The 72089-nt window shown below is 40.7% G+C and overlaps 3 protein-coding genes across 5 annotated transcripts; all 3 read left to right on the plus strand.

The window, feature by feature from the left end:
* Positions 1-1831: 1831 nt before the first annotated feature.
* lrrc57 (leucine rich repeat containing 57) lies at positions 1832-9261 on the plus strand. Its single transcript, XM_048228859.1, has 6 exons — positions 1832-2109; positions 2610-2828; positions 3040-3175; positions 3473-3741; positions 4499-4684; positions 7860-9261. Exons 2-6 carry the CDS (start codon positions 2745-2747, stop codon positions 7899-7901), a joined length of 717 nt encoding a protein of 238 aa, XP_048084816.1. The 5' UTR covers positions 1832-2109; positions 2610-2744; the 3' UTR covers positions 7902-9261.
* A 1626-nt stretch (positions 9262-10887) lies between these two features.
* Positions 10888-34311, plus strand: tyro3 (TYRO3 protein tyrosine kinase). Its single transcript, XM_048227755.1, has 19 exons — positions 10888-11264; positions 12267-12453; positions 14595-14695; positions 15177-15347; positions 18004-18090; positions 18356-18471; positions 19159-19348; positions 20699-20841; positions 23114-23252; positions 23627-23753; positions 24598-24692; positions 29637-29732; positions 30182-30262; positions 30460-30552; positions 30919-31040; positions 31385-31494; positions 31605-31764; positions 32084-32220; positions 32570-34311. The coding sequence occupies exons 1-19, from the start codon at positions 11210-11212 to the stop codon at positions 32982-32984; spliced, it is 2625 nt and encodes an 874-aa protein (XP_048083712.1). The 5' UTR covers positions 10888-11209; the 3' UTR covers positions 32985-34311.
* Positions 34312-41591: 7280 nt separating this feature from the next.
* mgaa (MAX dimerization protein MGA a) lies at positions 41592-72072 on the plus strand. 3 transcript variants are annotated; one of them, XM_048227397.1, is made up of 25 exons: positions 41592-41706; positions 50387-51549; positions 52005-53340; positions 53498-53576; positions 53675-53785; positions 53976-54101; positions 54274-54375; positions 54630-55306; positions 56012-56327; positions 56561-56721; positions 56899-56976; positions 57226-57256; positions 57691-57753; positions 58618-59183; positions 59407-59650; positions 60106-60447; positions 62323-62592; positions 62889-64366; positions 64561-64652; positions 66210-66369; positions 66528-66639; positions 67563-67886; positions 68518-68688; positions 68941-69048; positions 69392-72072. In XM_048227397.1, the coding sequence occupies exons 2-25, from the start codon at positions 50459-50461 to the stop codon at positions 70294-70296; spliced, it is 8943 nt and encodes a 2980-aa protein (XP_048083354.1). In that variant the 5' UTR covers positions 41592-41706; positions 50387-50458; the 3' UTR covers positions 70297-72072. The 3 variants fall into 3 exon arrangements, with proteins under 3 accessions (XP_048083354.1, XP_048083355.1, XP_048083356.1); XM_048227398.1 differs by having other exon boundaries at positions 52005-53259; XM_048227399.1 differs by lacking the exon at positions 60106-60447.
* The last annotated feature ends 17 nt before the right edge of the window (positions 72073-72089 follow it).

The raw sequence follows: 72089 nt of genomic DNA on the forward strand, positions 1-72089 counted from the left end.
CTTGACACAAAAGGGTTGAAGGCAAAGGATACTGTTAAAAATCTTGGTGTATTAATTGACAGTGATCTAAATTTCAACAGCCACATGAAAGCGATAACTAAATCAGCTTTTACCACCAAAAAATATTGTCAAACTCAGAGGGCTGATGTCAAAACATGACTTAGAAAAACTCATTCATGCATTTATCTCCAGCAGGGTTGATTACTGCAATGGACTGTTCACAGGCCTTCCTAAAAAGACTATTAAACAGCTTCAGGTGATACAAAATGCAGCAGCTAGGACTCTAACAAAACTAAAAGAACTGACCACATTACTCCAATTCTTAAGTCCTTGCACTGGCTTCCAGTAAGTCACAGAATTGACTTTAAAGCACTATTGCTTGTTTATAAATCAGTAAATGGAGCAGGACCTAAATACTTGTCAGACATGCTTCAGCAGTACACACCTTTCTCGTCCTCTCAGGTCCCAGGTGAAAAACCTGCTAGTAAAACCTACAGTTAGAACTAAACATGGTGAAGCAGCTTTTAGCTGCTATCTTGGCTCAGCTGTGGAACCAACTTTGGGATGACATTAAAAGGCCCCAACTGTAGCCAGTTTTAAATCTAGACTTAAGACCAAACTGTTCTCAGGCGCTTTCTGCTAACTGTGCCGAAGTTACAAATTCTGAATCTGCCTCGATAATTATTCTACTTTGTCTTTTATTACTTTTTTTTACTACTTTTGCCTTTGTTTTTGCTTACTAATTATTCTTTTTTTTAAATGATTTTACCTTGTGTTTTATGTTTTCTTTTTTATTATGATCTTTACCTTTTAACTATTATTTGACTATATTGCCCTTCTATGCTTTTATTTGTTATTATCGTTTGGTTTTGTTTATGTAAAGCACATTGAATGACCTCTGTGTATGAAATGTGCTATATAAATAAACTTGACTTGACTTGACTTGACTTGAAATACCAACATGCTGCATTAAATGGATCCATAATTCAGTCATACTGAGCACTGGTGGTTGGGAAATATATATTTTTAAAATAAACTTTGCAGGGATGTGATGTAGGCCTGTTTACTACATGGGATCACAAGAGTGTCTCCCAATCAGACGTTTCAGCGATTTCGCTCAGAAATAATACTACTATACTATAATACTATAATACTGTCGCGATCGAGGCGCCTTTCCCATACTCAAGTTTTTTTGGTGAATGCAGTAATCTTATTTGCTAGGTGAGGTAGGTGCTTGTCTTTGCCTTGTAACTGGACATTTAACTCAAATGTATCGCTAAGATATATCAAATAAGATAGGCCAGCTTCGTTAAGAAATGTTCATTAGTGAACGTGCTTGCAGATTCAAACAAGCGCTCTTCCTCCAAGAAGAGGCAACTCGGAGCTCAAACACGCGCGACAGCACTTTACCTCGGGAAAGCCACCTTGCCTCGCTGTGAAACAGTAGTCTTTTAGTCAGCTACCATCTCTTCGCAAAGTGCGGAGAATAGACGCGCTTGGTCTTTTAAGGGCCGGGTTTTGATGAAATTCACCACTCACAACAACGTTCAAAATCTCATGTAGGTCGGGACTAACTAAACTGCCTTGACACGAGCGCTTCCCTGTGAATAGCACAGTGCGTCCATTGCGCATCGGGTGCTACCTGGGCCCAGGCTACAGATAAAAAAATACATTTAAAAAATCCTGTTTTTCACGTCAGTTCGCACCCCACCTGGCATGTCTCCACGACCCACAGTTTGAGAAACGCTGGGTTAACCAGTGAGTGAGTGTTGCATATAATTAAAGATTACAGAATGAAATTTACTGCCACCAAGCGTTGTGGAGCTGAATATTCTCAGTATATCATAACTGGTTTATGTCACCTCCGTTTGGTACTGTGAGACATCGAGCTGACAGTTTTTAAGTTTATTGTAAACGGTTTCTAATTGTATTGCTTTAGAGAAATAACCTAAACGTTTGGGTTTGCCTTGGAGATGAAGAAACACTTAGCAAATGTTGGATAAACTTTGGTTCTATCAAGCCTCTTTTCTGTAGCTGCTGTCTGTCTGTCCTATGTTGGCTAGCTAGCGAGCTAGCAACAACGCTGGCAGTAGTCCACGAAGCCATCAAGTAAGTACAAGCTTGCTATCGTTCATTTTTAGGCTATAGTTGAGTTTACAGTTTACCGATATTCATTCGTATGTTTCTGAACATCTATCGTTGCTTGCATTGTGATGTTTGTCTGTTAATCCGGGTTGTTTATGACAGGAAGCATACAGTAAGTGAGGGATTATGAACTCAAATCCAGGGTGTTGTCAATTCAGCCTCTGTGTATTTCATGAATGTAACGTTGCGCACAACGTGGATGAATGCAATAAAGTTATTACGTCAATGAGATATCGTGAGTAGCCTAAATGTAATGTGAGAAATTACACGTCAGGCTGCCAACTTGCTGAGCGTTAGCTCACTGCAGAGTACAGCATGACGCCCCAGAGCAGAATGAGTCAGGAACTCAGTGGTGTGTTGCTCAAATTATGTAAATTACGCATGGAAATACTGTTGCTGGCTTGCCGTGAATGTGTATGAATATGCGTATAATAGTCTTTCAATTGTTTCCTCTTTGTAAATAGGATTTGACGTGAAGACCAAAAGCTTGAAAGGAGATACCCAACAAGCCAATAAAGGCTCAAGCTTCTGGTGGACTCATTGCAAATTGATCTCAAAATCTATTCAGCGAGGGCCGCACCAGCGGATATCAGCAGTAAATGGGTAACAGTGCGCTCAAAGCACACCTGGAAACGTCCCAGAAAACTGGCGTCTTTCAGCTGACTGGCAAAGGTCTCCCAGAGGTAGGTGTTGTTATTAATGACTTCAATGCCATGCAGGTTGTCTTGTTTTGTAGCAAATCAATATGTGAATCCTTGATTTATATTGCCCTTGATCAGCATAAGGACGCCTTATTCATCTTTATTACAGCTGTGACCATGAAGGTGTATCATGTACTGTACACTGCATAGCCTCTCAAACTTTTTTTGCCTATTGTCTATTTTTTGTCTACAGTTTCCTGAGGAGCTTCAAAGGTTGACTGGGAACCTGCGCACTGTCGACCTCTCGAATAACAAGATAGAGGCGCTGCCTCCATTCATAGGAAATTTTTTACACTTAAAGAGTCTTACCATCAACGCAAACAAGCTAAGTGAGTCAAAAATCCACATCTGAATGAATGAATTGAGAAATTTCCTCATTGATTTTTCTCTTTCTTCATGCACTTCATGTTGTTTTTACTTCCTCCTCCTGAAAGGGTTTCTGTGCAATGCATTATTGATGCATAATTGTTATGGTTGTGCACCATCCATTTTCCTAATGCACATACCTTGTGTTTCCTGTCAACTATACTACAGTAAAATGATGAATTATGTTTGCCATAGGAATTTGTGGTTGGTCGGTCAATCATCACTGTGTATCTGTCTTTTCCTCCTGGCTGTGCACACAGCATCTTTGCCCAGTGAACTCGGGAAGCTTAAGAAGCTGGAGACCCTCTCTCTGAACGGCAACCAGCTGCAGACTCTGCCAGCCTGCGTGGGCCAACTGAAGGCCCTGCGCACCCTCAGCCTCTCGGGCAACCAGCTGCGGGAGCTCCCCGGTGGCCTGGGCACCCTGCGTCACCTGGATGTGCTGGACGTGTCCAAGAACCGTATCCAGGCCCTGCCTGCGGAAGTGGCCGAACTGCAGGCCATTGAGATCAACCTCAACCAGAACCAGGTGAGAGGGGATTAGTGGATCGTCAGCTTGTCTGTTGTTTATGGTCTAAAACTTTTTCATTTTGCCATTCTTAAGGTCCTTGGAAGTTGTATTTATAGCTGTAAATTCAATGGGATTTTCGAAATTGCACAGTGGCGCTATTTGTAATGTTTAAAAGGTTATATCAATGTGATTGAATGGCATATAATGAGTATTTATGTAAAAGAGAATCAATTTTCTTTCTGGATTTGACGCCACAAACTACCTTGATAAATGCTGCACTGTAACACATGAGCCTGCTGCAAGTGAAAGGGTGTGACCAGCAAGGCAGAGTTAAAAGGGAAAGTGGCATCTAACCAAACCACAAATTGTAGTTGCTATTTATGTGGAGTTCTCAGATCAAATGGATCACCATCTTCTGCATGCACTGTGGGCTAAGATTGGGGCTCACATATTTGCAGGAAGTATGAGGTAATTTAAAATTGCAGTTAAAAAATAGTCCAAAATATATGATGTTAAACATACTATTTTCATGTACACGTACAAGTACGAACATAGCAGCTGAGTCATTGGCCTATGAACAGGAAGGATAAAGGCACATGTAATCATATTGGTCTCGTACGTATCTGTGTGTGCAGGTTTCTGAGCAGAACACTTGGCTTTGTGTCTGTGTACATGTTTGAAAATGTGTCTGTCTGTCTGATACTTATTTCTTTCTCTTTCTTGTTCTCTCTCTCTCTCTCTCTCTCTTCTCTCTTCTCTCTCTTCTCTCTGTCAGATCTCCATGGTCTCCCCAGAGGTGTCGCGCTGTCAGCGCCTGAAAGTGCTGCGTCTTGAGGAAAACTGCTTGGAGCTCACCTCCATCCCCATCTCCATCCTCACCGACTCCCAGGTGTCCTTGCTCTCTCTGGAGGGCAACCTCTTTGAAGTCAAGATGATGCGCGACCTTGAGGGTTACGACAAGGTAAGAGAGGGTGGATATGAATATCCCCTCTGACTAAGGGGACACAGATGTATTTGCTGGGGTGGATTTCATTGTTGTTGTTGTCCTTGTTCGTCATTAAACAGAACTTTGACAGGTGAACAACTGGTGCAGAAATAGTTTTTCTGCATTGTTTTCCAGCATGTGACTATGGGCTGTATTTTGCACCCTGGTGCATGGCGTAAAACTCGTTTTCCACCCGGCGCAAAGTTTAATTCCTTATTTTGCACATTTATTTGTTAAACAATGTGCCCAGGGGTGTGGCAGTTAACAACCTAGGGAGTGACCTGGCACATTGTCTAAAAATCGCTATTGTACACCTGGTCAGAAGTCTATGGCGAGTTGTTTATATGTTATTTTAAGAGCGCATTGTCAACAGTCATATTGGCAGGTGCACGCACCATCCTTCTATCATTCATGAATACACACCAGCGCACGTCCATGCAAAACATTACAAATTGCACGATTACAATGGGAAACATAGGCCTAATTAGAATAAAGATATTACAAAATACTGTACATCTCATGATGAGTAGTTATTCACCATCATTTGCAAATTGGTAACAGTTAAAAGTGATTAGGGGAGAGGCGAGAGACACGTATGGAGCACAGCTGAAGACGGACTGTCACGAGATATAAGCAACTCCTCTGCAGGATAAATGTTGTTTTATTCAGTCATTTGAGCAATATTAGGGTAAGTGTTGCTTTTTCCAGCCTATGTTTTCGATGGTAGGCTAACCGATTGTCAGTCAGTAGTGAAAGTAACTGCATATAACTGTCTTGTCGTTGACTGACACCATGGTGAAGTTAGTTTCACTTTGCCAATGAGTTCAAATAATAGAGGAGTGCAAATGCGTGAGGGCTATGCAAGGTTTTAGTAAAGCATGGTTTAGTGGAATGACTATTCCATACAGTCTCGCAAGCAGCCTCCTTCAAATGCACCGTTGAATGTCAAAATACCGATGCATTTATTTGACATCGCGCTTTGCGCCGTTAAAGGGAATGACCGATGTCATTCTCATTGGTTTAAATGATGTTACGCCCCCAAACACACCCATGACTGATTAAAAAACCTAGGAACACCTTGTTGCGCCATGTGCTCGACGTTTGATAACGAAAACCCTCCCAATGTGGACTGGACATCCTACTAAATTTGAATAAGCTTTTGACGAGTGACGATGCGCTTTTGACTGTCATGATAGGGCCCTATGAGCTTAACAGTTATTTTATGCAAATAAACAAAATGAATATCTGAAGAAATTTGCATAGAGCAGTTCAATTACATTGAAGAACACCAAGGGCCATCATTTAAATGACAGGCAAATTGCATAAACTAAAGCTGTTGTGTACATATGGAAGCATTGACCTGTCTCTCACCAATGTTTATGCACAAAGGCTTGCCCAAGTTATTACATGAGCAAATGGATTTTGCCAAGTTATTAAATAAGCTTTAGTTAGACTTTAGACTTTACACTTTGCCCCTCATTTAAATGAGAGTCCCCGGGGGGCGCAGTGGCGCAGCAGGCTACAGCGCCCGTACCATATACGGGTCCGAGTGCCCACGGGGACCCAGGTTCGAATCCGACCTGCGGCCATTTCCCAATCCCATCCCATCTCTCTCTCCCGCTTGCTTCCTGCCACTCTCCACTGTCCTGTCCAAATAAAAAGACAAAAAAAAAAAAAAAAAAAAAAAAATGAGAGTCCCATGTCTCTCCAGTACTAGAGAGGTAACCTATTACTATTGTGATGGCCTAATTGTAAAATGTCCATTCGACCCTTTATGTATCTTAATTTCTTCTTGGACTAGGCTTAAACTAGGCCACATTTATTTTCATTGCTTTCATTTAATCTTCATCATAGACTGCCTGCAATAGGCTCAGAAATAGTTCTTATTTTCCAGAACGGTCTCATTATCCCATTTGTGCAATGCCAACTTTGGAATGCAGTCTTCAGATGTTTTTTGCAATGCAAGGTTCACTGGATGTGACGCAGTGGCGTTTAAAAATAAGATTAGGATTAAGCATAGGCAAGGATCAGACAGTTCTTGTTTTTAATTTCCTGTCATAATATCAGAGTGTTTGAAATCTGGAGTCATATGTCTCCTGAACTGTAAACATAACAAGCTCAGTGTGATTTGCTGTCAACCTACATTAGTTTGTTGTGAAGTTCATGTTTCATGACGTGTGTGTATTATGTTAACTGTGAAGAACTTCAGTTCTGCCAAGCAGAGGTCATTATCTTAGTAAGGTGAATCTTGGCTTGCTTATTTTATTTAGGAATTGACCATTTATTTATAAGCCCTTGCTGTCACTGTAGCATTTAGCACTTATGTGATTCTGTAGATGGCTGGTTACCTTGAGTAAGTAAGTAGCCTAGATCTAAGTGTTTATTTATATGGTGCATTTTTCACAAGTGAAACACAAGGTATAATACATTTAACCTATGGATTTTTTCCATTGTTTGATAATGAGTCCATTGGTTAAATTTAACCAACTGAATATATCCATGGGCAATGATTTCTCTTTGTGTGAACAGCGCACAGCATGGTGACATTGAACAGACGAACCCAGTAGCCTATCTGGCAGTGTGGAGAGCACTGGAAGCACAGATCAGCAGCTCGGTGGACTTTTGAAAGCCACAGATCCTCATGCTAGTTTGTTATTATCAGTTCAGAGTTCCTGAGCAGTCTCTCAATCCAGACACCAGGTGTCTACCATAGCATGGCATAGCATAGCAGAGCATAGCATGGCAGCTCTCAGATCAGCCACAACTCGGTGAACTTGTGGCCGTGAGGGATCTCTCAGAGTAGACCTACAGCAGTCCTGAGCGTTCTTTCTGACCAGACGCTGGATCTGCAGTGTGAGCATTGAAAAAGATTTATGGATATGTTGATATGCATTTACAGTACATGTTGTAGTTTTACTGAATTGATTTGGGTTTTATCCCGTACTGTTTTACTTCAGAATTCTTCTGGATGCTTGAATTCCATTGTTGTTTTTTTTTATGTCATGAGGCATTAATGTCAGCAAAATATCCATAATGTTTTAACCATCACAAATTATTTTCTGTCTTCACGAATAAGCCCTGTGTGACACATAGACACTCCAAACCCTTTCCTTCTATTTTTCTTATCCGTGGCTGATCTTTCCCACTTTAGTACATGGAACGCTTCACTGCAACCAAGAAGAAGTTTGCCTGAACATGCAGAAGTTGGGACAGGCTGGGTGGACTGACGGCTTCTCGACTGTTTCAGGCTACACACTGTGCCCGTCCCTGGTCCACGACCCTGTGGTCGTGTCTCCCGGTATGGCTACGGCAGCGGTGTGTTCACATGAAATGAAGATGGACAAGAGAGAACAAGGACTACTTCACAGCAGGCTAGAGCTACTTACTACAAGCCTGCTTACTTACATGGGGGAGTGTCTCTCTCCATTATAGTACAAACACTGCACCTCAACAAGAGAGAAAGCAAGCGAGCATCTCTTGAAACCACTCCAGGGATAACATATGCTCCTGTCACAGAAGCCATGCTCCTTTACAGTAGCCTACATGTGTATGTCTATGCCATCAGGCTTAACAACAGGATAAACACAATAATCACTCTTCAGTACTACAGGTATTTATGAGAAAAGTTGTATTTGTGTAGCCATCCTTGCTCTTGAGTTCATATGCGCTTTGTGGAGTATATATCTGTTGACCACTAACATAGTATGCCATGCTTCAAATGCTTTAGTCCGAATGATGTCCAATGCCCACTAACAACCTCAGTCAACAGAGGATGCAGTTTTTTATGCAAGATATTGATTATAATATAGATTATATTTTTAAACGTCTTGACCAGTGTGACGTCAGACTCAGAGAGTATTTATTTTTCTCGATTTGTTGATATTGTTTTCCTGCTTAGATGGGGGAGGTTGCTGGAGAAGGAAGGTATGCTTATTTTAGTGTTAATTCAGTACAAAAGCTGTGTAAAGTGGAATGTGCAGAATTATTAGTAAGGCAACTTCTTGTCTATGTGCGTTGACACTCTTAGAACCTAATTATACCCACACTGCTGTATAGCTCAGTGCAAGTCCTGTATCGTTTGGCACTGGTACATTCAAGCTTACAGTAATAACTAATGTTTGTATTATTGCAGATGAACATATTCATGTTCTTATCAGTGTTAATAGCTGTGTGCAAGAAGTTGCCATATGTACATTGATGTCATCAACATTGCTTGTTGCACCTTCTAAGATGAATGAAGTATATTAATAACTGTTCCGTTTCAGGTTTTACTTGAATATTCTGATTTTTTTTCCCTTAAACATGTACATACTAGCAGTGAAATGCTTAATATGAGATGCTTCTTCTACACTTTTCTATGACAGATGTGTTGTGCATTTATGATTCAGTTCACAGTGTACTGTTAGAATTTCAATGAATTCCATGTCTTACGTATTTTATGAGTTACCCAGTTTCATTACGAGAAAAGATTTGTATCAGGATTTAACAGAAATTGCATCCAAAAACGGTTATGTATAATGATATTTTTAACAAATAAACACTATTCAGCTTCACATGTAGCCTACTAGTGAGTGAACCTGTCTGTGAATGTAAGGAAGGTAAAGTCATTTAAGTGCATCAGTCATATGAAATCTCTAAAGCTTAATCTAAACCTTAACATCTACATTTAAATTGTTTTACAGGTTTAGCCCATAATTCTTACCCAATATACTTTTTTTTTCTTGGTGTGGCAGACACTTTTTTTTTTTTTTTTTTTTATCAGGCTCAATCTAAGGATGATCTAAAAGAAAACATAAACAGTCAAACTTTGAGCAAACGGCTGAATAGTCAAAGTAATGCAATTCATAATTTAAAGGGTCTGGCACTGTGAACTGTCAGTGTTTTTCAACACACTAGTGTGCCGTGAGGGATCATCAGGTGTGCCGCAGAAACTTACCACAATGTCACTCACTGGTCCAGAAAAGCAACTGTTGCATCAAAGAATTTATAACCACATGCTCTCATTGATTGTATGATTGCACTATTTGTGGTATGCAGGCATTGTACAACGGGGGCCCCCATATCCAGTATTCACAGAATCATCACATATCCAGTTCATAACAACAATTAAATTAGATATTGTCACCTACAAATGAAACAGAGGGCGCTTGTTTTATTGAGCAGGTCTTGCATAGAAGCCATAATAAGGCTATATCTGTGTATTATTTGAAATTTTAGGCTATGTTATGTTTATTTTTTCTTCACACAGAAGTTAGTTAGTTAGTTAGTTAGTTAGTGTGCCGTGGGACATTTTAAGTGTCAAAAGTGTGCCATGGCGTGGCACAAAAAAGGTTGAAAAACACTAGATAATCCATACCATAGTACCATAGTGAGACATAGTAAGTAGCAAATAATAGAGACAGACCTTCACAGCAGCTCCAAATGGCATAGTGCATTTAAATATATTTACTGATTTTTATTCACTCAATACATATCAGTGATTATGGTCTGATTCCATTAACCTGTTGGCAGTAGACAAACTCTTGATTCTTACATTTATTTTGATATTTCTTTCTAAACTTTTGGTAGACGTATTGTATTTTGTAGCCTATGATGTGGAATGATTTTGTTTGAAGGTGCCTTAATTCAAATCGCCATAATGTATTTCAATGGGCTTATTCTCGTTTTCCTTGTGTCCACGTTTTGTGAATGGGTTTGATGGTGACCATGGAGCTCTGGATTATTCGGCATGCAACGTCCCGATTGTCATTTTAATTAGGACGGTCCATTTGTTTGTCTCAAACGTGCACATCAGTTTGGTTTTGTATAGGCCTGAAAATAAGAGTTTAAGGTCTGAATGATTTCAGGTCAGTTTTAATACCACGGTAAGCTTATTCTTAAAAAAAAAAAAAAACATTTAGGCAAACTGTCAAAGCGTAAAAGTCCATTGTATTTCTTTCTGTCGTTCCGATAATAAAACGTTGTAGATCATGAAATATTCCTATATCCTTATCTTCTGTATTCTATGAAATAGCGAGCCTAAATACGCGCTCTCCATTGAACGCTCATTTTGGTTATTGGGGTATGGGAGTTGTTGTCTATCCCATTGAATATTCTCTGCGGCGTCCCTAGGCGGCATTCTTGCACAACCCCCACTTCAGACTTGCAAAGCACACTACTTCAGTCCAATCACATCTGAGATTGTTACCCGGGGAGGACGTTAACACACGGCTCACGACGTCTTGGAGAGAGCTGTGACACTTGTTTAGGGAGTATGGCTGCGGTTGAATAAGGGAAGTCGGCGTTGTGTTTTGATTTATTTACCTTATGAAGAGTTATTTTTTCTGGTCAAATGACTTTTGAGGACCCCGCAAGTTGTCGCTTCTCTATAGCTTATGGAGACTCCGAACTGACAGGACATGTAACAAACCCGGAATGTAACAATTCCGCTCACTGGTTAGGTTGTTTGGGAGAAAGAATTAGATCCAGAGGAGCGCACGTAGTGCTTTAGAGGATGAAAAAATGCAGATGTCTTTTTGCATATTACTTATTCTCCTTAACAATGTGGAAGTGGAAGGTAAGTCATCTAGGTTTTTAAGCACAGAAAGAACTCGCCGGTCAAGTGTTGGTATTTTGGGGAATCAATGTCTGTTTTGTATGATGAATTTGAACACGTTCTTCGTTTTAAGATGCTTATGGGATGATGATTCGTTTGAGCATTTTGGTATCTTTCTCGAAAACCCGAAGTACTTAATTTCAGTCTGTTCACCTTGGAAATTGGTTCATATCTTTTCGAGGTTCCACGTCCTCAGCCGTCCTGTTATCTTATAGCCTAACAGTTGTTTGTAAAATGTGATACCACAGATACCAGCCTCACAAGGCTGTAGTGATAATCTACCGCAGATGACTACCTCACAGTATCACAGGCACTAAAGAATTCGTTCTGGTTGTATAAAACAAAGTAACACTTTTACAGGGATTTTACCCTTGGGCTTCAGTAGCGTTCCTCTCTCTCTCTCTCTCTCTCTCTCTCTCTCTCTCTCTCACACACACACACACACACACACACACACACACACACACACACACACACTATTTGCTACTCTGGAGACATTTTCACTCTGTTGTTTCTTTCTGGCCTCCTACTGTATCTGTTGTGAGAATATTGGTATTGATATTTGATTTGTCTTCACTACTGTCACTCACAGCTGTATTGGATCACAGTGGTGTGCTTTGAGACTTTTGCAGCTTGCAACGCATGACGTATGCTGGACCCAGTCAGAGCAAGCACATCAGCCAAGCTCTATGGAAAAGCTCAGGCACAAAGGGCACTAAGATACACCCTCACACACACAAACACACACACACACACACACACACACACAAAAGCCTCTTGCTGAAAGTTATTCATTTGACCAAACCTCAAAGACCATTCCCAACTCATTAAGGACATTTACAACATCTACTGTTAGCCTTTCAAATGGGAGCCTGTCCCTTTGCTTGCAGTTGACCATTATTGTGTTTGTTAAATCATACTTGGTCAACCTGTGTATAAGTTATGAAGCATTGTCCTTGCCAGGATTGCGGTTCACCAAGAGCCCGGCCAATCTCACGGTGACCCAGGGCAACATGGCCCGCCTGGGCTGTGCCATCGAAGGCCTCATGAATGAGCCCGACATTGTGTGGATGAAGGACGGGGAAAAGCTGTACAGCACAGACCAGATGTACATCACTCTGGAGGCCCAGCACTGGGAGACCTTCTTCAGGTACACTATAAGGAGCATACTACATCATGGGATTAGAAAGACGTAGACAGTGTGATGTTTGGATGGTGCAGTTAAAGGCTGACCTGTTTGGATAACATCTGCATTAACATGTGCCCCATTTGGTACTTTTTGTCATTCACTGTAAGAATACAAAGGAGCTCTTCACGCTCTGCAGCTGTTTGAGAGACGGTTATCTGTCCCTGGTTAATTAATGTTTATTTGGCTGGAGTATTAGGGCAACAGAATTTTAAACCAAATAGTTCATCTAGTGTCTGGGGATTCATCAAGTATTCTAAGAGGAGTGTTGCTGTTAAGCACAATATTCAAATGCAAATTGATAAAAGACAATACAGGTGCATCTCAAAAAAATAGAATCGTGGGAGAAGTCCACTGCCCTGGCAAGACTTCGAGATTATAGGCTCAGGAAACCAGGAAACCTGGTGTTTGACTTAATTCATTGATTAGAGCTCTTCTCAGGTTGACATTTGTGTATTATAAATTCTTTATTGTGATATTTTGAGATTCTGGATTTTTGAGTTCCATGAACCGTAATAATCAAGATTAAAACAAAACAAAAAGGCTTGAAATATTTCACTATATGCGTAATGAATCTAGATTTATGATAGTTTCACTGGAATCAAGGGGGAAAATGGATATATAATATTCAAATTATTATAGTCAAATAAGAAACTCAAAAATTTGGCATGTATATGAATAATATTTGGAGGAATTGCAAGTGTTTGTCCCTTACACATTTTTACAATGTTTTTAATGATATTAAAAGGCCCGAGCTGACATTGGTCCCAGGAGATGTTCCATTGTAGGTGTGTGACCTCTGGCTTGCTGACATAACCTAGGGCTAATTATTCATTAGCTACGACCCTGTGATCCTCTGTTGATATGAACTTTTGTCTGTAGACCACTCAAGTGTGTGCTGTACCCTGTGCATTTACATCACATTTTCAACCTGCCTGTGTGAAAAGCCCCTCAGTGTTTGTAAGTACAACTTCAGACATGGGCAGCATGTTGGCATGCCATGTTTTGGTATAGGTTCCCTCTGTGTACAGAAACAGTCTTTGTACAACCATAAATAGTGGCAAAGAGGCTGCTCTTATCTTTAAAGCCTTTTTTTTGTGACATACTGGAATTCATTATGGAGATGGAGGTAGAAGGTGGAGGGAGGAGTTGTTTGAGAAGGGATAGAGTTTTTTTGTTATTAAATAATAAATAAAAAAACTGTTAAATGTTGAAGTGCAACAGGAAAAAACATATAATAACGTGTGACTGGATATGAAAGCACTACAATAAAGTATAAAAAAGAGAAGGGATGGTGGGGCTCAGATCTAGGCTGTCTTAATCAGCTTTAAATCGCTTTCTATTCAGCAGAGCTTGTAAGTAGCCAGACATAAAGTGGGGGTCCACCCCTGGCAGGTACAACAAGCTCCCACCCTATGGTTGAAAGAGGACTGGAATGTGGTCAGGCCCCTTGTGAGTAACGCTTAGGCTCTGGACTGCCGGTAACGTGACCTAGAACGACATTGGCGGATGCTGTCATTGCCGTTAAGCTCCTGCACGAGTGCCAGGCAGTCCACAGTATATACAGTAGGTCTGAAGTTATGCTAAAGTCTTGGAGCACGTCACAATAAAAGATCATTCATGTAGGGAAAGCAGCATGTTCATATTTCTATGACGCTCAGTCTGCAAGTGGGTCAAAGCAATGGTGTTAACAAGCGTGTAAGAATTTCCTAGGTCTCCTACATAGTGCCATGTCTGTCTGGAAGTCTTGTGGGTACTGGAACCAAAAGAGCAGTGTAAATGTTATTTTGCTGTCTGGATTAGGGACCACATTCAAATAATGCACTACTATGAATTCTTACTGGTCTAGGTCCTGTTGCAACTCCCAGTATGTTTTGATCATGCCCATTCTATTTCTTTTAACTATGAATGACTGCATTCTGCTTGTCTCATTCTTATATTATATACCGTACTATGAACTGTGTATATAGTTCATACTCAGTATAACATAATTATTTACTTAATAATTAGTTATGACTTCTGCTCGTCTCATTTTTATCTCAGATACTATGTACTGTATGTAGTCCATACTCTGTGTTACATAATAATCGACTGTTTGACTCTAGTGTGAGAAGCGTGCAGCAGCAGGATGCAGGAAAGTACTGGTGTGAGGTAGAGTTACACGGAAAAACCATTTCGTCTGAACCGGCTTGGATTACAGTCGAAGGTAATGCAACACTTTTCCATTTTGTCTATCAATTCTTATAGAATGCTATTATCGTGAAGGCTTTAGTAGGTTGCGATACACATGCCCAAATTTGTGTATTGTGTCTGCCACACTAAAATTTGAAACATTTCTGCTTAATAGGGGCAGTAGCAGAGTACTTATCAGACTTCCCTCTAAGATGATTTTGTATCTGTCTGCCATTGGTTACAGTTTTACTCAATGTACATCCAGCCAAAATGGTTGTTCAGAAAGTATTAAGATTAAGATGGTATGTGAACCATTCTATGTTTTGTAACAGAGCATTGGAACGTTCTTATGTAAAGTTACAAGTGTAACTTCGGTTCAGTAAAAGAGAACATGAGAATTCACCTTTTTTGGAGGAATTGCTTCTTTCTTAATAGTCAACTCACTGCCATATTCAGACTCTCCTGACACCCTCTTTAACAATGCACTCCCTGCCACCTGACATCCTCTCCTGCAGGTGTCCCTCACTTTGTGCTGGAGCCCCAGGATGTTGCCACTTTCCCCGGGGTCAGTTTCAACCTCACCTGTGCCGCCATGGGGCCCCCCGACCCTGTGGAGGTGCTGTGGTGGCTGGGAGGGGTGCAGGTGGGGGGTGCCATGTCCTCCCCATCCGTGCTGCACGTTCCTGGTAAGGCTGTCTCATCCTTTTTCTCAAGTCATAATCCATGTGGGTGGAGGTGACTCATGATTCATGACTCATGAGTCACCTCCACTATTCCTGTATTGATCTGAATGAATAATTGCAGAAGCTGCTGTACAGCGAGATGTTAACAGTGTCAGAGGGCTGGCATGGAAGGGGATGAGCTAATTTCTTATGAAAATGTGGGACATGTTTTATTAGCAGAGATATTGTTTTTCAGACTGGTCATTACTAGCCAGGTAGCACTTTGCTTGGTTTTAGTGTGGCTGCTTTTTAAACAATAGGGTAACTGGTTAATGAATGATAGGCACATGACATTACATGTGCTATCTGCATTGAGGACTACTTTAGTCACATGAATGATTACATTGTGTCAAAGGTTATTGTGGTTATTGTGGTTATTGCTGGGTGGGAATGATCAGCAGGCTTCTCTGGAACCAGCAAAAGGGTTTTCTGCTGGGGTGTTATGTCTACACTGGTGTTTGCTAGTAAACATTCACTATGGGTGTGACAAGGGCATAGTTAGCTATAGGTTAAATAACAACTCCAACAGTAGTATGGAGGCCCAACCTATGGAAGGGTTATTAAGTACTTGAATAATATCGCATCAGAAATTCTTGTGTTGATGTATGTTATAAGTCTCATATGTAATTATGTTCATTGCCTGGTTCACCAAGTCCATGTGTTCAGACTGATGCCTGCTACTTCTGTAGAAGGGGGAAATTGTCATCAAATTATAGGGTCTTGGAGTGGGATAATTGGAAACAGCCCAAGCATTCAAATGCTGGGCACGTCTTGAGCTGTCTCAGTACAAGAAAGTCATCTTCATTTGTCTTTGTTGCAAGTTTGATGTTGTTAGGAAAGTGTGCCAAGCTAGGAGCTGTTTTTGTTTACATCATGAACTCATCAGTTAGTTGTTTCAGTAAGTTGTTTTGCGGTATCTGTGTGCCGTGAGTGAAAATAAAAAGGTTATTAGTCATGAGTTACCCCCTCACTCAGTCCTCACAAATCTGCACTGTGACCTTGCTGTGTTAGCCTTCCTATTGTGGCTGCTTAAAAACTGGGCTCTCCTAATCTTTCCTTTGTACTTCCTGTGCACTTCCTGGACTTTCAGCACCTACTTACTTTCTATGGTATTTGTCATGGTGATCTGTCACACTTTATTCAATGGCTTTTTTGTAACCTTCGTAGCCTGTTGCTTGGTTTTTCTTTTACGTCTACCTTACTTTTAAGTTACTTTGGATAAAATTGTTAGAATAGATACAAGAAATGAAAAATGTGCAAATCTTGACCGGTATGATCATTGTCAAAATATGAAAATCTAATGTGACTTTCACAACAAGAAAATGTGCATCCATTTGCCTTGCTTGCTTCTGGTGCTACCTTATCCCATCAGTGAGAATGCTTTGGAGCATTGCTACACATCACTAATGGATTGTCCTCCTGGTGGTGCTTTCTTGCTAACAGGCCGCATTAGGAGAGGATCGATGTTATCCAGCAGCAAGGCTGTAGCGACAATACATTTGCCATTTTAAGAAGTGTTGTTTTCCCAGAACAGAACATTTATGAAATCAGTCTGTCAGGCTGATCCATTTGACAAACACTCAGCAATGAGAGTGCAGTCCTCAACAGGGAAGACTGCCGTGTCTGCATGTATGTTTGCGTCATGCAGGTTAGTCCTACCAGAGGGCAGCTACTTAGATGAGGATTTTATAGAAGAATTGAGAGTGCTGTAAATGAGCTTTCTGACATAATGGCTGAACACTTGTGAGGTTTCTGTGGGTTTCTGTGAAGACCAGCAAGTTTTTTTTATGTTTTGACTAATAAGGCAAGTACAGACAAGTGACTGAGACAAGTTTATGGTTCACCATATTTGAAGGTCAGGTGCATATCCTCAGGCCATATTCTCTGGAAATCTTGTATGCCCCTGCATGTTTTCCTCCATTTAGTAATTCAGTTTCGAACGTGCTAACAAATTACATAAGCATGAGCATGTGTCCCTTTTATGAATGCAATGTTTTTACTATTGTCTTGAAATATCCAAGCCTCACAGCAATAGTTAGTATCCGTCAGGATAAGTATAAGTATATATACTCTTTTGATCCCGTGAGGGAAATTTGGTCTCTGCATGCATTTATCCCAATCTGTGAATTAGTGAAACACACAAAGCACTCAATGAACACACAGTGAGGTGAAGCACACACTAACCCGGAGCAGTGAGCTGCCTGCTACAGTGGCGCTCGGGGAGCAGTGAGGGGTTAGGTGCCTTGCTTGGCACTTCAGCCGTGGATGTGGGCATGGGAGAGCCGAGCTCAACCACTTCCCCGCCCACATTTTTCCTACTGGGTCTGGGATCGAACCGGCAACCCTTCAGTTACAAGCCTGAAGCCCTAACCAGTAGGCCACGGCTGCCTCAAGTGAAGATAAGAGTCTCTAAACTATGTTATCCTTGGTTTTCATATCCTTGGATTCCAGCCTTTCGTGCTGCCCTTTGGCAGATATATTATCTTAGTTATGTTTTTTTGACTGTTTCAGCCATATGGTCCTCCTCACTCCTTACTGTGCTGGAGTCTTTGCATGTGGTGCTGGAAACCTTCATTTAGCATTCCTCCTGTCACCACTCTGTTTGTTTTCTCTCTTCCAGGCATCAATGAGAGCATCAAGTTTTACTGCGAGTCTAAGAACGCCAGGGGAATCTCTGTGTCCCGCACAGGCACCGTGCATATCAAAGGTACGGCTGTCGGTGAGAACTGACATTTGCTCATACACATTTTCAGTTGTTTAGGAAATGAAAATGAATCGACTTAAATAGTGCTTTAAACTAAACATGAATGAAGAGCACAGTGCCTAGCCTGTCAAAGACTTTCACATCAGCTGTTGCATAAAATGTTTTATTGCAGGCCTATTGAAAACATTGCTGATCCAATTGGTAAATGTTGTGCTGTGTTTGTCTTTGTAGCCTGCACTTGAGCCTGTGTGTTTTTGTTTGTATGTAGTGCTACCAGGAGTCCCTAAAGATGTACAGGTGGTCCAGTCATTGGAAAGTAACATCACTCTAATGTGGTCACCTGGATTCACTGGTCACTCAGACCTGCTGAACTGCACCATACAGGTACTGGAGCCTCCATCAACTGATGAGATTTACTGTGTTTTTGGCCGCTACTTGTATTAGCCTTTGCATGACCTTATTGAAGAAAGTATAAACGGCTAATCCGCTGCAGTCTAAACAACCCATCTGAGCAGTTCTTGGATCAGGCCAGGTCACACATTTCTGAAGGGCCTGTGGTCATGGCTAAAGCATGTCATTGCTGGTGGTTATTATTGGTTACTACACTGAGAGCTACACGTCATAACATGTCATAGCTATGCTCTGTGACTGCCGATCCGATCCCTTTTTGTTGTTGTTGTTGTTGTTGTCCAGTTATTTTCTACTTTGGCGTGTTTGTGCCCCAGTGCTTTGAGTGGCCCACAGCAGAGTCATGTAAACAGCTCAGAGCGACAAAATAAGTGACTGGGCCTGCGCCAGGAAATTGCTTTCGCCCCCATTGACCCAAGTGGCCGGCCCAGCCACTGTGCTTTTGTTTTTAGCCCCGAAGTGATGGCCGCACTTCCTCCCCCTCTGTCCTCCTCTCTTCTCTAAGCTCTCAACCCCACCACCACCACCCCAACGCCCCATCCCCTTATTATCTCCACACGTAGACACATGGACACAGGAAGAGGATGAAGCATATGTTCTAGAGAACTTTCAGATGGTGTACTTGTGAGTGGAATGACCGCATCCCTTTCCTCTAAAATGCAGATGTCAAAGATGTGTAAGGTCTCTGGGCGGAAGATTGCTCTTCCGGAACGCCGCGTGCTGGTGCCGCCATTCCAGGTGGTGATTGGTGGACTCCAGTGGCACTCAAACTACAGTGTGCGAATCCGCTGTGCCAATGAAGTGGGACTCTCCCCCTTTTCATCCTGGGTCAACTTTCAGACCCCTGAATCAGGTATGGCAATAACATACCGGTATTTGTTTCCTCATTTAACTTAAGTTGTTAGTTTCTGAACAGACTTCACTATTCACTATAAATAGTATATAATTTATTCTTCCTATGTAGTCAGTAAATGACAGCACTATTATAGAAACAGATTGCAATCTACAGGATGAATATGCCATTCCCCCATATACGCACTGATTAGTCAATGGTATTTCTATGCCATTGGTATTCTTTCACAACACCCAACATCAACAAAGTATTCAATAGTTTTATACATAATCATGATCATATTTATTTCAGCCAAACTGTCACGGTTTTCATTGTGATTCAAGAACTCTAATGATTTCCAAATGGCATTCTTCAATCTACCTCAACATGCTTTTTTTTTTGACTGCATGGGTGTGAGACAAACAGAATTCATAAACATGGGCCACAGGATCAGTTCCGCTTTAGCTGTAAACATTTCAGGCACACGCGAGGGCTGTCAGTAACTCTTGCTGGGCACGCTGGGCATGCTGGGCCTCCAGTTCTGCTGGGGCCTGAGAAACCACGCTGCTGCTTGGAGGCCTGTTGTGGGATGGCAAATGGAGTCTCTGGGTAAACAAATAGAGGGGGAAGCTTGTCAGGGAGGCCCCAGATCTGCCCCCTCCAGTCACAACCTCCCACCCTCGTGCACTCAGAGCCCTCTGAGCAGCACAGCTGCACTGGATGAGGGGTGGGTGGGTGTTAGAAGGCTGGTGGTGATGTTGAGGGGGTGGGTGAGTGAGTGGGTGGGTGGAGGTGGGAGAGGGGTTCTGATGGTGACCCTGTTTGCATGTTTGTAAATGGGCAGTGCTGGCACTCTGCCAGTGGATTCCAGCCTTGCTGGTACAATGGTTCATTGTGCATGGCCCCAATCCATTTCAATGTGTTCCTCCTGCTAACACACATGCGATGATTGCGCCCCCTGTAGGCTGAGCTCATCACTGCACCCTGGAGGTGATGTGAAAGAACGTAAGGGTGTGCCAGTTGTTGAACTGTGTACAGCTTTTACTCATATGGACTATGAATGTGCTGTTAAGTTTGGAGCAGCGCAAACATGCCCCATATGAAGAAAAGTGCTTCAGAAAAGTATCAATTGTCCTCTAAATAACAGAAATTGATAAGTGTTTTGCTCTTTTAAGAGAGCTATAAGACCTGAATGTGTCAGTGCAGAATAATTGAATGGTTGTGTTCAGTAAAATGCAACTTTGAGTGAGGCTTATTATATCACATTAGTCGGCAGGCACTACAGTTCAACAAAATGCCATTTTTTCTTGCTTGCAAAATTATTAGTTATGTTGTGGCTACATTAACTGTTTTGTCACTGTCTTACAACAGTGCCCTTGGCTGCACCGAAGAACCTCACCTTTGACCTGTCGGAACAGCAGCTGACCTTGACCTGGGCAGCTCTGGAGGAAGAGGAACTTGGAGGGCAGCTTCAGGCCTACAAGGTGCAGTGGAGCCAGGGTGGAGACAGCCAGGTACACATCAGTACACAACTGTACAAGCGTCTTTGAGTGTCTTGAAAAGCACTTTAGAAATTAAATGTATTATTATTATTATTATTATTATTATTATTATTATTATTATTATTATTATTAAGTGTGGGAACATACTGTATGATAACACTGTGTAACTTCTATTTGCAGTACATACCACAGAGTACATGGCAACAAGATTTTAGAATTTGTAATGCAGGCCATTTGACACAAAGCTAAAACATACAAGGACAAGAGAAAGTATGTGAACCCTTTATGTATATGTATGTATGTATGTATATGTATATATACTTTTTTGATCCCGTGAGGGAAATTTGGTCTCTGCATTTAACCCAATCGGTGAATTAGTGAAACACAAACAGCACACAGTAAACACACAGTGAGGTGAAGCACACACTAATCCCGGCGCAGTGAGCTGCCTGCTTCAACGGCGGCGCTCGGGGAGCAGTGAGGGGTTAGGCTACCCTCTTTATAATTGGTTTTCTGCATTAATTGCACATAAAATGTGATCTGATCACTTTCTGATGGTATTTCTTTACTTCATTTATAATTCTGCACTGTGCATTTTGTGTCCTCTTGGTTGGGTTCCCACTTCTAAGCACACACACCATGGTACTAAATCATTTGTATGACAATTTGTTGATATGCGAGCTGATAAATATTTAAATTCTTTGAGATTACACTGTAGCCCGATTCTTTGTTGTAGGTCTCCTGAGATCTTTTTCTTGCAAGGCAGGGTTAACATCAGATATGCTTGAGGTCACTTACTTTTTCCAACCAGCATTGTTAAAGGAATACTCCGGAGTAAAAACGACCTAGGCTGTATTTACGGTAGATACCACAGAAGTCTAATTATATGGTATAATGGTATAAAATACTGTTGTTTTACTTTGTTTTCTGACGTGCTAGCTTGCCCCACAGACTTCCATTGTAGACTATTTCATTGCTAATGAAAACAACAATTTTGCTCAAAATTCCACCAATTAACATAATTTTGCTCTCAACCAATAGTTTGAACTTGGTATCTACCGTTTATACGTGTTTATACAGTATGTGTTTGTTCATTACTGTAATTCAGATGAAGCTGACCATATTTTAAGACACATGTATACCTTAATGCAGGTAATTCCAAAGGGTTTACATACTATTTCTTGCCATTGTAAATACATTTGACCATAAAAACTTCAACAGTTCCACCAACAAAATTTCATTACTGTAATTCAGATGAAGCTGACCATATTTTAAGACACATTTATACCTTAATGCAGGTAATTCCAAAGGGTTCACATACTATTTCTTGCCATTGTAAATACATTTGACCATAAAAACTTCAACAGTTCCACCAACAACACAAATAAATGTATTGCTGATAGTGTTGGTTCAGTTGTAGAAGCATTCAGAAACCTATGAACGTGTGAAGACGTCCTTCTGTAGATTTGGTCTTGAGAATGGTCGCTACATTTTCACGAATGGGCTTGTTTTTTGTTCAACTGGATCAGTCAGAGGCTCTAACAACATGACCTCATTTCATTGTACCAGTCACCCTCCTATAAAAAGTCACGAGATTAAGAGCAGTAACCAGGCTCACTTTTCTCTTTGTTTTAAGTGGGTAGGATCGGATGTGTGGAACCACACTTACTACAGTCTTGAAGAGTTCAGATGCAAAACCCTCTAAATCCGTCTGACCACATTTCTTTTAAATGAGCATTTAAAATCCGGTTCCTATAGGTTTTTGCATAGAAATCGATATTTCAGACCAGGACGAGAGTGTTATTTGGTGTGTTTTGAAGTTAAATTATTTGATTAACGTATACTATGTGAGAGCATTCACTCACCATCTTTATCTCATTTTTGACGTAGGTGGCATTTAGAGGCTTTTGCATCTGAACCCTTCATTTAGTCTTGAGTGAATGGCTTGTTATTACAGTATGTAGGCTATGCACCCTTAAAATGGGTGTGGACATGTTTTCATGTTATAATCCTCTGTTAATGAAAGTTCTTGATGAGCTCATGTACTGTATTATTTAATGTAGTATTTTCAGTAGACATTTATGAGTAGGTTGCTTTAGCCCTTGGGACGTTGCACCTATCAGGCCCATTGCACATATTGCTATAATTTTAAAGATAATATTTAAATGAGATTAAGTTTATTTATTTTTTTTCTTAAAATTGAAAAAAATGGAAATTTTAACCTGGACCACATACTTTTCTGGAAATGCATAAAGGTCATACCCCCCTCCTCCTCTTTACCCAGGATGCATTGCTGTATAAGGAGAATGTAGCCCACTTGTCAGGTGGGGGTCGCTTCTTCAACGCTACGTTCCAGGTAGCAGCGTGTACAGTGGTGGGATGTGGGCCCTGGAGCCAGCCTGTGCTGGTTATGCCTGCCTCAGGTAAGTGCACACCACCCGTTCCCATTTTCCTTTCACTACCAGCAAGGGCATCACAAAATTACACCTTCATCAGACAGATTGCAATTTTCAATTAATTTGAATTTTACCTTTCCCTCTGAAACTGAACATTTTCTATGTGTTTCAATCTTTGTGTGGGACATGTATTGTTTTAATTATTCACAGTAATTAAATGTTTTTATTTTACTGTATAAAGTACCCACAATACAGTTCTCTTAAAATCGCCTCTTCAACCTGCATGACTGAGTGCTATAAAACTGTATGCTTTGCTTGGGTGGTGTTAGTGTGACTATTTGCTTTATGGCCCTGTGTGTGTGTTGTGACGATGGCTGTGTGTGTGTATTGTGGTACCTCAGCTCTGCATGGACACACTGAACGAGGGCACATGTGGGTGGGGTTGCTGATCGGCCTCTTGGTGGCCACCATGGTGGGCCTCCTCCTCACCGTGCTCGTCAAACGCAGGGGCAAGGAGACACAGTTTGGGTAAGAGTGTGGCATACTAATTTTTTGCATGTATTTTTTATATTACATAAAAAATATATCCCACCCATCGCCTATACTATTTGCCCATAATGATAACACTAGGTGGATGAACAGGATCAGTAATTAATTGGTCTCATTCACATGGTTGCATATTTGTAGAGAAAAATCACATAGCGAAAAAAATCACATAGCGACCCTATTGTTTTAACAGCAGGGTTCCTACGCAGTATGGAAAACCTGGAAAAGTATGGAATTTGATTTTAGTAATTTCCAGGTCTGGATAAGTATGGAAAAAAGAAACAAGGGTATGAAGAAATATTTGTGTTTCCAGACTATTGCATCTACAGCACTAATCACTTCACTCAGGTCATAATGAACCATTCCTACTGTTGTATAGCTTAACTGTCAGTCCACATCATCAAGATACAATTGAATGGGGGTCCTCAGAAAAAAAATTCTCCCACAAGGGGACCCTGGTACCAAAACCAAATTGAGAACCCCTGTTCTATGCAAGTGCCCTACACCATTGTGCACTGGTATGTTTGCGTAGCTCTGCTATTTTCGGCTAAAACACTGGTAGACTTTTTTGATTTTGTAAAAGATACCAAGACATAGATACTGCATTATCTGATAAACTGTTATTGCAAACAAATAATATTGTTTATTGTGATTTCTGAGGCCTCTGCCAGCAGTGCACTAGTCTCCAACAAATGTAGGCTATGCTGTATCTACAGAGACAACTAAAATTGGCCAGCACAATGACGCATGTACACTGCATATGTCTCTGTTTATTGTCTTTCATTCACAACTCTTGCAAACCAATATTTCAACTTTAAATCCGTAGGTCTGTCTTCAAGCCACCAGGCACAGAGACCACAGTCACTTTCACAGCGGCTAGGTCTTTCAACAGGCAGTGTGCAGAGCTGCCAGAATCCACCTGTAAGTTTTGCATGCTGGCACCCAACACAAATAAGGGTGCCTCTATTTCCATTTGCTTGTCTCAGGGCCTGTCAACACGGAGACGCTTTTTAGGTTAAACGCAGAGGTTTTGCTTCTTCTTGGCCGAGCGTCCAAACGAATCCTGTAAACGCACTGCCCGAAACCGCACTTTTCTGAAACCTAGTCCCAGAGTGGAGAAATCTGAAACCGTGAGCCCGTTTGAGTTCGTTTTAGACAGCTTAAACCAAGACATCCTGCTTGCGTGATCGATGATGTCATCGCCACACCTCAGCTGCCTGGACTTGCACTTATAGTATTGCCTAACAACACTAGTTTTCATACATGACATTACCTACGATTACACTCCGTTAAGATAAATATCACAACTGATGCTGCGCAGCGCCGATAGCTTATGACTTGGTGGACTGAACACTGTTTTTCCCGGTGTTTTTTTATGCATTCTAGCTACTGTCAGTGACGCGAGAGAACTTTAAGTTATTAGGAAAGTGCGGTGTAAGTTTAGGCTACATTAATTTGTGCGTAGTGCCAGTGTCATTCATTACAGTGCATGAAAATGCACTGTACTGTTCTTCCTAGGCTTCTTATTACAGTGCATGAAAATGCACTGTACTGTTCTTCCTAGGCTTCTTCTTATTACAGTGCATGAAAATGCACTGTACTGTTCTTCCTAGGCTTCTTATTCTTCTTCTTCTTATTCTAACGATTTAATGCAGCTTAAACCGTTTAACGTAGAAACTTCATTCAAACTATGTTACGTTAGGGTCTTACTTAGGACATGGGTGCTATGTATTTTTCAGCTTTGTAACTTTTATACTTTTTAAACTATTAATTAAAAACTAATCAAAATTTCCCCATTGACTTAACATTATGATTATGACATCACAATAGAGCCGTTAAGCAATTAGAATCCTATGGCAGGTGTTAGGGCCACCTGGATCAACTGCCAGTCTCAGGCTTTAAGCATACAAACTGGCCCTATTAAGACTACACATCCTGTTCAACTGTTTCCTCTGCCAAAAACTGTTTCAAAATAAAAGTCCTCACTACAATATTTCACTGTTAAACAATTTAACCCTTTAAACTACTGAACTTTTTAACTGTTCAGCCATTGTAACTGTTGTTACTTGTCATCAACTATGACTCCTACCCACTGCAGCTAGTTAGCTAAGTTAGCTAAGTCACATGGTTAGCATGCAAGCATGTTAGCATCTTTAGTTAGCATTTTTAGCAAAACTGCTAAAAAATGATTAGCTAAGTTAGCTAAGTCACATGGTTGCATAGTTAGCATAGTTAGCATGTTAAGCATGCTAGTTAGCATTTTAGCAAAACTGCTTAAAATGATTAGCTAAGTTAGCTAAGTCACATGGTTGGCATAGTTAGCATGCTAGCATGTTAGCATGCTAGTTAGCATTTTAAGCAAAACTGCTTAAAATGATTAGCTAAGTTAGCTAAGTCATATGGTTAGCAATACTTAAAGCATTTTAACATTGTTAGCATGCTAAGTTAGCATAGTAACTTGGTTAACATTATTATCTTTGTTAACATAGTTAGCATAACTGCTAGCAAACATTAGAGCCATTCCAAGTGTCAGTTATCGTCAACTATCTACCTAAATAATTTAACCATTTAAACTATCCACTTATTTAACCGTTCAATCATTCCAACTATATTAAACCTTATCTACCAAGTAAATAATTTACCTATATAAACTATCCACCTATTTAACTGTTCAGTCATGCCAACTATATTAAACCTCATCTACCTAGCAACCAATATAGTTTGTGTTTACTCTGTATGATATTTTACATCATATTTTTTGCATTTTCATGCACTGTATTTCCTTCAGGAAATGCTTTTCTAGTTATTATTATTACAGTGCATGAAAATGCACTGTACTGTTCTTCCTAGGCTTCTTCTTATTACAGTGCATGAAAATGCACTGTACTGTTCTTCCTAGGCTTCTTCTTCTTCTTCTTCTTCTAACGCGTTTAATGCAGCTTCAACCGTTTAACGTAGAAACTTCATTCAAACTATGTTACGTAGGTCTTACTTAGGACATGGGTGCTATGTATTTTTTCAGCTTTGTAACTTTTATACTTTTAAACTATTAATTAAAAACTGTTCAAAATTTCCCCATAGACTTAACATGGGCTGATGACATCACAATAGAGCCGTTAAGCAATTAGAATCCTATGGCAGGTGTTCGGGCCACCTGTCCCAACTGCCATTCTCAGGCTTTAAGCATACAAACTAGCCCTATTAAGACTACACATCCTGTTCAACTGCTTCCTCTGCCAAAAAACTGTTTCAAAATAAAAGTCCTCACTACAATATTTTACTGTTAAACAATTTAACCCTTTAAACTACTGAACTTTTTAACTGTTCAGCCATTGTAACTGTTACTTGTCATCAACTATGACTCCTACCCACTGTAGCTAGTTAGCTAAGTAACATGGTTAAGATAGTTAGCATGCTAAGCATAGTTAGCATTAGCATGCTAGTTAGCAGAAACTACTAAAAAAACGATTAGCTATGTTAGCTAAGTAACGTGGTTAAGATAGTTAGCATGCTAAGATGTAAGCATCTTAGTTAGCATTTTTTTAGCAAAACTGCTAAAAACGATTAGCTATGTTAGCTAAGTAACGTGGTTAGATAGTTAGCATGTTAGCACGCTAGAGTTACCATTTTTAGCAAAACTGCTAAAACGATTAGCTAAGTTAGCTAAGTAACGTGGTTAAGATAGTTAGCATGCTAAGATGCTAGTTAACATAGTTAGCATAACTGCTAAAAAAAAACAATTAGCTATGTTAGCTAAGTACGCATGGTTAAGATAGTTAGCATGCATTTTAGATGTTAGCATGCTAGTTAGCAAAACTGCTAAAAATGATTAGCTAAGTTAGCTGAGTAACTGTCAGTTAACGTCAACTATCTACCTAAATAATTTAACCATTTAAACTATCCACTTATTTAACTGTTCAGTCATTCCAACTATATTAAACCTCATCTACCTAGCAACTAATATAGTTTGTTTTTACTCTGTAGGATTTTTTTACGTCATATTTTTGCATTTTCATGCACTGTATTTCCTTCAGGAAATGCTTTTCTAGTTCTTCTTCTTCTTCTTCTTCTTCTTCTAACGCATTTAATGCAGCTTCAACCGTTTAACGTAGAAACTTCATTCAAACTATGTTACGTAGGTCTTACTTAGGACATGGGTGCTATGTATTTTTCAGCTTTGTAACTTTTATACTTTTTAAACTATTAATTAAAAACTAATCAAAATTTCCCCATTGACTTAACATTATGATTATGACATCACAATACGGCCGTTAAGCAATTAGAATCCTATGGCAGGTGTTCGGGCCACCTGGATCAACTGCCAGTCTCAGGCTTTAAGCATACAAACTGGCCCTATTAAGACTACACATCCTGTTCAACTGCTTCCTCTGCCAAAAACTATTTCAAAATAAAAGTCCTCACCACAATATTTCACTGTTAAACAATTTAACCCTTTAAACTACTGAACTTTTTAACTGTTCAGCCATTGTAACTGTTACTTGTCATCAACTATGACTCCTACCCACTGTAGCTAGTTAGCTAAGTTAGCTAAGTAACATGGTTAGCATAGTTAGCATGCTAGCATGTTAGCTAGCATTTTTAGCAAAACTGCTAAAAACGATTAGCTAAGTCAGCTAAGTAACGTGGTTAGCATAGTTAGCATGCTAGCATGTTAGCATGCTAGTTAGCATTTTTAACAAAACTGCTAAAAACGATTAGCTAAGTTAGCTAAGTAGCGTGGTTAAGATAGTTAGCATGCTAAGCGCTAGTTAGCATGTTAGCATGCTAGTTAGCATTTTAGCAAAACTGCTAAAAACGATAAAGTTAACATGGTTAGCATAGTTAGCATAAAAACGATTAGCATGTTAGCATGCTAGTTAGCATAGTAACTTTGTTAACATTATTATCTTTGTTAACATGGTTAGCATAACTGCTAGCAAACATTAGAGCCATTCCAACTGTCAGTTATCGTCAACTATCTACCTAAATAATTTAACCATTTAAACTATACACCTATTTAACTGTTCAGTCATTCCAACTATATTAAACCTCATCTACCTAGCAACCAATATAGTTTGTTTTTACTCTGTATGATATTTTACATCATATTTTTTGCATTTTCATGCACTGTATTTCCTTCAGGAAATGCTTTTCTAGTTTATTTTACACGTCTTACAACATATATACATGCATTCACAGTCGAGTGAAATCAGATATAAGCATACAAAGACGCTTAGAACTCACGTTAAGCCGATGGTACCACACTGAATGCAAATGCACGATTTGATGCAGGCAAAAGTATTGACTGTTACTAACGAAGGTTTTATAGCAATATTATAAATGTGGCAACAGAATAGCCTAGAACTTGGGTAAGCCTTGCGTTTAGTAGCCTAATTGCGGTGATAGCCAAAACTAATGTGAATCACGGACTATCCTACAACCAAAGAAAGTAAAGGTGATTAGTAGGCCTACCTGCGTTAGCCAAATAAAGGACGGGACTGCACCCTTCACAAACCGTAAAATAAAGTTTATTAGTTTTACAGTTGACAGTTCACCATCAGTCCACACAAACAATTCTGGTTTCCTTGCACTAGCCATTTCGGTAGCCTATTCTGTCTGTTTTTAAAGCGCAAGTTTTGGTGATTTCTGTAAAGACACAGTGTCACCTATAGGCCTGGGGTATGAAGTAACGTGTTGAGTCGTATTGAGATGGATCCGTTTGGACGCAAATATTCTTGATCCGGTTCCAGGGAAGACGGAGGAAAAAAAGATCGGTTTGGTACGTGTGGACTAGGCCTCTCAGTGGAGTAGAGTTGATTGTTAACTGAATGTTACTGACTGAATGTTACCTCTGTGTCCCCCTAGTGGACAGCCTGGGAATCAACGAGGACCTGAAGACCAAACTGCGAGATGTTTTGATTTCTGAAAGACTGTTAACACTGGGCCATATGCTTGGAAAAGGTTTGTAATACTTACTCTGATCGGTTTGATGTATTTACTTGTATCAGACAGTGTAAGTGATGGTTTGAATCCCTGCGCTTAGGTGAAAGACCGAGGTTTAACTGTAAGTGGGGCTGCAGTTGTCCCTGTTTGTGTATCCAAAATACCGCTCACCCTTGGAAGTGCTGATCAAGCGAAGACTTGTGTTGAAGAAATACTTTACAGGCTGCTGGTCCTTAGTGACACTTGATGTGTCTAATAAAAACTTCATTGTTGCATGTCATGAAATCTTTATTGCAGTAGCATCAAGGAGTAAAGTGTCCTTGGCTACAAAAACATGCCCCTAAGGCATGGACTCAACAACCCAAAGACTGAGTTGGTCTCTGTTGGTATAAAAAAATATGTCTTCCTGCAGGTGAAATAGGGTCGTGTCCCTTATCGTTACCTGTAATGCAATGTGTTTTTGTTAGGAGAGTTTGGGTCAGTGAGGGAGGCGTTTTTGAAGATGGAGGACAGCACTGTTCAGAAGGTGGCGGTGAAAGTCCTCAAAAGTGAGTCTGTGTCTTCATACCACACTCTTCTATCACACATGGATTGTGATATTCAAAGCCTTCAACAGGCTCCTAACATCAAAAACACAGTGTCAATCCAGGGTTGTCATGTACAGTAGCAGCATTTTGTCATGTCTGTTGGTTTTTCCCATTTCCATTCCTAACATATGATATGCATATTTTTGTTAATGTTTCAGCTGACATCAGTTCTTCAAGTGACATTGAACAGTGCCTTAAAGAAGCTGCCTATATGAAGGATTTCCATCACCCCAATGTCATCCAACTCATAGGTTAGTTCATATTCACAATGTAATTTCACATCAGACAAGTTACCCAATAATTTACCTAGTTAACTTTCTGTTTTTGACACTTATTTTTAGCTGAAAGTCATATGTTGAATAGAAAATTAATAAATAGAATCAAGAGAACTAGGAAAATATAAATATACAGATATAAGGTTGTAAATATTATAATTCCCATTTTTGTGATCTGTTCAAATTGAGATTAGGTCATGAAAACGTAAATGAGCTGTAAATGAGCTGTCCCATTCAAGCAGTTCAAGGACATATAGTGGAACACATAAGGTTACATTGGCCTTGTCGGTGTCCTCATATTTAACCTGAAACTTGTTTGTATGATTTCTGTCTTCCACCCAGGGGTGAGTCTGCATCGCCGTCCCCAGCAACGCTTGCCCATCCCCATGGTGATTCTTCCCTTTATGAAGCACGGGGACCTGCACACGTTTCTTCTTATGTCACGCCTAGGGGATGAGCCGTTCGTGAGTGATCCAATTTGTTTGTTTCTTATTTGGTTCTAGTCGCTAAAGGCAAAAGACCCACATGCTAACGGATATTGCCTGAAACCCATAAGGGAATAAATACTGAAATTACCTCCTACCAGGATATTGCTTCCTGCTCACTGTGTGCAATTTTTTTATATATATATCTGGCCTCTCACATTCAAGATGCTTCAGGATATTTCCTCTGAACATGCTATCTGTTTGCTTATAAACAATATTATAATGATATCCTGCAGGCAATAGTGAATTGTTTTGGAAATTAGGTGAGGGTTAAGTGGAAAGTCAAGTGCTTGAGTCAGATTGCCTCTCTCTCTCTGCTGCAGACACTATTGCTGCAAACGCTGATCCAGTTCATGTTGGATATTGCCCGGGGGATGGAGTATCTTAGCAGCAAAAACATCATCCACAGGGACCTGGCAGCTCGAAACTGCATGTAAGTTAGTTCAGTGAGGAACCTACCTGGAACTGGGCATTCTCACCTGTGTGTACCCTCCATAATATCATACAGTCCCCATATTAAAGACTGGTCTCTTATGATTTTAGGCTAAATGAAAACATGACTGTGTGTGTGGCGGACTTTGGCCTGTCGAAGAAAATCTACAGCGGTGACTACTACAGACAAGGCTCTGTGTCCAAGCTGCCCGTCAAGTGGATTGCACTGGAAAGCTTAGCTGACAATGTCTACACTACTCAGAGTGATGTGGTAATCATCTACTGTACAGTCTCATCCTTATTGGAAAATATACATGACATGCATATAGAAGTGGCGTCAGAATCAGAACTGCTTTATTCAACAAATGTACAATGTACAGAGGAATTTGACTTTGTGAGAAAGCACGGTGAAACAAAACAAGTAAAATAAGGCACAATATCCATCAATACATATCTATACCTAGAGAGTGCCCATTTGATCTCTTGTTGGTCTATACACACATTTGTACTGAACTAAAATGTAGCCAAACATTTATAATGTGTTAATTACTCCCATTCAACATGGTAAGTCTCTCTCTCTCTCCTCTCAGTGGGCATTTGGAGTGACCATGTGGGAGATTATGGCCCGTGGACAAACCCCTTACCCTGGGGTAGAGAACTCTGAGATCTATGAGTACCTCATCAAGGGAGAGAGGCTCAAGAAGCCTCCAGACTGCCGTGATGACATGTGAGTTTGTATGAGTTGTTTACACAGGCCATGAAAGATATTCCCCTGTGAAGTGCCATGTATTTAATGGAAGCTTTACTGTTTAATTCATACAGAGGAAATGTTGCGCTAGTGATGGTGTCTTGTGCGATTCTAACATGTATTTTTACCAGGCTCAGTCAAATCCTTGAAAATATACCAGAATATTTATTACTACTTAAAGGTCAAATGTCTTTCATGCACTCTACACAGGAATAAAAAACTCTGGTGGACCCCAGCTACATAAGAACTGAATCAGTTACTCCATGTACTATGTTGGTCTATCATGACATGCACTTTCCAGTCTCTGAACTCTGAACTCTGTTTTCAGTTACGAGATCATGCACAGTTGCTGGAGCCCCGTGCCCAAGTGCCGTCCCAGCTTCCAGCAGCTGATCGACCAGCTGGAAAGCCTGTGGGGTGGGCTCTCTCCAGCGCCCTGCAAGGAGCCGCAGCTCTATGTCAACCTGGAGGGGGAAGACCTGGACGGGTGTGCGGAGCAGCCGGCCGGGGCCTCCTCGGGTCCAGAGCCTGGGGGTTCCTGGGGCGTGCCCTGGCAGTGCGTGGGCATGGAGGAGGACGAAAAAGACTGGCTGATGGTGTCATCGGGGGCAGCACAGGCCATTGGCGGAGACTACCGTTACATTATCGGTCCCGGATGCGGGCTGGATGATGAGAGCAGGCCTCTGGATGGACTCTCGGAGGACATCAGGGACGAAGACGATGATGTGGTCATTAATGTTTGATTGATTTAAACATGCTTGTTCATCGTTGTTGCCTTCATTTCCCTCGCCTTCAGTGAACACTTTATACTCATGTGGAAGGACTGAAGAGTGATCACATCCAACACACAGCTGTGATTACAAAAGACTATATTGTTAGTAACTGACTTTTAAGGAAATGCAGAAAATGTGTTGGAAGATTTTGAGGATTTTATAACAAATGTTTCCTCCATACTGAGATGAGATGAGAAAACTCACAAGCAACAATCACACCACTGTTCATACAGTGAAATAATGATCTTACACAAATTTCAAGTAGCATTTTCATATGACTCAGTGTTTGTAATTCAGGTTCAGTGTAATTTTTATATGACCAGTAGACTGCCTAGAGGCACATTTTAGAAGGGATCACAAATTCAGATTATTAATGATATTGTAGCAGCACTTTTAAGAGACAGTGTCCCGCTGTTTGGAACATTGGCGAGGCTGTCCAGCCAAACTTTCCTGGACCTTGGCAGCATGCTATGCAATATGCTGCCCTTTTTCATTGGTGGATATGTGGCCATGGGCAAGCAACTTTACATGAGAATACATTTCTAACATTCTGATTACACAGTCAACAATTAATGTCACAACAAGGGACATTTTATAATTTCCTATAGTTTTATAATTTCTTATGTTTAACCCAGTCTTAATGACACACCTTTTTGAGAAATCATACAATTGCATGTTGAAAGTTTCCAGCTTAGATGAATTAGTTCAGAACTTATAGCATTCCATGTATTGGATATCAAGGGAAGTGTAATACTTTTGTTTGTTTTTTCTGTAATGTGTTACATGTGAAAGGGCTTGATGTTTAAGCAGGAAGAACGTTCAAAATAGAGTTCATGCCAGTTTTCAAGATTGCAGGTCATGCAAGATTTCAGTTCTGTATTCCGACCAGTTGTCTGGTACGAAGCTATCCACTTGAAGTAAAGAATTACTGCTGATTTTTATCAATTAATGTAATGATTTCTGGTTTCCATTAAAGATGAATGGAATCTTGCAGAACATTAAGCTTTGTGTCTGTTATATTATGATAATTCTGAGGTGACAAGGTAGCGGTTACAAGCTTATGTTCTGCAAAAATGTGTGCCCCATTTAATGACTTTCGATGCCATTTGAGTGATGTTAGTAATGTTGTCATTCCAACATTTTGAGCAAAGAGTGTCTTTTTTGTCTTTGTGCATTCCATATAGTCAAACTCCCATCTAGTAAAAGATTGCACTCACTACAATTGAAAACAATGATCAGAAACCAATAAATTCCATTGCTGAGATTGGACTCCCTCAATAAATCACCACTCATTTAGTATGTGTGTTAACCACAATTGTCACTGTTATTTCAACCAGTTAATATTAGTTGGATGCATTAGGTGGATGCTCTTCGCTGATGCATTATATTTAAGATGTTGTCATACACTCGTGGCAAGGTAGTACACAATATAAATGCTGACCTGACAAGGTTATGGCCATGAAACATGCATTTTAGCGCTGATGTATTCAAGGAGTAACGGCATTTGCATACAAATTTCACTTATGTATGGCACATGACACTGTGTGCATGTTAAATGCGCTATACAAATAAAACTGACTTGACTTGACTTGACAATGGAACTGTGAATATTTCTGGGTTTGGGTCTTAAAAGTTCAAAAGGTTTTTTTGTTGTTGTCCTAAATAAACATGCACAAGCATATAATGATGTAACTCTGACAGAACAGTGAAAGGATTATTTTTTATTTTTTGTTTCAGGTTTCAGTACATTTATTTTTACAATTCATGTTTAATAATGGAGTACTACAAGAATTAATAGAAATGGTTGAATTGTGAAATCATAGTATGCTTTTCAGAGTTACATTATTATTTGAAGTCTTAAAAGAATTCTTTTTTTGACTGCAAAAAAAGTTATGCCTTTAACTAAACTGGGTCTTTGAGGCATTGGGCCTCAATTTAAATGACAGGTAACACCCAAAATCTAACTTAAGCTAATTTAATGAATTTAACTTGGTACTAAATTATCAAATTGATTTGGCCAAGAGCTAGATCGTAAGCGCAAACATCAGTGGGTCTGCTCAATACTCCAACACACCACACGATGGCTTAGTCTATGATGCATGAGACACTTTTTGTTGCCTGACTTACTAATTAGATTACAGTAACAAAAGATGAATATTATGATAAATGTTCTACTGTATACTGTTACTAGTCGGGGCAAAGCTCTCTCCATGCTTATAACCCTAATATAGATTTAAGGATTTGTGTTGCTATGCAGCATTATGAAAATACAATAAAAAAGTATAGCTTATGATTCAAGCTTTTAAATTGCTTTTCATTTTCTGTATGTTGGACTGTGAAAGGTTTACTTATTAACTGAACGTGATATAATTGAACTTCCTATACTTTTGAAAATCAATACACAAAAGACAAACTCGACATAAAGCTTTTGAGTATGCCTTCACCTGCTTTAACCTCCAGTGCATTGGAGTGACTCTCACAACCGTGCATATGTAATCAGTGCATTTGTAGTGAATAACAATGCAAGGTTTGATGAGGATCTGTTAGGCCACCCGGGACATATATTGTGCACTGTATTACCTGTAAGCACCCATGTAATCTTGACATTTGACACCCTGACTTAGAGTACCTAATAAGTCAATCAAGGTTTTATAATAAAATACCATTTCCTAAAAAGTTGGGACACTGTAAAATGTAAATAAAAACAGAATGGAATGATTTTCAGATCATGTAAACTCATATTTAATTGAGAATAGGGCAAAGAACACATTAGGAAAAAGTTGGGAGAGGGGCACATTTACCACTGTGATGCTTCAACTCTCTTTTAACAACAGTTTGTAAATGTTTAGGAACTGATGAAAATAGTTGCTTTGTGTTTCATTCACAAAATAGAGTCTCAATTGTATTTTTTCTTCCATGAAGCACACAGTGTGACTACAGGCAGACCATGGAGCCATACTGTTGTAATATGTGCAGAATGCAGTCTGGTCTTGTTTTCCTGAAATATTCAAAGTCTTTCCTGAAAAGACAATGTCTAGATGGCAACATGATTTTGCTCAAAACCTGTATATATCATTCAGCATTAATTGTGCCCCTCCAGATGTGCATGCTGCCTGTCCTATATGTACGAATGCACCTCCATACATAGAGGCTGGCTTTTATACTGTGCATTAATACCAAGTTGGATGGTCCCTCTCCTTTTTAGCCTGGAGGATGCAGAGTCCATGATTTCCAAAAAAATAAAACAAATTGATTTATGTCTCCACAGGACAGTTTTCCACTTCACCTTGATCCATTTAAATAAGCTTGGACCCAAATAAGATGGCGGCATTTCTGGATCAAGTCTAAATATTTCTTCCTTTTTTGTCAATTATGTTTATTGGATATTCAATATTACACTTGACAATACACAATAATAGTGTTTGTGTACCTAAGATCGTACAAGAAAGCAATGCTTCACCAAAGCTTGCAATGAAAGATTCATAAAAGAACAATGTCTTAAATGGGCTAAACGTTGGACCAACTTTCAAGAAGTACACTAGTATTATAGTAATACATATATTAATATAGGGCTGCATGATTTGGGGAAAATATCTTATTGCATTTTTTTTCTAACAGATATTGTGATTATGAATTTAGCCTACGATATGATTTTTGAATGTCAATTAATTGATTCAGTTTAATATTCCAAATGTCTCTTTAATTTGTGCCACCCCTGATTGGTGAGCACAATGCACACATAGAAGCACAGCCAAAGTCCTTTTAGGCAAGTCCCTACACTCAACGGTTTTTGGGCACTTATCGGGCATCTATTTCGGGTAGAACTGTGTGTGTGCAATACTTCACGAATCACGACACACCAACCTTGCTGCGAGATCACAACACATTTGCCACGATGTATTTACAGCATACCACATGATTGGCACAATGTAGCCTATTCACATGACAACTTTTGTCGGTGGAAGGGGAGGAATATGTGTAGACGACTGCCATGTTTGCGTTACGATATAGGCTAACCCCATACATATCTATGGGAGATTCTTTGAGTGCTGTGCCTTTTCATTACAAAGTCTCTGGCACAGCACCCCCAGCCAACTGTGAAGCTCCCTCGCGTAGTTGGCTACGCACACCCACCAACCAGAAGTGACATGTAAGGATGTAGTGACAGAAAGGAGGATGAAATGAATATAATAGTCAAAATGTGACAATATTAACTGTGCAATTATTTGTAGCTTTTGCGATTTGGTAATTGTGATGGTGCCTATTGCCATGATTGCAATTGCAATATTTGAGCAGTCCTATACTTTGATTTTCTTTACAGAAACAGCTCTGTTTTTAATGCAGTACGTTCTGAGGCCCTGAAGATCACAGCCATCCCATATAAGAATTTTAGTCACAAAATCTGTTTAATTGGACATTGTTTTCAATTGGAATGTCCTTTGTTGGAAGCCCTGTTCCTATTTTCTATCTGTAACTCACATCGTTCGTTTATGAGAAATAAGACACGATAGAAGGGCATATTTAATAGATTCAGTTTGGACAGAGAGCATTCAATTCAGGACAGTCCGAACCAGTCAACCAGCCCAGCTCATAAATGCCCCAGGTTACAGGGAATGCTGGCACTTTGCATAACCTTCCCAAGGAACCGAACTCTCAATCAGTTGATGTTTAGGCTATACATTATTATATAACACTACTTAAATCCTCAATTGACCAATCACTAACCATTAGTTAGTTAGATCAGGTAGAAGCTGGAGCCTGTTGTGAAGAGTCATTGGGTGTAAGGCAGCCAATCAGTGTACAGCTGACTTAATTATTCATGTGGATGCCAGAAGAGCATGAAGGGCGCTATATATCTTCTAAAATGGGCCGTTGTAAATGGGCTTTTAAATAACATCTGTCTTTTTTTGACAGACCGAAGTTGCATACCTTCTGTTAACATCAGAGATCGAGATAAAATACTCTGTTTATCCATTTTATGGCACCTATAAGGGGAGAGGTTATGCTAAATGGGGAAATCATTGCATCATCAATACGCCCTTAAGACCACCAAAATGTGTAATGGCAGTGAGGTCTGGACTTTACAAACAAAAACAGTTTTTCTAGACGGCTTACTCTGAACAAACTCCTATTTTGCTAAACTAGTTCTGTTCAATAGGCTACTTCTGTGATGATCTGTAACATGTTCTCCACAGCCTAGTTAATTATGACGCCACTTGTTATGGTCTAAAACAAGAAAGAGAATGACAGTCATTTATGCCAAGCTAAGGTTCTGAAAATGTTTGGTGTTGTCGGAGAATTGACTTGATTGATTCAGAGTGATAAATGTGACCCAAGCTAAAGCTAGTTAGCCATTACATTGAAAAACCTTCTAAGATTGCTATCTGCAACAGCACTAAGCAAGTTTCAACAATGAGCAATGTGCACCATGAAGACCAAACAGGTCACAGACAAAATTCTAGAAGTAGGCCTACAGATTAGGGTTGGTTTATAAACAAAAAATATCCAAACCATTAAATATCCCACAAGCTACTACGATCCACCGCCGAGATTGGAGTGTTTGTTCACAGGACCACTGTAAATTGTACACACCTAAGATTGGCCAAGAATAGCCCATTGCATGAACAAAATGAAGCTTTTTTGAAGACTGCCAAAGGCATCTGGAAAACTAGCCTGGTTTCACCAGACTCACTCACTTTTGAGAGTTTGGGTACTCTCCATTTGGAAACGTTTCCAACCATTGTAATGGGCATAGACTGCATTAACTTTGAAATCATTGGTCCAGCCTACCCAATCACTTCGAGCTAGCATCTCAGTGAGATGAAAATGAGTGGCGATAACAGGTGGGCGGGGCCAATGCTACTGGAAGACTCCCCAATTTTGGAATAAGGTACTGCAGATGAGACTAAATTTTTAACTTTCTGTCCATCAATCATGGTGGTGGCAGCATCATGCTCTGGGCATGTTTTTCATCAGCAAGGAAAGGGAAAATACTCACAATTGAAGGAACCATGGATAGCACTACAGGAAAACGTGTTTCTACAAAGTCTTGAATACTTTCACAAGGCTCTGGACATAGCACACTGTTCTATGCTTTGTGGGATAAATACGTAAAAACGATTTGAAAACCAGACTGACTCAATTCCTCGGCACAAACCTTATCTGGCCTTTTTACCTGTGACTTCTGCGTTGAGAATTTTACTTGTCAGCAGCTCTTTATATTATCGTTACATGTTGTTTGAACTAGGAAAGCACTTAATTGGTTTAAATTGCATTCATTGATGTTCATTCAGTATGTTTTGGCAAGGGCGGGTGTCAAAATCGCATTCACAACTGGCGTACTGCAGAGATCAGTACTTGGGCCCATTCAATTTTCTATTTACACCACATCCTTAGTCGAGATCATGCACTAAAAGAATTCTTCCTATGACTGTTATGCAGATGATACTCAACCACATACTTTCTATATGCCTCAGTGAGATTTCAGTCACCTTCCGCCCAATCTTTCCAATCCAGTTATCCCATAAAATATTAACATCCATTTTGGTTAATCACTGACTCCAGCAAAAACGTGACATGACACATGACTTGAGTCTCATAATTGATGTCTGATTTAATCTATCTGTGCATGGTAGCTTCTGTTGCCAAGGTCTTATCGGTTAACAAGAATATTCATAAGATCAGAACCTCTCTCACACAATAAGCTACACATCTAATTATGCAGGACCTAGTTGTCTAAACTAGATTATTCCAATGCAATGTTAATGGGTCTACCTGCAAGTGTATTGAGACCATTACAGATAATAAAAATGCAGCAGCACATTTGGTCTTGATGATACTTCTTTCTATTCATTGGCCTCCTGTAACTCCAAGAATTCAGTCGAAATCTCCTATTTGTGCCTATAACCACTGGATCAGCAACACCCCAAATAAACACTAGATTCAGCTCTATTTCTCTCAACCACTTTGGTCCTCTTATGATCTCTGCCTTCCATCAGCACTATGAGACCACAGATCAGGACTTTTTTCATTCATGGTTCTTTGTTTAAAAATATATAGAAATATATATATATATATTTAGTTATAGTTTAGTTATATTAGTTAGGTCATATTATGGTCATTGATCATCAATTCTCAAAAATTAAAGCATTGCATGCTAATTTTATTGTGTCGCGGGGTCATTTCACAGTAGCCTACACATTAAAATTGGCATGTCTTTGAATTGTAATTAGATTGGCATTAGTTTTTACTTATGACCTACCTCAATTCCTGGATGCATATGAAATACAGTGTAATAGCACATTAACAAATAAACAGCATTTTATTCTGACAAAGTTGACATGTGACAGTGATGTCAAAAGTGGTGATGTATGGTGCTGCCTGACAATCGGTCTGACCTCAATCTCAGAATCTGTTGGTGGCTCCATTATTTTTGAGAAATTATGCTGGATGCTGCAACAACCTTAACTGTCATAGGTAAGCCTACCTGCTCCCTGGTGCCTCAAATTTATATGAAAGAGGGATATTATATAATATTCCTATTGATATATCTCAAGGAGCTAGGCTACCTTTATTTTTTATAAATGACTACGATCTGTGCCTCAAAGCTGCTGCTTAGATCATCACTCAATATCTCCATTTTCCATGATAATTTATACACTTCACCCCTTAGTCAACAGTCTACTACATCTCCAAATCTCTCCAGGCTGTCACAAAATGGCGCACACTAGAAAAGCTCAGGAAAACTCATCTACAAACAAATGCACTGTGAAAACACCAACCAACTGGAACTATAATATAGGCCTACGGTAGTCATGTTACCAAGCTATAGGCTATATCACCCATTTATTTTGTGACCAACATGAACGCCAAGAGCTAAGATATCCAATTTCTACAATCACATAACCTCATAGAATAACATTACATTTTGCAGTAGCTTAGCTTGTTGATTTTACCTTCAGGTGAAGACACATTTTCCTTCAGTTTTTGAATAAGATCTAAGCTGATAGGCTACCTCCGAAAGCCCTTGGCCCACCAACCTTTCTTGCCTACAATTGGTGGGCGTTCACTTACAATATGGAAGCAAAGATCTGGAAAGTTCCCATACCTACTCTCCTTTCACACCTCATTATCAGTTACTAAAGCAAAACACGATGTGTTCAGAGTGAGGTGTATGAGTTGTATCGTGCAAGACCTTTCAAAAACAGCTGTACCTTAACGTTAGACGGACACTGGCAACAACATCGAAAGAGTCTCACAATTCTTGACGCCATAACGTTAATGTTTTACAAAATGACCCTACAAAAATGCAACAACATAGCGTAACATGCAATACAAAGGCTTAGTTTCGATCGTGCAAGGAGCCCATACACTACGTCTCTCTCGATTAAAAACGAACAGCATATCTAAAAGAGTATATTTGCAGAAATATAGCACCTACGACCTGTTAGTTCGTTTGCATCTGAAGGTTTGAACAATTTCAACAGACAATCGAGTCGCTAAGGCTGAGCGTGCGCACACAACGTGCTATCACTGGAGATGTGACGTATCTTACGACAGCACGTACGCTTGCTTCGGCTGGGTGAGACGCACACAGCAATAATGTTCGAAGTGGGGAGAGAAAGAAACGACGATCAAGGAATTCAAGAAGAAACGAACGTTGTCCGCATTGAAACATTTGAAATGGCAAAAGGTAAACAGTTGATTTGAATATAGGGATGGCGTAGAGAAGATATACAGAAAATGGATTCACCACGTGTGTTACGTATGGTAGATTACCCCAAAGCTTTGCTGGTCTTCTATGGTCTTCCATCGTGTTGGATCAGGGATTCACGCGCCATTCGGGTTAGTTGCAGAAGGCACGCGCCAGTGTAGGATGTAGCGCGAGGCCTGTAGCCTCTGAAGGCTTTTGTATGGGATAAATCAGGCCTCGTGTTGTTATTTTACTGCTGATTTGAGTACCGTGTTCAGTTTAAGTAGACACTCAAATCAAATATATGCAAGTCATTGTGTAGTTATCCCCAAAATGTTAGAAATACCATAGTAAACAAACAATTGGCAACCAATCACATGGGCTAGCCATTCCAGTTGTTTTGATCATTGCATTGGTTCAATCGCAGTCTGCTGGTTTGTAAATTTGATGCCCGAATAAGGGCTTTGATGACAATAGCTGAAGTTGATATGATCAGTAATCTGATTAGAATTGTTGATTCACACTGCAAGCAGATGTTGACGACGGTTTTGCGACCACTGTTAAGAGGCTCTTTATAGTAAAGTTAATGAAACGGCTAACGTAGTAGTGTAATGTTTGGCCTAATTACGTGTCTATGGCGCTGTTCTGTCCAAGAAGGCTTTAGCGTTGACGGTCATAAATTAGGGTTGACAATAGTTTTCAGTGTAGCAGTTGTGAAATAATGGTCATATAAAACATATTTCCACTGGTCACGTCGTTAGAACGCCTGCTTATTTTTCTCTTCATTTACAAGTTAGCAGTAGTCTAGGCTACGACAGTTTCCATGTCAAAGAAATTGGTAAGTATGATTTAAGTTCTCAAGCAACAATGCTTATGTTATTACAAATAGGCTGAAACATATATGCAAAATGAGTTAAAATGACCCACCTGCACTGAAAGTATTGACCTGTTGATTATGAACCACCAATGGTAACATGAAGCATGCCTCACCTGCACATCAATGAAGAAATCTTGCATTTAAAGGACAACTACATTGCCTTAGACAAAAGCTTGACACATATTCTCATTTAGACACATAGCCTACAGATGCAGATAAAACATACCCAAAACAAATGCTCACAGTGATGCCAGCTACCTATCTTTTTATGTTAGGTTGAATGGACATATAGCTTTCCTCAATGAACAAACAAGAACTTTTTTTCTGACGTTAGTACAATTACAAAACTGTCAGTGCAGATCAGCTGATAAAAAAAAAAGGCTTTTGGAGGACATCAATGTTTCATGTAATTTTCATTTTGAATTGGTAGCACATTAATTTAGACATCCAACAAACCTCAGAATATTTTGGTGAAGATTTGAGACTGAAGTGTGAAAGAAGAAATGGTGTATGAGTTGAATGTGTTTTGGTCAATTATTTCACATAAAGCATACAGTTCACACATTAAAGGTGCTCTAAGCGATGCCACACGTTTTTGTAGGCTAAAACATTTTATGTCACTTACTGCAAACATCACCTAACCATCCGCTAGCTGTCTGTGTCCTGAATACACTGTAAAAAAAACGCAATCTCTGTGGACTGCCCAGGCTAACAAACTGTTCCAGCAAATCACAGACGAGATGCGCGTTTAGGAGTGTTTCAATTGCACGGGAGCAGCACGGGAGGGGAGTAGCGAGCTAGCTCTCTAGCTCTCTAGCTCTCTAGCTCTCTGTTTTTTTTTGAAAGACAACAGAAGTGACGTTACCCAGCAGCGCTTAGAGCACCTTTAAGTAGGCTATATTCAAACGCTTAGACACATTTTTACATCTTTAGTATAGAGTGTGGAGGTGACTACCATCATTTTGTATGAGGCGGATTAGCATTTTTCCGGAAATCATAAAACAATGCCCCCATGGTACACTCACTGCTTGAGAGACCCCACATTTGTTTCATTTCAATGAAATCAACGGATATGTTGTCTCCGTGTGGACTTTAGATCCATTAAAATATTATCAGTGAAAAACACTGGACTACAAGGCATGTCCTAGCTAAATGCATCACAAGGTGAGCAGAAGTTAACCATAGTTAGAGAGTGAAAGATCAAGCATCACCGCACACTGATCACTATTAACTTAATTTTTATTTTTTGAACGAACAACGTGTTTCGCCTAGCGCTTCATCAGATTCGCTCTGTACCATCCCCCCTTCTTTTCCACAGGTGAATAAATCAGGTAATGTAACATTGACCATAGTTAGCTTTACCAATCGAGGAGTTTTCTCACAACAATTACGCAGATAACTTATGTCGATTATAGAAGGGTTTGGTACTCACAATCTGTTGCAGTATAAATTAGATGTTTTAGGCCATGGGTGTCCAACAAGTCGATCGCGGTTGACCTGACGATCGCACACTGAGTCCCAGTCAATCGCGAGAAATATTGTGTAGACTTGTAAAATCGAATAAAACTCCCTAAATAAAATATAACAAAATGTTGATCACAGAAACTGTCATAGACTCATAGAATTTAATCAATTCCTGAGTAAAATAGAATAAGATCCCTGCCATGCTCTCTTTTTTAAATGTTTTCCATGCATAGTATGGCACGTGCCTTGCGTATCAAAGATTCTATGACAGTTATAGTGGAGAAGTTAACATTATAGTTATATGGCGAAATACAACAATGGCAGAAACAAAAAAAATCAAAAATCTATCATTTTCATTCAGAGTGGGAGGAGGATTACTTTTTTGTTTATTCAAATTCGAAGTCCATCCGTCTCATCTGCAATGCTAGTGTGGCTTTGCAATGCAATCTGTCTCATCTGCAATGCCAGTGTGGACCAAAAAAGGGCAATTTGGAGTGGCATTTCAAAATAATGCACAACAATACAGATTTTCCGGGCTAATTCAGCTCTGCGTACACGAAAAGTCTGTGAATTGAAGGGTCAGTTAGCAGAACAGGAGTTGATTTTCACCAGGCCCAACACTAAGGGTAAGGCTGCAACTGTAGCATCTTATCGCATCAGTCATGTTCTTGCTAAACACAAGAAATCTTTCAAGGACGGCGAAATTGTGAAAAAGGCGTTCATCGAGGCAGCAGATGCTCTCTTTTGTGACTTCAAGAACATATTGTAGCTTCAATTAAGGACATACAATTATCCCGGAGCACTGTTACACGACGATGTGAAGGAATGGAGAGGATGTTGAAGAGCAGTTGAGAAAGGACATTGACGAATGTGAGTGTTTTTCACTCCAATTTGACGAGTCTACTGACATTATGGATGTGGCTCAGCTATGTGTCTTCATCAGAATGGTTTTTGGAGACATGGGAGCAAAGGAAAAGCTACTAGCCATTTTGCCATTAAGAAGACATACCAGAGGCGAAGATATTTCCCAAGCTTTCTTGGAATTCATCAACAAGAGCCAACTGCCCCTCTTCAAACTCATCACGACTGACGGCGCTCCAGCGATGGTGGGCCGCACTAGTGGGTTTTTTGCGTTGTGCAAGCAAAGTGAATCTTTCCTGGACTTCCTTAAATACCACTGTCTTATTTACCAACAAGCATTGTCTGTGAATATTTTAAATATGAAAGTGATGGATGTTGCCATGAAGATTGTTTGTTCCGTTCGGGCCTGGAGTCTACAGAGACGGTTATTCCGTGCACATTTGGAGGCGACCGGCGCAGAACATACAGATCTATTGCTGCAACAGATTCTCTGAATTGCTTCCTGAAATCAAAGACTTTCTGAAGCTATCAAAACATACAGAATATGCTAGAATAACTAGAAGACGACCAGTGGCTTTTGGATTTAGTGTTCCTGATAGAGCTCACTGACCTGCTTGATGTCAAGTAGGCTGCAACACTGTGACCTGCGGAACTTTTCTCACATGCAGGCAGAATATCAGCGTCAGGGCAAAGATTTTGTGCAGAGCAACAGTGCATGTTATGAGGAGCAAATTCAGACAATCTTGTCAGAATTTGAGAGGTGCTTTAATGACTTTGCATCCATCGAGCTTGCTGCCAACTATATGTCTTATCCATTCAGTTCAGATATCAATGTGGATGGTATTGCCTCCAAATTAGTATCACTGTTCCACCTGGAGAGCTCTGCTGTTGAGAATGAGATTCTCACTTTGCAAAATGACATTGAAATCAAATCCATTCTTCAAGCAAGAATGAAGAGTTCTGGAATTTACTGCTGGAAGGGAAATATCACAAGCTAAAAAGATGTGCACTGAGTTTGACAGCACTCTTCGGATCAACCTATATGTATGAGTCTGCTTTCTCTCACATGAAAATCATCAAGACAAAGTACAGATGGACAATGACAGATGACCACCTGTTGGCCTGTTTGAGGATTGCAGCCAGCTCCTACTGCCTGGACTTAACTACTATGAAATGAAACAAGGAATCCATTGTGGGGAGGGATCCACAAGTAAACAAACCCAGGACATGAGTTTACATTACTATATTATCTGGATTATTTTTTGTGTTTGTTGTGTGCATATTGAATATTATGTAAGTACCGGTACTGCCTATGGTTTTCTATTTGGCTTGGTAGACCTCGAGATACTGCCAACTTTAAAAGTAGATCTTGGTTCAAAAAAGGTGGGGCACCACCCCTGTTTATGGCATTGTGGCTGTAATGTAAAGTTACATGAGAAGCCGAGAGAAGAGAGTAAGGAGTTGTAACCATGGATACCTCTCAACATTCCTCCTTGCTGCACCAAATGTAAGCTGTGTTGTGTTAAATGCATGGCTCAGCCCTCCACTTGTCGGACTTAATCCCACAAACAGCTGCACCTCGGATTGGGAGTCAAGCGTGCTAGCAATTGAGCCAAAAACCCAGGATGCTAGTTCTCTCACTAGCACGACTCTTAAGGCATTTGGAGGGAGATTTACGCAACGTACAAAATGCACAGCTATGTACCAGCTAGCTACCGTTACACTCACTCCTCTAAACCTCACTCCCAATTCGGGTCATGGCCCCAGTGTAACCTGCGTTTGCCCAGACTCGAACCTGCGAACAGCAGTACCTTGTGTCTGGAGTCAAGCATGCTAGCAATTGAGTCACCCTAGCACGACTCTTAAGGTGTCGGGATGGAGGTTTACACAACGTGCATTCTGCACAGCTACGTACCAGCTAGCTACCGTTATACTGTTTCCTCCTCGACAGTTGAATAATCACTCCCGAACCCTTCCCCTTATACACACGTTGGCCTACACTGACAAACTTGCTCTTTCTTTTCGTTTTTCAACGTCAGCAAACTTGCTAGTTTACCAGGAATAGTTGGTTTAATTGGCTGTTTGGCTTGCCTACTTGTTGCTAAGAAGCACGGTGTAATCATCAGATATAGAGTATCAAAGCCATTACGTCACGTTGTCCGGGCAAACAGATCTAAACATGTTCTAAACAATCGAACCTAGATGTTTTCTAGTTTTTCTATTGCTTTGCTGTGTTCTCTCTTTGAAAACGAGAATAAATCAATTTCAAGTGAAAATCACTAGAGATCGAAACATAGCATTCAGTAGTGAAGCACTGCACCATGTTGACAGCGGTTTACAAGACGATCTATTCTCAATAAATGCTTCAATCATCGGAAAAGTAAACTGCTTTATCACTACACGAAAAAAATGTTCCTTTTCTAGAAAACTTTGGTCTGGCCTGGTATTTCACGTTGTGATTTTGGTCTGTGTAGAACAGAAATTTGGTTACTACGGAAACGTGACAACGTCACACTTTGGTGCTCTATTCTTGTGAGGAGATATGATCCTGGGATGTGTTACCCAAAACCATAGTTGCTAACCAACAACATTTACAACATTTGCAACTTATCAAACATATTCTTGATTAGAAGTAGAAATATTGCACTTATATACTCACATATTTACATATATCCGCAAGTTGCACAAGTAGCTAATTAACTGGTTAGTATGCATAGTGCAAATCGAAGTATTGTAAACTTTGTATAGAAAGGTCTGAAAGTGTATAAAATGGACTGTTTAGAAAGTCAGTGTATTACTTAAACGTGATGTATGTTTACAATACAATGTTCAGCCAGATTTGCGAAACATTAACGGAATACAAGAGAAGGAAATACACTGACTTCATGAACAGTCCTTATAACTCCTCTGTGCACTTTCAAAGTTTACAATACTTTGATTTGTATGTAGGGACCCTCTAGGCTAAGTCTATTTTGAGCCTTGTCAGTGGTTTGAAAATAGCCATTTATTTTGATGTGGCTCCATGCCAAGCTGTAAGTAATTTCATGCTAACGCAAAAAACAGTCTAGTAGCTCAAAACGCCTCTGATTAATGCAATTTCACTCCCAAACACTATCTTTAATGCTATCATCCATAAATAGAATTGTGTTTACACCAAACTATTCCTTTAAGGGAGGAGGCCATTCCTTTGTTCAATAGACAAGCCTCCTCTAAAAAAAAAAAACTTACCTTAGAAGAACTAAGATGAATTTTTAGGGTTAAACAATGGTTGGAGTTGATCTTTAATCAGTTTACATCCTTACAAAGCAACAGTTCATTTAAAGGTGCTATGTGGCCTTTTTTGTGTTTAAAACAGGCAAGCATGCAGAATGTGAAGAAACAACAGTGTTGACATAATGTCAAAAAGCCTAAAGGTGCTTTGCATATACATAGACTATGTATAATTTTAATATACAATACTGTGTTAGGCACCCATTAGCTTAGCATTAGCTTTTTTAAACCTTTATGACCGCCATGCAAGCGAAGTGGCGGTCATAAAGGTTTAGTTTAGAGTTTTTTTTTTCTTCCTCTTCAGTAATTTTGTGTTAATAATTACCAGGACACTGAAAGACCGGGCTGCACGAAACTTTGTGGGCATGTAGCCCCACAAGGATGACACGGAACCATTGATTTTTGTCCCCCCCTCCCCCACTGCGCCAGGCCCCACAAAAGGAGGGTAGGCCGGACACAGTTTTCTGTGAATATCTCGAGAACTGTAGAGCCATGTCAACTCATCCCATATTCACTCATTTGAGGTATAGCGCCACCTATTTGGTACAAGGTGTAATCGCATGTATCTTTGGCTGACATGTTCAAAACTGCACGAAATTTGATGAGGAGGATCATTGATATCTTCTGAATGCATGCCAAGTTTCGTGGAATTCTATTCATGGGGGGGCCATACAATGGGGGCCATACAAATGAATATATGTGTACATTTAGTGACTGTACACCAATTGGCCTGTAGATGGCCGGACACAGTTTTCTTGTATTGTAATCGCAGTTTTCTTTGGCTGAGTTCAACTGCACAAAATTTAGTGTAGGATCATTATCTGAATGCATGCCAAGTTTCTTGAAATTCTGTTCATGGGGGGCATATCAGCTACACACACACACACACACACACACACACATACATACATAAACACACACACGCATGGACACACTCACACATAAAGACACACATAAACAGTACACATGCATGCATGCACACACACAGGCATGCATGCACGCACACATGCACACACACACACACACACACACACATACAAACACTCATGCATGCACACACACACACACACACACACACACACACACACACACACACACACATAATAATACTGTATTTCTGATTAATTATTCATGACCGGACACATGCAGATATTATAGGTACTGTTAGGTACATTAGGCTCCAACAGCACTACCGCTTTCTGTCTCTTACTGCTTCAGGTATCAGCAGCACCGGTTGAAGCCTGGAAATATCGTAAATACAGTAGGGCTGTCACTTTACGTTCGAAAATCGATTGCACAATCGATTGGACCAACCAACACAAGTTTCGAAAACTAAAATAGGGAATCGATTTTAACCAAATATGTACACTATTAATTTTAAACGAATTAAACAAATGAAAAAGATAGATGTAACAAAACTCACAAACAAGCAGAAAAAAATAACAAAAGAATTCAGTGCAGTAATCATTGAAAGCTAAAAATAAAATTCCCATCAATTTCACGCACCAGAAACAGCTGTTTCAATCGGCTGCTGTGTTGCTGGTGTTTTGCCAAAAAATTGAGGAAAACGCGATCAACCTGTGCGACATGAGAGATCGAGTGATAGGCCCTAATAACTTGGGTTCGATATGGAAGCACCGCCGGGTTTTAGAAGGACAAAGCGGTATGCAAACTGGGAGTTCTCGTAGGCAACATTTGTTTGACATTTCTAATTGTAAACGCAGCCCGCGTTGAAGCCTGCAGTAATGTTTTCATCGATGTTATGGCAGTCCACTCTGCTTATTGTTTTTTTCGAGAACGTTGCACTCCTGTTTGTCATTGTACTGCGAAACTTCACGCCATTGTCGTCTTCAAAGCGCCCTTTACGTTTGTCCTAATGCCTGTTAGTTTTTCGTGGATTGGCCTATATTTGGCATGAAAATTGAAACGTCTTTAGACATGAAAAATCGATTTTACAATCGATTCAATGAACAATTATGTCTCAAGAATCGAACAGGATTTTTTCACAAAAGTGACAGCCCTAAAATACAGTAGCCTAACTGGCTAGCTTATCACAGTCATGACTGGTCAGTGTGTTGATTAGGCGGCCACTTACGCTGCAAAGTTCTGCGAGGAACACTGATATATGTATATCATTTATTTGGAGACAGTGGCAATAACAGCAATGCTCTAACAGATGTGTTATTTTATCTCTTTTTTTTGTTGTAGGATGTTGATTGATCAAAGACGCAGTCAGAGGTAGAAGAGGCTTGAAGCCCTCCCGATGTTCCTCATAATCTCATGGCAGAGAAGAAGCAGACAGTAATGGTGCTTCGAGAGGACGGGGCTACTGCCCCGGCCGTGGCCCCAACTACTGCTGCTGCATCATCCTTTTTTGTAGACCTCAAGCCAGGGCAGACCATTGAAGGAGGCAAAGATAAGGAAGCTTTGGAGGCTAGTGGAGAACATAATGATGTTATGAAACCATCTCTAGGTTTGGTAGCAGGAAGTCCTTATGCAGTCACCTCCACATTATCCTCAGACACAAACTCTAGCCACCATCCTGAGAATTTGCCCCCAGAGGCTACAACCAAGGGCATCACAGTTACCCTGGATAACAACAACATGTGGAACGAGTTCTTCCGCTGCAAGACGGAGATGATTCTAACCAAGCAAGGTAGGCGAATGTTTCCGTCTTGCCGGTATCGCATTTCGGGGATGGAGCCTTTCCAGAGCTACCTCCTGATCATGGATATTGCTCCGAAGGACAACTATCGTTATAAATGGAGTGATCATCGCTGGGAGCCAAATGGAAAATGTGAGGCTCATGTGTCAGGAAGGGTCTTCATCCACCCAGAGTCCCCTGCTTCTGGTCACTACTGGATGCAGAGTCCTGTGTCATTTTATAAGCTCAAGCTTACAAATAATGTCATGGACCAAGACGGCCATGTCGTTTTACACTCCATGCATCGATACTTGCCGCGGTTGCACATAGTTCCTGCTGAGAAGCAAGCAGATGTGATCGATGTGAATGGGCCAGATGTCATGACCTTCATTTTTCCACAAACAGAATTTTTTGCTGTAACGGCTTACCAGAACCTGAGTATCACGCAACTCAAAATCGACTATAACCCTTTCGCAAAGGGTTTTCGGGAAGATGCTTCCAACTTGCGCAGCTTAATGCCTAAGCTAGGATCCCCAAGTGTGTCAGAGAAAGGTGAAAGTAAGAATGATAAGGAGCTTGGACCCATTAAAAACAGTCTCAAAACGCTGTTTGCTAAAAGGGTCCCTGTTGGAAAAATGAAAAAGGAACAGGAACCTCCAGCCATGAAGGAGGATGGGGTTGACTGCACCAATAGTAGTATCCAACCGTCAGTCGTGATGGAGAAAAGGTAAGTGATGTAATGACTGATTTGATAATTGAATGAATGTAATGCATCTATTAACTGAATAAATGTCAGCATAAACAATATTGGTGATGAATGTTGTCCCCTTTTGTGGTATAACGGTGTTCTTAAATTGGAAATTCAATGATTACACACAAATAAACACTATAATCGTGTCACTCCTGGCATAATCATAGGTTTGTCTGAGCAGCTGTATTTCTTTGTAGCAAAACAATATAATAAAGAAAGAACTGTTTTAAACCAATACATATCCAATTATTGAAGACTTTAAATGTTGAATGAATGTTCTTTCTATAACTTTGAGATATTATGTATATTAGTATGTAGTTATGTGAGTAGAGATTTGATCAATGCAGGGAATGCATATCATACGTGTTTTACCCTTGATTACCTATGATTTGTAAAAAATGTATCGTCAAGTTGTTTTTGTCTGCTTTCAGTATTGTGAAAAGACGTCCAAGTACCCTGTCTGAGCTGTTTCAAGGGACCCCGCTTAAACTGAGAAGGACAGCCCCTGAGAGCAGTGGTTCCAGTAGCACCTTGAAGAAGAAAAACGATGGCTGTGTTAACACTTGGGGCAACCTTGATCCTGAGAGGGAGCCACAAAAGTCAGAGCAAGAGGATGTACAGGCAAAGTCTGTTGTGAAGGAGGAGTTACACATAGATTTGAAATCCAAGGAGGATTCTGAACAGGCTCCTGATGTATCCAATTCTGTTCATGAGCCCACAAGTGGTCAATCATTTGTTACACAGGAAAATAGACAAAAGGTTCCTAGCATTTCATCAACGGAAACACGGTCTGGTATAAAGTTCTGCAACTCCGAAGAACAAAGCCAGAATAAATCTGTTCCACAAAAACGATCAGGTGCTGCGGCTTTGCCCCTTCTTGCGTTGTTCTTTCAGCAGCTCAAATCAAAGCCAAAATCAGTTAAGCTCACCCCTAAACCTGGTCATTTACTCTTTGAAAAGTTCAAATCACAACCCAAATCTGTCGATCTTGTCCAAAAACCTGATATTTCTTGTTCGTCACCCTCAACAAGTATTGTTTTAAAACCTAATTCCACACATCCTTCAGAATCATGTACTCAACTGGTTGACACCCATACCTCACCAACACTGACTCCTATCTCATCCAATAAAACTGTTGAAAGCATTGCTGTCGATGCCCCGTCAGAATGTTTGACATCTTCAAAAACTGATTACACAGCCTTTGTCAAAACATTCCCTGAAATCCAGACTTCTTCACTGTCCACTGAGACACATTCATCACAGTCCACTACAGACCCCTCTGACACTGACACAACGCCCACTACAAAATTTGAGGAACCTAGATCACAGTCCTTTATTACAAGTGCCTCTGAAGTCCCTGTCAACCATTCCACTACCCTTGCCACACCATCACCATTGTCATGCGAAGCTGATGGCCCTGCCTCAGCACCTGATTCACCATCATCCCCCGTCTTTTCACATGGTAGCCCTGCACCTTCATCTGACCAAGAACCAGTAGATCGTCTTCCTGATGAACTGCTGGATATTCCTCAAGTCAGTGAGCAAGACAATGGCAATGAAGCGAGTGGTGGAACTGGTGTGGCTTCCCTCGTGGTCAACACTAGCAACCAGATATCTGTGGGGAAAAAGCCTAAGGGGAGACCCAGGAAAGGCAGAAAACGCAAACAGCCTGAGGAGCCGCTGTTGGTGAGTGGTCCTACAGACGTCCGCATGCAACCCAGCCTTGAAGATGTGGAAGGCCAATTATTTGTCTCCTTTACCTCAAAGGTAACTACATACTTAAGCCTAAAAGCAATATAATGCTGTAGGTGGTTGTAGTTTTGTCATCTTTGAGGTTTATTGGATCTTTCTCTGAAGTCATGGTACAGTATTCATTGTTAATGATGCCAATGAGTAACAGGTGAAATTTCATTGTACTTAACAGGAGGCTCTTGAAGTACATCTGGATGACAATGATGAAGAATCTCCACCACCACAATTACCTGAGGTTATGGAAAAGCAAGGTACATCTAATCATTAGTGAATATTCCACTGTAAGTAGTAGAATACAGTAATTTGGGACATTCAGAGTGATTTACATTGTGATGTCTTTTTGCAACAGTTGAATCCCTTGAGGCCATGGCTGAACGAATCGCCTCATTAGAGAAGGCCCTCCTTCAAGATTTAAAGGTCATGAAACACAAACAGGTCATCCACCCAGTTCTACAGGAAGGTAAGATCGATTAGCCTGTGGTCCTAAAGCTCTTTATTACACTCTGAACAGGTGCACAGTTTGTAAAAAAAAAAGAAGAGAGAAAGTGGCATACTGAATTAAATTAAGTGTAGTGTAGAAATAAAAATCAAACTTGATCACCATAAATGAAGTGGGTCATTTGTAATCTGTTTTTGTCTTCTTTTTAAAGTTGGTCTGAAGTTGAATATACTTGATCAGATCTTAGCCATTGATCTGGTATATTTGGGTGTGGAACTACCGATTCCCCCTCCCTCTCCATGTCCTAGTACAAGCTCAGGGAGTGTGTCATCACAACGTAAGTATAACATGGAAAATCCCATAATTCATAAGCCATAATCCATCTGTTTATTAAGTTGATTATGTCTCATCATTAATATATTCCTCATAGTTTTTTTCTATTTTTTTTATTTGATGTATGACCTCCCTTACTTCACTCACATTGTAACTAGATGTTTCTGTGGACATAGTCCCTTTTGTTTCTAGGACCGGAAAAACAACAGATATCACCAAAATCAAAGGCTGGAGGGATAAATTTGTAGCACCAGACCCTAAAGAATCACCTCCTGAAGGTAAAACAACACTTCATACTATAAACATTCAACCTCCAGCTAATCTGGCATTAGGCCATATTCAAACAGTACCTGCCACCATAGTGCCTTTAAAATGGCATAAATTGCTATTCTGGTTAGATGCCAACTGCATTTTGTTGTCTCTGTACTCTGTACAATGACAATAAAGATGAATCTAATCTAATCTAAAAAAAAAAAAAAAAAGGTGTAGCACTTGTAGGTGAATTAAAATATTTTTTTTTTTCTGTTTGAAGCTGGTAACAGCTCAGATGCAGCACTGAAGAATCGGTCAGCCTTCTGCAGTGACATGCTAGATGAGTATCTGGCCAGTGAGGGAAAGCTCATAGACGAGCGCGCGGCCAGTTTCTCCACGAGCAGCGTCACCCCTGTTTCTTACCAGATGCCCACCAAAAGCAGTAGTTACGTGCGGACACTGGACAGCGTGCTGAAGAAGAGGGCACCTGCATCCGTCACTCCCACCCCCAAATCAGTTCCACCTGTTACCCCAGCTGCCTCCCAAACCAAAAAGTCCAAGGTATCTCCTAAGACGCAGAAGTCAGGAGCAAGCACGGCTCGCAGGTCATCCAGGACAACCACTCCCAAGGCAAACCCCACAACGGCACACCCACCTTCATCCACACCTGAAACTCAAGATGCTCTAGCCAGCAAAAAGTCATCATCCAAGGTCAAAAACACCCTAAAGCCACCAAGATCAAAGACGCTGTCAGTCAAGGATGCAGTGCAGAGTGACACTAGTTCAGTCACCCAGGCAGGTAAATCTGTCTGGGGACGCGATGTGACCCTGCCTCGCACTGTGTTGAAGCTGCTGGAGGTGGAAGATGGATCGGTGTGGGAAGGGAAAGAGCGGACATTTGTCACAGAGGAACGGGCCTCCATTGCACTAGCAGCCCTTGCCTCTGCCTCTGCCACGGTACTGACGTGCTTTTAATTCTGCTTTAATTATGAGATTGTTGGTGTCTGTTTCTGTGCAGATAAATATTTTAATGAAATTTGTTTTGATTCTTAAATTATTGTACACTTTTATCAAGTTGGAAGACAATAACCCAGAATATTCTAAAGGATTGAGGATGAGGATGTACAAAAAGTTAAAGCAGGGGTCAGGAACCCATGGCTCACTAATTTGAGCTGAGGTTTTCATCACGGTTAATAAGTAGCTAAATTATTACACTAGTGTGTAAATCCAACATGAAACGCCAATGGCTGTAATTGTTTTTCTAAATGCTAACACCGTTTCTAAATGAGTGACCTCAGTCTGTACCAAAACGAAATTTTCATTGGACAATGTGGCTTGACAATGAACGATGCGGACAGACAAGTTAACTATTTTGGAGTGAGCTGTGTCTGTTTTGCCTTGAATATTAATGCAACGTTTGCATTAATATAAGCATGACATAGTAAGAAAAATGCATACAAAGAGCTCTAGTGGAATGTAGAAGTTCCCAACCCCTGTTCTAAAGTGTCATCTATTTACCTAAAAATGCGTATGTCATTATGGCCCATCAGTATTCACCGGTGGTTGAATAATTTCATCTCACTCTTGGTAAAAGTTAATGTAGTATAACTGTGGTATATAGTATAACTAATACCCTTTTCACCTGTTGTCTCCACCTCCCAGGGAGTTGTAGGGGAAAACAAGGTGGCCATGCCAATCATCAAACGTCGAGCGCCACCCTGCCTCCGTCCCCACTGCCGTCTGGGCTGTGTATGTGCCAGCCTGGTTCAGGAGCGGCGCCACAACCACTGCGGAAAGCCAGAGTGCATGCTGGGATGCAACTGCCTGCGGCACAAAGTTGTTTTGCTTAAGAAGCATGAGAAGGTGACTGAGGGCTCAAGAGAATCTCCATCGTCTCAAACCTTGACGGAGGACGAGGAGGGCTCCATCAAAATGAAGAGGAAGAAGAAGAAGAAAAAGAACAAATCTCTGGCCTATGGTAAGGCCTGTGTTTCCCAAATTAGGTTAATATTAACCCTTAAAGGTGTAGGTTTTTGAACGTTCTAAGTTCCGCAACAATTGAAGGTTCTAAAATTCTATGTTGAATTCAATGAACCCAGATATTCTTTAGAACGTTCATTTCTCAACATTCCTAGTAATCCTTTAAGGGTTAAGTGATGTTGCTCCTTTTCTGACCATTTGTGTCTTTCTTTCTCTCTCTGTGATATATAGTGCTCACAGATCCTCCAGTAACCTCAGAGCCAGCCACCCGTGTGAGGACAATCTGGAAGTACGAAGGGACGGAGGCTGATCAAGATGAGCTGCACATCCCTACTCCAGTCTACCTCCCCTGCCCTCTACGTTATGATATTAAACCAGACTCTGAGGACGTGGTAAGAGCTTGTCTGAATGATTACATGTCTTCATACATGCAAAGAGGAAAATCCAAAGCCCAGTATTTTCGTGGTTTTTTTTTTTTTTTTCTGTCAGTTACTTCTTTCGTATACATTATGAAGTGCTAAATGCTTTGGATTTGACTAGCTTGTAATGCAGTTCACATTTTTCCGTAGGACAATGATGAGGGCATGATGACTTGTGCACGGATCCGACCCTATGAAGCCAAGACCTCAAAGGAGTCTAACAGAAAGGTGAAGTTATGGACTCTGATGTCATGGAAATTGATAGCAAACAGTAACTGATAACAGATTGTCATGGCTTTATGTGCATGTATATAACACAACATAAATGCTTGCTTATACCATAGATTGCCTGTCCTTGTGAATGACCTTTTTTACCTTCTTGTAGCAGTTTAATTTTCTTTTGATGACTTTTAGAGGAAACAACACAAGAGCTCCACCTCTGGACATTATAATATATTTTTTTTTATTGCATTTCAGGAAGAGAACGTCCCAGTAGACTTGGCAGATGGTATGTACTATACATTCAATATTTTTTTCTTAGAAGCATATCATGGTGCTGACTTGTACTGACAGGTGTCACATATTACAAAATGTCTACCATCATAGCACCCCAACAAGTATTGGCAATTTTAAAATCGCTAAAAGTGGGTGGCATCACATCAAGTAGGATACAATTAATTCAATATGGCATAATGTTATGCACCAAGACAATATGGTACTATGCAACATAAAACCATACATGTGCATGGAATCACAACAATGACATATCATACAGTATAATAAATTCACATGACTTGGGAGAATGGGAATGTTGACGAGAGGAATAATTGTGAAAGTTGGAGGGGTATGTGATGCTAGAGGCACAGGCCTACAATACAGTGTGTTGGTGGAGCGTGTTGTAGTGTTCAGGACCTACTACTCTAAAAGTCCTGTCACCCATAGACTGGACACCAGAGGCAGGTACAGAAAGCAGACTGGAGTCAGAAGAGCATAGTGAACAAGAGGGTAAGTATGGATGAAGGAGGAAAGAGGTTTCCATACTACAACGGAATATTCAAAATAGTCATGCTTGAGGGAATCCCTGTCGTTATCTTGAACCCTGCCAGGTTTCTGGAAAAGGATCCATGCACTTCTCTGGCACAAAAAAAAAAAATCCTATATTTTAATGGCTATTTTACAATGATATTCTTAAAAAAACATGTACCATACATGTTGAAAATGAGCTACCCTGAAGAGGTGTCCATACTACAACGGAATATTTAAAGTAGTCATGCTTATGAAAATCCCTATTATTATCTTGAACCCTCTTGAACCCCTCTTGAAAGTTTCTGGAAAGGATTCATGCACTCTGGCACAAAAATAAAAAAGCCTATATTTTATTGGCTATTTCATGATGAAATTATTAAAAACATGTACCATACATGTTGAAAGTGAACCAAGTAATATACTCTGAAGAGGTGTCCATACTACAATGGAATATTCAAAGTAGCTGTGCTTGAGGGGAATTACTGTTGTTATCTTGAACCCTCCCAATAATTAATGGTACAAAATATAAAAAAGTCTATATTTTAATAGCTGTTTCATGATGAAATTCTTACAAACATTTACCGTTTAAGTGAGCTGAGTAGTATACCCTGAAGTAGGCTGTTTGTGCCGCTATATAGGACAAAACGCAATGAGGTATGTGTTGTTTTAGAAGGTTAGGGTCATTGAAAGCCAACCTAAGAGGAGATGGACAGTAGATGCCTCCAGTGAGATAATGAACAGAATTAGACTGTTTCAAGTGGTGGCAGAAGCTAGAAAATGGTGACCAGTAAAAATGGTAATACCTGTAGAAAATTACAGTCTGTAATTTTTCTTCCTCATCAGAGAGTGGTCATGGTGATGAACCAGAGCCTGGTGAGTACACCCATGGCCCCTCCAAGCGCCTGGAGGTTGTGTCCGAATGCAATTGGGACCGACGGACTGACCGCACGTACATCATGCGGGTGCTGTGCGAGCACATGGACAAGGACCGCCTGAAGACGCCCTTTTGGATTGGCAAATACCGCATCCAGCCCATCTCGCAGACTGTGGTGGATGAGGGCCAGGGGCCCTGTGTCAACTACAAGGTCCTCATCTCGCAGCCACAGCTTGGCTTACTGAAGGATAAGATCCAGACTCGTTTGGAGACCAAACCACCGGCTCCACCTGTGGAGAAAGCTGCTCCAGCTCCACAGAAGCCTGCAGAACAGCAGAAGCCAGCAGAACAGCAGAAGCCAGTTGCAAGGCCAAAACTCATGCCTGAGCCGAAGGTTGAACCGAAAACAAAGCCCAGAGTGATGGAGCCCTTGCCCAAACTAAAACCAGATCAAGGCCTCCCCTTCCTGGCTGGTGTCCCTACAGCGGGTCTGCTTATTGCCCAACGAAAAAATGGTGAAGGCTGTCCTGTAACGGTATGTTCCTACATAATATTGCACTTACATGCTGCTTGTGCTATACTACAATTCCCCATCACTGCAGTACAGATTTGTAGTAGAAGTGTTTGTCATGACTTTGTCGGCAACTCTTCTGTTTTTGTCTTTGATATTTCATACACTATATTTCCAGAACAATGCTGAAACTGCTGCATATTAGTGTAGAATATGTCATGTGCTCATACCATTCTTATGTCTCCAGGTGAATGGAAAATCGTACCCTAAAGCCAGACTACAGCTTGGTCACATGGGAGCACTTCACCCAGCCAACAGGCTAGCTGCATACATCACAGGCCGTCTGGACCCTGTGAATCTACCAGGGTATCCAAAATCTCAAGCCCAAGCCGCAAGCACGGCCAATGCCACAGTTACAACTACTGCTAGTGATGTGATGGTTACTTCTATTACTACAACAGCAGCAACTCCTCTGCTTCAAAAATCCACAGGTGAGCCATCCTTTATTTTCTTTTTTCATAGTTGGTGACAGTGGAAGGACCCCTTTGGGGTCACGTAGGTCTTCTAAATGGCACACTAAGGTTTTTGTGACATGTTTTGAGTTTTGACAAAATTCAAAGTTCAAAGGCAACCATGATGACAAAGGTGAAACACCCATTAAGAGTTCATTTTGAATGGATTTGGATCGAATCAGATATGGGAAATACCAACAATCTTGATTCCAAAAAGTTGCCTCTAAATGGATATATAAAATGTAACACATTCTCTGTACAGTGCACCAACTTATTGTAAAGTACTCTCTACAAGCAAAACATACTGGTAAAAAAAAAAAAAAAATTCCAAGGGGACAATGGCGATTGCAAATCTTCTGCATTTAATGAAAATGATTACTATCTTGATTGTATGGGGAGTGTCAACCAACTCCTGAATGTGTTCCTCTGTACAGTGACCAAGCCCTCTGTGGGAAAGGTCTACACCCAGTTTGTGGTCAACCAGCTCTGCTCCCAGCAGCAGAAGCTGCCGTGCACTGGGGGTGCTCAGCTGTTGGGCAGTGTTCAGAAAGTAGTCTTATCTTCCAACCCCGTGGTTGTGGTGGGCCATCGTGTTGCCGCCCAGAGTACCCAAAAAGAACAGGGGTCTGGGGATAACAAAGGACCTATCGTCGTCACTCTGTCTCCAAGCAAACAGGCCCCACAGAAGGGCTCTGTTGGCACCTTGGCATCCTCGGTCACAACAGCTGTTACTACCACTACCACTACCACTACTCCAACCACCTCAGGCACCTCAGGTACTGGTCCGGTCATCCATGTCCATGCCTTGTAGTCCTGGCGACATAAGTCACTTGACAAAAGCTAAATGGGTCTGGCAGTGTGTTTTGATTTCTACGGCAACTTTTGTACTTAGATAGCAAATTGATTTATTGCTGAGCCCAGCCCCCCCTTTGTTACTGCTAACTCGGACAAACATTACCAGAGCTGACTAGAACTGCAATGGGAGCTGTTAGCATGTCTGTAACAACAAACACTAAAGAAGCACTTTTGGAGACTTAAGGATCTGATTTTTTTTAAGGACTCCAGTATCTCATGGAGGGATAGGTATAAAATTAAAATCTAGCTTTTTCGTAGATGACAGACATAGACGGGGGAGGTGTTATTCACTCTTTTGCTAAGTGAACGTTATGCTACATCGGTTTGCATGCACACGTTAATTTACAAAGACACTGCCATGTAAGGAACAGGGTAAAGAAGTAAACACAGACTACATCTCAGTGTCTCTCCAACTTTGTTAACTTGAGGTAAATAAATCTTACATTGCTGTCAACAAACCTCATAACGTCTGCAGTGCTAGCTTGATGACCAAGAGATGAGGCTTCTCCCTTGTTTTATTGTTCAGTGAACTCTCTGCACCTCCAATTTAAGCTTATCATAACCATCCACAACATGTTGAAGTCTTTTTAATGCAAAATTCTGTCCTTTTGTCTCTCAGTAGTTGGCTACCAAGTGTTATGTAATGTCATTTGGACATTAGCAGTGATTAGCTAACTATGCTAGCTATCTAAAAGTAAAACCTTCAACGAGCCCCTGTCAACAAAAACATGTTTCTTCACTCTCTGATTGGTTGACCAGAATTATGACTCATCAACTCCATTTCAAAAGTTTAGCTGTACATGCCGTCCTGGAGGACAAACATTATTTTGTTTTTAAACCCCACTTTGTTGAGTGATACTTGTCGCCAGGATTGTAAAGGGGCCTTCAAAATGCCCCTGCCCTTGCTAAGCCTGTCTACTTGCAGAGTAAGAACTGCCTTTCGTGCCCCTGTGCCACTGCTGCCATGCTCTGGTGTGTTTGTCCTGACCCTTCATACACATTTCAATCTCATTCATCAGCCCATATCAGGGTAGGCCTGCCCCCCTCTTCGAGTGTCCAGATTCACTTTGAATTCATGAACCGTCTGACACAGCTTAACAACACACATACACACACTAGTGAATTGTGCTGTGTAGGTTATTACTGGAATGAAGAAAAGAGGGCGGCAGTACTCCTTGATGACTCCTTGATTTCTTTACCGCACACAATGCTCTTACCAGTGCTGCTGCATAAGCGTGAAATTCCTGCAAGTAAGCCTATATTGTGGTCCGTGCCCACAAAGCCTATCAACAACAGTGATTATGTGATTTCGGGTGATGCATCCTTTATTTGTGCGTTTGTGTGATTGTTTTTTTTTTTTTTTTTGTGTATGTGTTTGTTTATTGTTGTGGTCACTTTTTATCATGTTGCATCTTGGATGTGGTGAATTGGTGTGCTTTTTTCAGAGGTGAGCATGGTTGGCGTTTTTGTGATGCATTCATGTTTTCGCTGTTGTGCTTAATGATGTGCTGATGTGCTTGATGTGCTTCTTATTTTGCTGTATAAAACATGTTGAATATACCAAAACGATCCATCTAGATAATCTGAAGCCAAGATAACATAAAGCTACATTTTAAGAATCAATAATCATTCAAGACATACACCATGCTGCTTTTTTCTATGGCATTATACTCACCAAGACAAAAACAAATATAATCTCCTCTCTCTCCAAAGGGTATAACATACCTGAATCACTGTTGCTATTCCTACTGTATGAAGGTTCATGAACTCATTCTTGTCTGACTCCATGATTTCAGATAGGGCACCTCAACTCCAGACGGTAGTGAAAATCGTTCCTCGCCAGCAGCCGGTAGGGGTGCCCACTCCAGCTGTTAGGGCCGTCGCCCCAGCAACAATAGGAGCCCGGAATATTTTGACCCAGAATGCCAGTCGAGTCTTGCTTCAGCCAGTTCGAACCAGCTCTGGGGCGACCCTCTACCGTAACCCCAATGGCCAGCTTGTTCAGCTCGTGCCCCTTAGCCAGCTGCGGAACCTTAAACCCAATTTTGTGCTGAAAGACCAGACCAGTAAGTACAGAATATAATAATCATACTTCATTTATGCTTGAAAACTCAATGTGGACCTGAATATACAATGTAAGAAATATCAAGACCTCAGAATCTTTATGGAATAGATTTTGGTTCAAATAAATCAATAAACATCAAGGAAACAGATATTAAGATTAGTCATTCATGTGTTGAAAGGGCAAATAAGTTTTATTTTTCTTTAGGTCTGCATTGTTGGTAACATTTTTGTATTGTGATGGCTATGTGAAGGATTAGGATATATTACAACCAAATCTTTTATCTTTATGTTTCTGCAGAAGCTTTTGTGCGGTTACCCTCTCCAGTTGTCCTTGGCACTAAACCCAGAGGACCCACCCAGAATGCTGTTTCTTCACCTCTAACAAACACCTCAGGTGCACCATTGGCCGTTGCCACCCCGACCAGCTCCTCCTCAGTCACAGCGGTCTCAAGCCAAAAGCCAATCACAACCAGTGCTGTGAGCGCATCAAGTTCAACTACCAGCACTTCCCCACCTAAAGCAGCCAAGGTCATCTCCCTGTCTGGGTCCTCTGCTTTCGCCATTAAAACAGTCTCGCCTGCGCTCAAAGGAGCTCCAGAGTTCTTAGGGGACACTGGAACTCACACCGTGAGGATCTTACCAACCAGTCCTGGAACTCAAGGGCTCCCTCTGGCTCTGGGGGCAGCTAAACTTGTTCCGGCCAGTGGAAGTTTCACCTTGCTTCAACCACCAACCAACAAGACCGGTGTAGCTCTTAGGCCAGATAGAGTCTCAGTAGCCCCCTTATCAAACAAACCTCCACTGGTGTTGGTTGTTGACAAACCCACAGCAGTTCCTGTTGTAGAAAAACCTGCCACAGATCCTTCACCGAGTAAACCCTCACCAGTTCCTGTTTTGGCCAAACCTCAAGCAGTGTTGCTGGTAGATAACTCCAAAACAGTTTTTGCAGAAGGCAAACCAACAACAGCGTCGGGACCTTCAGCCTCTACTGTCCTTACATTGGTGAAAACTCCAGAAGTCCAGAAGCTGTCAGACAAATCTCCAGAGGTTTTGGCAGTGCCAGATAAGGACAAACCTCCAACATCTGCAGTTCCAAAGAAACTTTCAGCGCCGGCTGTTAAAAATGAACGTTCACTCTTAGTGTCAGACAAGTTGACAACAGTCCTTTCATCTAACAATGCTGATAAACTACCTGAAGGCCCTGTGTTGGACAAACCCGATGTGGTACCCGCATCAGGCAGTTCTGCCTCTGTGCAGAAAAGACAGGAAAGCATTGTCACAGATACCACAGCAGAAGGTTCTGTTGGATCCCCAATAGATCTCTCTGCAGACCACAGCTATTCCGGTGATTCAGGTCTGACCAGCCTAGTAAAAGCTGATCAGCCGAAGCCGACCGGTCCTACCAACAACACTCCACCTGGAGATGGGAATACTCCCTCGGTCGAAACCTCAAAGGGAAACTCTGTGTCAAACCCCTCTGTCTCTTTCCGGAGCGACCATATGCAGGCTGAAAAGGCTGTCCCAGATGGTGAGCCCATGCTCTTTAAGGAGATGCTGGATCTAGCACCACTAAGCCCCTCAGTGGATGAAGTAGGCACTATACACATCGACAGTGACGACCATGAAGATGAGGATTGCATTGTTGTGTCAGAAAAGAAGCCAGCAATGGAGGAAGGAGAGATTGGCTCAGATGTTGAGATCGTGGGAGACACTTTCATCCTGACTGATGACTCTGATATGGACTCTGACACGGATGAGTCTGTTTGCGTGATCAGTGTAAGATTTAGTACAGTTGTAGACCAATATAGCTAACTATACCTGAGCTGCTATTCTGTAGGTTCATTACATTATCAGACCATGAACATGTTTTTTCTTGACCTTGTTCAGAATGCACTGCTCTTGGCATTTGTATGTTATGTGTATCGAATTTTTGAGTGTATTAAGTGTTTTGATTTTTTAACCCATTGTAGGATTTTAGTGATGAGGACAACACTGTTGACATTGAGACCGTGGATGTGTCAACTATGTCACATAACTCTGATTTAAACAAAAATAAATTAAGGCAAGTAAAGCAGTTCAGATGAAAATTTAAGGTTATGCAATATATGGGTGTATATAAGGAGATGTATATACCCACAGAATAGAATTGTTGACATCATTTATAGAACTTTATCTACCGGTATGTTAATGTCAATGTGAAAGTGAAAGTGAATGTTCAGTACATACATTAGGGGTGTGAATCTCTCATGTAAAAGACGATACGATTCACATCTAGATACATGTTCATAAAAAACGATTCAGTACGATTCAATGCAGTTCAAGAATGGAAAGCATTCTGAAAGATTTTTTATCAATTGCTCAAGGTGCACATTAATTTTATGTTATCAATTATCATGGTCATGGTTGTCAATTAGGCAAAATAAGTGTGAATATGATTATCTAAACTGAGGTTTGTATCATATACTGTATTGAAATGAAAAAAATAATAGTCTACATTTCAGTCAAACACAGCAGCCAAATACAACATAAAAATACATTTTTATAGACATTATAGATTTTATAGAGTTATATCTGATTGTTTTCAAGGAGCTGTAGCCTATTGTTGAGGTAAGACAATACTGAAATAAAATAAAACGGTGCTTAAGACACTGTTGGCCTTTTCTCATAGCCTACAAGAATAAGGCCTATACATATAATTGAATTCTCTGGGCTTATTTTGTTCCAACGGTAGACCTAATATGCAGAAACCAGAAACTCAGTGCCACAAGTCTGAGTGAATATGAACAAAATAATAATAATTTGTGCATCGTTTTAGCAGCAAGGGCCAAATTATTCTTTAACATTAAGGAAATCCCTTCATCAAACGTAAGGCTACTCTACAGACTATTTTACAGTAGATATATGGGTTATGAGGTCCTTTGACAACTTTGGGCAATGAATGTAGCCCAAAACTAACTGCATTACCCACAAATCCGTGCCACGTGTAGTTTCAAAACCGGAAGTGGGATAAACGCGCTGCTAGCAACGTAAATGAGAGTCTGAGCGAGCAGAAAAAGTTGTGAACCGATTCGTAACAAGTAAATCGATATAACGACCGGTTCATTTCAGTTTTATTCTGATACGTGGCTTCACGTGGCTTCTTACACTTAAAAAACGGATACCGATATCGATGTAGCCATATCTTATTGATGTTAGTTAAAAGTGCGGATCAACAAAAAATGGATGTGTAGGAATCTGATTTTCTCGATTTAAACATTACATTTGCAGCAGTACTCTTCCATTGATTTGCATTATATGTAATACAGCGGTACAACTTGGTATAAAGTGATGTTACAAGATAACTGGCCTAGCTGGCACTAACTGGTTTGCATGGTAACTGTAGTGGACATCTGGGCAACAGTATAGGCGATTTCGACATTACATCAAAACTATTTCTAGGTCAGTTTTTCATTTTTCATTTTTTAACTTAAAAACCACATAAAGCATCTTAAAAGGGCCTAAAATGGACACTAGGATTCTCACATTCTCGATTCTGTTAAATGACACTGTTGGTTTTTAACTGACATGACACTAACATGAAACAAAATGAAAACAAACACTCTTCGTTGTCTCACTGTAGTCAGAAGAGTGCGCCCATTTTGGAAAGGGCTCAAAGGCTTGAAGGCCACAAACACAATGAGAGGCTGCGCCGGAACTTCATGAGGCAGTGTTTCAGTAAGCTGCAGCTGTCGCTGAGTCTCTCTGACCCCAAGCCATCCAAAATATCCATTATCCAAGAGGTGAGATTTTTTTTTTTTTTTTTTTTTTTTTTTTTTTCAGTCTCTTATCATGTTGTGTGTATTGGTAAAATGATAATGACCCAATTTATTTGAAAATTGCTTTATTTGTACAACCAAAACTATTAGCTTGCTGATAATTTCAACATGTTTCTTTCAAGGCCACAAAACAAATTCGTGAACTTCAAACCCAAGGATTTTACCTGCGAAATGAAAAAGATGTGCTGATTAAAAAGCAGAGGATATACCTCAAGAAGATATCAGAGTCCTCAGGTAAGCTACACGTCACAAGTAATGCTCAATAGTGGAATTATGCCAGATACCAAAGTAATAATGAATACAATTGTAGGACACTATGGTTGATTTATTCTTGTTCAATTCTTCGTCTTTTTGTGATGTGATTTTCATAATGTGTTTGTACAGACAGTGGCACGATGTAAGAAAAGCAGTCACAAGTAATCCTCAATAGTGGAATTATGCCAGATACGTAAGGGATAATGTATAGAACGCCGGTCATTATGGGGAAAATAAGTCCCGACAGGGCTTAACCGGACCCGATCGCGCCAGCGAGGGGTCTTCTTTTCGCCCTGAAGGGACTTATTTTCCCATAATGACCGGGCGTTCTGTACATTATCCCGCTTTATTATCTGACTACTTGCCAAAACGAAAAAATAAACTCCACGATATGTCTCTTTACACTTATTTGTTACCGTTTCGTCGTAGCTTTGGCTGAGAAACAAATAGTTTGCAACACATGCTGAACTTGAATCAAACATTCTTTAGAACACAGCTGATCAACCGTCTGCTTGCAGTTTTGAATGAAGTTCCAAGCACAAACTCCGTTGCCATTGACAGCGGTCGTCCTTGTTTTCAGAGGTCCTTTCCCAAGAAATAATGACCGCTAGAACTTTCGGAAATCTCAAGTCAATGGAGCATTCTACTTCCATTGTGAAGAGCCGTATAATAACAAAGTAATAATGAATACAACTGTAGGACATTTTGGTTGATTTATTCTTGTCCAATTCTTTGTCTTTTTATGATATTATTTTCATAATGTGTTTGTACAGACATAGTGGCACGTTTTAAGAAAAGCAGTTTAGCTGTCCCTGGGTACCTGCCAACATGATGTGGTGATTTCAAGGGCAAACAGAGCCTCATCCAGTGTTACAATATTGTCTGGCTCTTGTTGTCTACAGGGAAGTCTGAGGAGATGATTCTAAAAAAGCTACAGGAGATCAGCGGCAGGCAGAAGGTCATCGAGGAACACAGGAAGCGGAAGCAACAACTCTCTGTGTTGTCACTACCGAAAGAGCTAATTGTCTGCCCACCAGTCCCTAGCTCTGAAAAATCCTCTTCCCCCACTCCTTCAGCCACAGCAGGCTCTGAGCACAGCCCTCATGCCAAGCGTCGGCCTGCCCAGCAGCCTGCCCCTCCCCCAACCTACCAGGCTCCTTTGGTACCTTCGCGTCCAGAGAAGCGGCCTAAAATACTGCCCAACATCCTCAGTAAGAGGTCCAGAGGTCAGTATTTAATTGAACACCATTTAATTATTTGTATAGCAATATTTGTTTAATCAGAGACACTGTTTGGTTGGCGCCCATTTTGATTTTATCCCGTGACCAAGTTTGAACCTATTTTTTTCCACAGTACTTTTCCATTAGCCATGAGTAGGCTATATCACTATTTGCCTTATTCACCCGGTGGCCATTACGAGGCTAAAGGGTACACTTGCCATTACACCTCAGTCCAGCAGATGGTGGTGGTAATGCACTCTGTTTTGCAAACTGCTAAAAAAATCACTGAAGAAGAAGAACAGGCCAGTGAACCCTTCTTCTTTTTCAGTGAGCTTTTTTTTTGGCAGTTTGCAAACAGAGTGGATTACCACCACCATCTGCTGGACTGAGGTGTAATGGCAAGTGAACCCTTTAGCTTCGTAATGGCCACCAGGTGAATAAGGCGAATAGACTGAAATGTATTGGATCAATGCCAGCACATGATAATCAAATGTCTTTTGTCATAGTTTTATACAAGACTAGTATATCAGTTTAAACATTGTTAACCTCTCAAGTTTGGGGAATCCTTTTACACTAAAGTATTGTAACTGGTTTTGTAACTGGATGTTGACCATGAACTCATTTCTCTCGTTTCTAGCCCCTCCAGTAGAACCCCCAGCAGCTCCGTCTCCAGTGCCCGCTTCAGCGTTCGCGGTTATAAACCCCATGTTGCCTGGCCAGCAGATCATCACGCTGTCCAACCCCCTGCACACTCTCCTGCCCCTAGCCTCCCTTTCCAGTCTCCCAGGTCACAAGTCATCTACGCCAGGTATAACTTGAAGTCTTTCAGTTGTTATATCTGCGAGTGTGGTGACCTGACTTCCCCATTTGGATTATGTGACTCTTGTATTACCTGCGTTAGGTAGTAGCTTTGGTTTGGGCATTTGTTATAGTTTTGAACATGGCACGATTAATATTTACAGTTTGTTACGGCCAACTGTTTAATTGCACATAGACTGGCCTTTTTCGGGGGATTGGTTCTCAGCCCTGATCAATTAGGCGTGTGCTGTTTTTCTCCAAGGCGTGGCTGCGGTGAGCATCAGAGTCCCGCCTGTGCCAAAGGCCATTCAGCTAGAGGGTACTCATTCCCTCGTGTCTGACCAAACTCCAAAAGTGGACAAACCAGCAGGTAGTTTGACTTTTAGTCAGAATTAAATTGAATGAATTAGATATTTTTACTCTGTCATGGTTCTCTCTGTCACATAGTTCTCACACTCAACTGCTTGAGAATGTTTGAGTTCTGAGACAAAGAGTTGATCAGTTTGTTTAGCTATAAAAAAAAATCACAATGAAAACTTTTGACCTGAATACAGCCTTATATAATTGTCAAAATGGCAAATGTGTTTGAAATGGTGATAGGGAATCTTAGGATCTCTGAAAATGAGGCTTTAGTCTCATTATACTGTCTACTACAGTATTTCAGTCTCCAGTACTTTTCAGTGTTTCTGATCAAAGTTTTTATAACCTTTCAGCGAATGCTATCAGTCTACCCAAGATAGTAACGGTCATGTCCCTGGTACCTTCCATGGAAAACTCGGTCCCAAGTACTAATATCACAGCCCAGGAAAAGACTGATCCTGCTGTTTGCTTACCCTTGGCCACAGTAAGCACACCAACCCCTCCGAGTACAGATATACTAGAGGAGGGAGAGGTCCCGGATGGGCCGCTGACCGTAGTCAGGGAGCTCACCGCTCATCTGAAGGCCTCAGCTGATCTAGAAGTTAACGAAGAAGACGAAGAAGACGAAGGAGACGAGGAGGAAACCAGTGAAGCGGTGACGAAACAGGGGAATGTTGACCCCACTCTGATGTCGCTGCTCAATGAGATCGTGTTCCTCAACCAGCAATTGGGCGGCGATGGGTCCAAGCCGTCCACTCCTGGTGACATTCTGCCACCACCAGAGCCAGGCGAGGTCCTGGTGGACCAGCCAAGGGGTGTGGCACTGGACGACGAACGTTCCCTCAGCCCTTTGTTCCTCCGCCTGGACGATGACGATTCCACGACCTCCACCCCCACAAAATCTACGTCTAGTCACAAAACCCAGATGGCAGTGGATGATCCTGTCAAAGCAGCGGTCGGATCAGAACCAGTCGTGAAGGTGGCACCCGCTTCCGGGCCCACTCCGCTGCTCACCCCTGTTCCTGTCCCTTCCACGACCACAAACGGACAGAGTCCACCAACAACGCCCAGTGCTGCCAAAGGTGATGCATTGGCCCCGCCACCTCTCCTGCAGATGAAGGCAGGAAGTGTAGCGCCACCTGTGGCCCCGTCGCTCAAGGACAACTCGTCATGGCGACCTATGCCCAAACTTGTTCCTTTGGGCTTGAAGGCCACACCACAGGTACCTCTAAGTCGGGGAACTGGCTCAACCCAGTAGACGTTGTCCTTGTTTTGTTTTGTTTTATTTTGGTTTGGTTTGGGTTTTTTTGGTAGCAAAGCAATCAGGGATTTGTTCTTAATCTGATGTATATTTAAATTGATGGAAGAGAAACTCTCATGTTTGTGTGTCTGTATTTTTGTTTCTGTTCGGCTTGTTTTTTTAAAACAAGCACTGCCTGATGTGCCTACCTGCTTATCCCAAAGACGTGTTTGTCCTAATTTCAGTAATATATCCTAAAACAGGGAAAACATACACATCTTAAGATGAGGAAGATATAAGAAATTCAGAAAGTATAGGTAATACTTGAACCTGCTGTTTTTCTTTTGGTTTGTGTTGAATCTTTTAAAAAAAAGCGTATATATTGTTTAGTTTTTTTGGTGTTTCGGTTACAGTTGTTTTTCCTCTTGTCGGGAAGAGGACATGCAATACATAACAATCTACTTGAAACATGAGATGTAAATGGCTTATACGAAATAGTTATGCCTCCGAGATGGAGATTGTGTTCATATGTCACCTTTTCTTCTAAACATCTTTTGCATTTTTATGTAGGTGTGGTGGGGTCTCTCCATATTGGAGCAGAGACCACCTTTAAAGCATAGGAGATAACTAAGCTAGTTCAAAGATGAATGTAAGTTTGGCGGAAAGATTTAGCCTTTGGGTGTGAGTCGCTGCTCCCTTTGTCACACTTGAAACTCTGTTTAACAATTATTCACAACACAACAGTGTAATAAAGGCTGTGTCCCATGTGACTTTGTACAAACATCTGTAGGGAGATGCTGGGGTAGTTGACCTTTTGTGTAGACATTTGTTTTTCCAATGAACTGTGAAGCGTTAAGAGTCCGCCTATCTTAACATTTCACGCTATCTTTTATCATGATTATGAGAAACATACACTATGAAGCCCTTGAGGATGGCAATGTTTTAACGCTAATAATGCAATAATACAGTATAGTTCTCAGTATAGGGTCATGGCTTTTGTGCTTGTTCATCTTTTTACCCTTCAGTTGCTGGCTCAGAGAAGTGCAGGTTGTTATCACTGCAGTTTTCAGTGTTTTGAACCACCATGGTTTGTGTGCAAGATTTCAAAGGGACTCAGACAAGTTTGTTGATCACCCACCACCTATCGAAAGATTTTAGTCAAGCAATCCAGCTCTATAATTGGTTGGTTGAATGATCTGTCCTACCACTTTCTTTGCAGTCTACTAGGGTATAATTGAATTATTGTACAAAATAATGCACAGTTAAAACGCATAGGAACCCCATCACCAGTATTCTCTACGTACTCATAGTTTACTTGGTCATTCCCAAAAAACAACCTGAGCACATCGACACAGTGTGGTTTATTGTCGTTTCACTACAGGATATATTCCTTATGCAAGTCCTGTGTTCAGTTTTTGCAATCTTTGGTTGCAGAAGTACAAAGTGCATATCTGTGTGTAAATATCTTGAGAAGGACATTGTCTATAGTTCATTACTGTGAATACTGCAAGATTTAGCATGTACATTTTGTCAGTTTTTGTATGTTTATCGGTCACATTAAGAATTGTTTGGGGTTTCCTCTATGAATAAGCCTGATATGTCCAGTATATAATGTTTGTTTATACTCTAAAAGAAAAAGATCTGTAAATAAAGAGGGTTGTGTGCTGGTTTTTGTACTAAGCTTGAAAATATTTTTGTAAGATGTTCATATGTAGACAGTGTTACACTGGCTGACAGACTAGAACAAGAGCTGAAGTGTCCTTGATGAGTAAATAAAGGTGTGTGTTAAACTTGGATGGTACCCAGAGTGT

Source organism: Alosa alosa, chromosome 19, assembly GCF_017589495.1.
Source record: "Alosa alosa isolate M-15738 ecotype Scorff River chromosome 19, AALO_Geno_1.1, whole genome shotgun sequence".
NCBI lineage: Eukaryota > Metazoa > Chordata > Actinopteri > Clupeiformes > Clupeidae > Alosa > Alosa alosa.

Excerpts from the sequence above, each read along its gene's own strand:
- mgaa (XM_048227397.1), top strand. The coding sequence starts at position 50,459 with ATGGCAGAGAAGAAGCAGACAGTAATGGTGCTTCGAGAGGACGGGGCT. Across the intron at positions 57,257-57,690 it reads CCCAGTAGACTTGGCAGATG|ACTGGACACCAGAGGCAGGT; the intron begins GTATGTACTATA and ends TGTCACCCATAG. Across the intron at positions 60,448-62,322 it reads AACCACCTCAGGCACCTCAG|ATAGGGCACCTCAACTCCAG; the intron begins GTACTGGTCCGG and ends CCATGATTTCAG.
- tyro3 (XM_048227755.1), top strand. The coding sequence starts at position 11,210 with ATGCAGATGTCTTTTTGCATATTACTTATTCTCCTTAACAATGTGGAA. Across the intron at positions 12,454-14,594 it reads CACTGGGAGACCTTCTTCAG|TGTGAGAAGCGTGCAGCAGC; the intron begins GTACACTATAAG and ends GTTTGACTCTAG. Across the intron at positions 19,349-20,698 it reads CTTTCAGACCCCTGAATCAG|TGCCCTTGGCTGCACCGAAG; the intron begins GTATGGCAATAA and ends GTCTTACAACAG.
- lrrc57 (XM_048228859.1), top strand. The coding sequence starts at position 2,745 with ATGGGTAACAGTGCGCTCAAAGCACACCTGGAAACGTCCCAGAAAACT. Across the intron at positions 2,829-3,039 it reads CTGGCAAAGGTCTCCCAGAG|TTTCCTGAGGAGCTTCAAAG; the intron begins GTAGGTGTTGTT and ends TTTTGTCTACAG. Across the intron at positions 3,742-4,498 it reads TCAACCTCAACCAGAACCAG|ATCTCCATGGTCTCCCCAGA; the intron begins GTGAGAGGGGAT and ends TCTCTCTGTCAG.